Genomic DNA, 60079 nt, shown 5'->3' with positions numbered 1-60079 from the left:
AATTACATAAATGTCTAATCACTGTGTTGTATACCTGAAACTAATATAATTTTGCATGTCAAGTGTAATTGAAAAATAACAAAAATTAAGTATTAAACATTTTCCTAAATCACAAATTGATATTGCAAATAGCCTGAAATTCTTGAATAATTATTACAGGAATAGATTGAGAAAAATACTTCTCATAATTTAAAGTTTATTTATAGGTGTTCAGAGACCTACAGATAAGTTTTACTTTTCATTTGAAACCAATAGGATACTGATATTATGGTTTGTCAGCTGCATTATTCTCAAATAGAAAGCATAAGCAGGTTGGCTTGTGTTTATAGTTTAGTTGTCAGTAGACTTTACAGGCTGTGATATTAAAATGCACTGGCAGTCCCAGGCCAATAAAGAAAGCTAGGACAGCAACAGCAGCACAATGGTGGCTTTTGTGCTGCCAGGACTCTACTTTTTGTACCACTTCTGCTGAATGTTTCTGCTGAAATAACCATGATAATATTAGAAGAGTAAAGTTCTAAGAATAAGTACTTTTGATTCGCCATTTCCAGCTTTCTCATAGAAATTATTTAAGTCTAATTTCTAGTGATAAACTTGTAACACCTTAATGTAAAAATTTCTAGGCTCAACTGTATATCTAACTTTAAAGTTTGAAAATGTGATATCTTAGCCCTAGGCCTGTAGCTCAGATGATTAGACCTTCATCCCAATACACCAAGGTTATGGATTCCATCCCTGTCAGGGCACATACAAGATTCAACCAATGAATACATAAATAAGTGGAATAACAAATCATTGTTTCTCTCTCTCTCTCTCTCTCTCTCTCTCTCTCTCTCTCTCTCTCTCTCTCTCTCTCATCTCCCTTTCTCTCTCAAATCACTACATAAAAAAATAAAAAGTGATATCTTAACCTCCTACCTTATTTTTGTAAAGGGGAGTTTTTCCTTTAAAAAATTTTATTTTGGAGATTAAGATGGCGACCAGCAAGAAGGTAGGGAGAGAGAGAGTGTGAGAGAGTGAGGGAGCGATAGAGGAGTGTGGAAGTGTGTGGACGTGTGTGGCATGTGTGTGTATGAGCTATAGATAGTTAGATCCTGCAGGTCTTCCAAGGGGCTGCCAAACCGGGCAGTCTTAGATGGCAAAACCCCACTGCCACCACAGACACTCTGGGGCCGGCAGGGCGGGCACAGAGACCACGCCACCTTGAAAAACAGAGCTGCTTGAGTCTAGGATCCTGGCCTCAGCATCACCCAATCTGGTCTCAGATACAAACGAGGACCCTACAGCCACCAGGGACAAAGACCTGTCACCACAGCTGCAGACCCAGAGACACCAAGAATCCAGAAATCCTGGCCTCAGATTTCTGTGAGTCACAGAGCCCATCCCCCTCCATGCAGGCTTGCTGCAGTGTCATAAGAACAGCTAGACCCACCCCTCACACAGGGCTGTGGCTCCTATGGGAATTTGAGCCTGGGCACCCGCACGGACACTGGGAATCTGTTCCCCGCAACGCAATCAGGCGACCAAATCCCACGCCCACGCAGGGCGGCAGTGCCACCTGACTTCGATTCTGGGCAAGCACACATGGAAATCTGTTTTCCACAGCGCAGGAGTGGACCTCCTGCAGACACAGTGCTACTGTGCAAACCGGTCCCCCAAGCAGACCTTGGACCCTGATTCTCTGCACGAGAGGCAGCACTGAGCACCAGTGACTTGACTCTGTTTCTCATCTTGTGCACCTAGGATCCCTGATTCCCAATGCATTCACACTAAGAGCCAGTGACTCCAATTCTTGGCACATGCACATGCAGGGACCCTGATTCTCTGCATGAGGCTTCACCAAGCAACAGAGACTCTGATACTTGATTGTTGGTGTGGGAACAGGGGGACTCTGACTCCTGGCATGCGCTAGGGGACTCTGATTATCAACACACGCCAGCGTGGTCTCTATTTCAGTGCAGTGCAGGCGGGGTCCCTGATTCTAGGTGTGCGCACGAGGCCACACTGAGTGCCAGTGACTCTGATCCTGGGCAAATGTGGCTCCCACCAACCCATGGCAGCCACACGTCTTGGTGTTGGAGTTCTTCAGTGACACTTGGGTGGTGTGAAGCTCCCACTGTACACAGCCCAGGCCCACACAACTCAACGTTTGAACCTTCTGGTGATAGTTAGAATGGGTAGACAATGAAACAATTCCCAGAGGAAAGAAAAAGAGGAATCACCAAGAAAGGAAATAAGTGAAACGGAAGCATGCAACATGACAGAAAAGTAACTCAGAGTAATGGTCTTATAGTTCATACACCCGATGGACAAGAAAATCAACAACTTATGCAAAAATCAGGAAGAAATGAAAAGCGATATAGCTACAATCAAAAACACCATGGAAGGTTTCAACAGTACACTAGAAGAAGCAGAGGACCGAATTAGTGAGTTAGAAGATAAGGTAGAGAAACAAGCCCAATCTGAACAGCAGCTGGAGAAAAAAATTAAAAAGCAGGAGGAGAGCCTATTGGAACTTTGGGACAACACAAAACGAAGTAACATATGTATAATAGGGCTGCCAGAAGGACAAGAAGAGCAGCAAGGATTAGGAAATCTATTTAAATAAATAATGACAGAAAACTTTCCTGATATGGGGAAGAAAAAAGTTACACAAGTACAGAGAATACCAAGCAATATGAATTCCAAAAGACTCACAACAATGCCGAAACCGGTTTGGCTCAGTGGAAAGAGCGTCGGCCTGCGGACTCAAGGGTCCCAGGTTCGATTCCGGTCAAGGGCATGTACCTTGGTTGCGAGCACATCCCCAGTAGGGGGTGGGCAAGAGGCAGCTGATTGATGTTTCTCTATCATCGATGTTTCTAACTCTATTCCTCTCTCTTCCTCTCTTTAAAAAATCAATAAAATATATTTTAAAAAAAGACTCACAAGACATCATAATTACAATGGCAAATATTAATGACAAAGACAGAATCTTAAAGGCTGCAAGAGAGAGAAAGAGAGTTACCTACAAAGGATCCCCCATCAGATTATCAAATGGTTTCACAACAGAAACACACCAAGCTAGAAGGGAATGGAAGGAGGTATACAAAGTGATGCAAAGCAAAGGACTAAATCCAAGAATACTTTATCGTGCAAGACTATCAATCAGAATTGAAGGGGAAATCAGGAGCTTCACAGACAAAAAAAAGGCTAAGGGAGTTGATCACTACCAAGCCAGCAATGAAAGAAATGCTAAATGGAAGAAATGCTGTAAAAAGAAGAAATAGAGTGGGAGGAAGGAACATAGGCATAAAATACAGAAATGGCTACAAACAAGTACCTGTCCTATCTAATAAAAGAGTAATATGCAAATTAACCATCACTCAACTACACCCACAAGCCACACCCACCAGGCAATCAGGAGCGAATATGCAAATTAACACAACCAAGATGGCTGCAGCCACAGAGTGAGCAGGAGGCTTGGGTATCCCTGGCAATGGAGGAAGCCAAGCTTTCCATACACCCTGGCAGGCCCAGGCCCCACTCAAGGCTACAAAGTTTCAATTATAGAAGATAAATAAATCCCAACAAAAATGGTGGCAGCCACAGAGCTGGAGAGAGCAGGAGGCTTGAGTTGTCCCCAGCGATGGAGGAAACCAAGCTTCCACAGCCCTAGCCTACCTTGGCCTCTGCTCAAGGCTACAAAGTTTCAATTATAGGAGATAAATAAATCCCAACAAAAATGGCTGTGACCACAGAGTAAGCAGGAGGCTTGGCTCCGCTCAAGGCTACAAAGTTTCAATTATAGAAGATAAGTAAATTCCAGATACCAGGGCCTCTGCTTGGGTGACCGGGGGGCATCGCCGGACTGCAAAACAACACAGGACCCTCGCCCAGGCAGCCCCACACCCCAAGGGAACCACCACCCAGATCTGGGACACCCTTCAGGGCAAACCAGCTGGCCCCCACCTGTGCAACAGGCCTCTATCCTATCTAATAAAATAGTAATATGCAAATTGACCGTCACTCCAACACACAAGATGGCTGCCCCCATGTGGTCAAAGATGGCTGCCCCCATGTGGACACAAGATGGCCACCACAAGATGGCCAGCAGGGGAGGGTAGTTGGGAGGGACCAGGCCTGCAAGGGAGGGCAGTTGGGGGCGATCAAGCCTGCAGGGGAGGGCAGTTAGGGGTGACCAGGCCAGCAGAGGAGGGAATTGGGGGTGACTGGACCTGCAGGAAAGGGCAGTTAGGGGGAACCCAGGCCTGCAGGGGAGAGCAGTTGGGGGTGACCAGGCCTGCAGGGGAGGGCAGTTAGGGGTGACCAAGCCTGCAGGGGAGGGCAGTTAGGGGTGACCAGGCCTGTAGGGGAGGGCAGTTAGGGGCAAACAGGCTGGCAGGGGAGCAGTTAGGCATCAATCAGGCTGGCAGGGGAGTGGTTAGGGAGTGATCAGGCTGGCATACAGAAGCAGATCGGGCCTACATGGGCAGTCGGACATCCCTCGAGAGGTCCCAGATTGGAGAGGGTCCAGGCTGGGCTTAGGGACACACACACCCTCGAGCACGAATTTCCAACAAGAGGATATAACTCTGGTAAACATTTCTGCCCCCAATGTAGGAACACCCAAATACATAAAAAACTCTGGAAGATATCGCGGAGAGATTGACAGCAACACAATCATACTAGGAGATTTTAATACCCCATTAACACCACTGGATAAATCCTCTAGACAAAAAATTAGCAAAGAAACATCAATCCTAAATGACTCACTAGATCAGATGGACTTAACTGATATCTTTAGAACATTCCACCCCAAAACTACAGAATATACATTCTTCTCAAGCACACATGGGACATTTTCAAAGATAGACCACATATTAGGACACAGGCAAAGTCTTTCCAAATTCAAGAGAATTGAAATCATATCAAGCATCTTCTCAGATCACAATGGCATAAAATCAGAAATCAACTACAATAAAAACAATAAAAGAATCAAACACTTGGAGGCTGAATAGCACACTATTAAATAATGAGTGGGTTACAAAAGAGATCAAAGAAGAAATAAAACACATCCTGGAAACAAATGACAATGAAAACACAACAATTCAAAAACTTTGGGACACAGTGAAAGCAGTCCTGAGAGGGAAGTTCAAAGCATTACAGGCCTACCTCAAACAAACAAACAAAAAACACCAAGAAAAACTGGTAATAAAACATCTCTCTGCAACTTGAAGAATTAGAAAGAGAACAACAAGAAAAGCCCAGTGTGAGCAAAAGGAAGGAAATAATAAAGATCAGAGTAGAAATAAATGACAGAGATAAAAAAAATACAATACAAAAGATCAATGACACCAAGAGCTGTTTTTTTGAAAGGATAAACAAGATTGATGAACCTCTAGCCAGGCTCACCAAGAATCAAAGAGAGAGGACCCAAATAAATAAAATCAGAAATGAAAGAGGTGAAATAACAACAGTCCACACTGAAATATGAAGAATCATAAAAAAAATGCTATGAGCAACTCTACTCCAACAAACTGGTAAACCTAGAAGAAATGGACATACTCTTAAAAAAAAAAGTGACCTTCCAAAACTCAACCAGGAGGAATAAAAAAAATCTGAATAGGCTGATAACTGTGGAGGAAATTGAAGCAGTAATAAAAAAAAACTTCCAACAAACAAAAGACCTGGACCAGACGGCTTCACAGTAGAGTTTCATCAAACATTCAAAGAAGAAATAAAACCTATCTTTCTCAGATTATTCCAAACTATTCAAGAGGAAGCTTGAATTTCCAAGCTCTTTCTATGAAGCCAGCATTACCCTAATCCCAAAACCAGATAAAGACAATACAATGAAAGAGAATTACAGGTCAATATCCCTCATGAATATAGACTCCAAAATCCTCAACAAAATTCTAGCAAATCAAATCCAGCATTACATTAGAAAGATCATACACCATGACCAAGTGGGATTTATTTCAGGGATGCAAGGATGGTACAACTTCCGCAAATCAATAAATGTGATATACCACATAAACAAACTGAGAGATTAAAAAATATATAGTCATATCCATTGATGCGGAAAAAGCATTTGACAAAATCCAACACCCTTTCTTGATAAAAACTCTCAGTAAGGTGGGAATAGAAGGACCATACCTCAACATAATAAAAGCCATATATGACAAACCCACAGCCAACATCATACTCAATGGGCAAAAACTAAAACCATTTCCCCTAAGAACAGGAACAAGACAAGGATGCCCACTCTCACCACTCATTTGACATAGTACTGGAAGTACTAGCCATTGTGATCACATAAGAAGACTAAATAAAAGGCATCCAAATTGGAAAAGAAGAAGTAAAACTGTCCTTATTCACAGTTGGCATGATATTGTACATAGAAAACCCCAAAGACTCCATCAAAAAACTACTAGACTTAATAAATGAATTCAGCAATGTAGCAGGATACAAAATTAACACCCAGAAGTCTATGGCTTTTCTATACACCAATAATGAAATCACAGAAAGAGAAATTTAAAAAGCAATCCCACTTACCATTGCAACAAAAAATTAAGATACCTAGGAATACACTTAACCAAGGAGACAAAGAACCTGTACTCAGAAAATTTCAGGATGCTAAAAAAAGAGATAAAGGAACACATGAACAAATGGAAGAATATACCATGTTCATGAATTGGTAGAATCAACATCATTAAAATGTCCATACTACCCAAAGCAATCTATAAATTCAATGCAATCCCCGTTAAAATACCAACGGCATACTTCAAAGACCTAGAATAAATTCTCCAAAAATTCACCTGGAATAAAAAAGACCCCGAATAGCTGCAGCAATCTTGAGAAAGAAGAACCATGTTGGAGGGATCACAATACCAGATATCAAGCTGTACTACAAAGTCACTGTTCTCAAAACTGCCTGTTACTGGCACAAGAAATATAGACCAGTGGAACAGAACAGAGAACCCAGAAATCAACACAAGCCATTTTGCTCCATTAATATTTGACAAAGGAGGCAAGAGCATACAATGGAGTCAAGACAGTCTCTTCAATAAATGGTGTTGGTAAAACTGGACAGATACTTGCAAAAAAAAATGAAACTAGACCACCAACTTACACCATACACAAAAATAAACTCAAAATGAATAAAGGACTTAAACGTAAGATGTGAAATCATAAAAATCTTAGAAGAAGCCATAGGCAACAAAATAGCAGACATTTGTCATAGTGATATCGTTACCAATACAGCTCCTAGGGCAATGGAAACTAAAGAGAAAATAAACAAGTGGGACTACATCAAAATAAAAGCTTCTGCACAGCAAAAGAAACCACCAACAAAACCACAAGAAAGGATATATGCATGGGAGAACATATATGCATGGGAGAATATATATGCAAGGATATATGCATGGGATAACATATTCGCCAGGTATCTCTGATCAGAGTTTAGTCTCCAACATTTACAAGGAACTCATACAACTTAACAAAAGGAAGATAAACAATCCAATCACAAAATGAGCAAAGGACCTAAATAGACACTTTTTGAAACAGGACATTCAGAAACCCAAGAGACATATGAAAACATGCTCAAAGTCACTAATCATCTGAGAGATGCAAATCAAAACAACAGTGAGGTACCATCTCACACCTGTCAGAATGGCTATCATCAACAAATCAATGAACGACAAGTGCTTGAGAGGATGTAGAGAAAAAGGAACACTCTTGCACTGCTGGTGGGAATGCAGACTGGTGCAGCCACTGTGGAAAACAGTATGGCATTTCATCAAAAAGTTAAAAATGGAACTGCCATTTGACCCAGTAATACCACTTATAGGACTATATCCCAAGAAAGCAGAAACACCAATCAGAAAGGATATATGTACCCCTATGTTCATAGCAGCACAATTTACAATAGCTAAGATTTGGAAACAGCCTAAATACCCATCAGCAGATGAATGGATTAGAAAACTGTGGTACATCTATACAATGGAATACTATGCTGCTATAAAAAAGAAGGAACTCTTACCATTTGCAACAACATGGATGGAACTGGAGAGCATTATGCTAAGTGAAATAAGCCAGTTAGTGAAAGATAAATACCACATGATCTCACTCATTTATAGATAACTAGAGGCCTGGTGCATGAAATTCGTGAACGGGGGGTGGGTTGGGAGGGGGGTGTCCCTCAGCCCAGCTTGCACCCTCTCCAATCTGGGACATCCCTCTCACAATCCAGGACTACTGGCTCCCAACCGTTCACCTGCCTCTGCCTGATTGCCCCTAACTGCTTCTGCCTGCCAGCCTGATCATCCCCTAACCACTCCCCTGCCAGCCTGATTGACAACTAACTGCTCCCCGGCCAGCCCAATTGCCCCTAACTGCCCTCCCCTGCTGGGCTGGTCACCCCTAACTGCCCTCCTCTGCTGGCCCGGTCACCCCTGACTGCCCTCCCTGCTGGCCTGATTGCCCACAACTGCCATCCCTTGCAGGCCTGGTCTCCCCCAACTGCCCTCCCCTACAGGCCTGGGTCCCCCCCAACTGTCCTCCACTACAGGCCTGGTCTCCCCCCCAACTGCCCTCTCCTGCAGGCCTGGACCCCCTCAACTGCCCTCCCCTGCAGGTCTGGTCCCCCCCCAACTGCCTTCCCCTGCAGGCTTGGTCCCCCCCCAACTGCCTTCCCCTGCAGGCCTGGGTCCCCCCCCCCCACTGCCCTCCCTTGCTGGCCTGGTCTCCCCCAACTGCTCTCCTCTGCTGGCCTGGCACCCCCAACTGCCCTCCTCTGCTGGCCTGGTCACCCCTAACTGCCCACAACTGCCCTCCCCTGCCGGCCATCTTGTGGTGGCCATCTTATGTCCACATGGGGGCAGCCATCTTTGACCACATGGGCGTGGCCATCTTGTGTCTTAGACTGATGGTCAATTTGCATATTACTCTTTATTAGATAGGATAAATAACATTACAAACTGTTGAACAAAAATACACGGTGGCAAAGAAGCATCGAACAGACTGTCAAACTACAGGGGGAAGGTAGGGGAGGGGAGGGGGGGTATGAGATCAACCGAAGGACTTGTATGCACGCATATAAGCACAACCAACAGACGCAAGACACTGGGGGCAGGGGGACAAGGGCAAGTGATGGGGGGTAGGAGAGGCCGAGGGGAGGTCAGGGGGAAAAAAAGCAGACATATGTACTACTATTTGTAATACCTTAAGCAATAAAATTAAATTTAAAAATATTTTATTTTTATATATTTATGAATTTATTTATTTTTATCCTCACCTGAGGATATGTTTATTGATTTTAGAGAGAATGGAAAGGAGAGAGGGAGAGAGAGAGAGAGAGAGAGAGAGAGAGAGAGAGAGAGAGAGAAAGAAAGAAAGAGAAACATTGATGTGAGTGAGAAATATTGATCAGTTTCCCCCTGTATGAACCCAAAACTGATCAAACTAAAACCTAGGTATGTGCCCTGACCTGGAATCGAACCTGCGACCTTTTTGTGTATGGAACGATGCTCTAATCAACTGAGCCACCTGTCCAGGTATTTAATTTTTAAATTTTTTATTGATTGATTGATTTTAGATAGAGAAAGGGAGAGAGGAACATCAATTTTTGTTGTTCTACCTATTTGTACATTTATTGGTTGATTCTTGTATGTGCCCTGACTAGGAATAGAACCAAAACCTTGGCAAATTGGGACAATGTTCTAACCAACTGAGCTACCTGGCCACGACTTGTACTACCATTTATTTATTTATTTATTTATTTGTTTGTCTATTTATTTATTTTAGGTTTCTAGTATGTTTTTTGTTTGTTTTGTTTTAAATATGTTTTTATTGATTTTTTAGAGAGAAAGGGACAGGGAGAGAGAGAGAGAGGAACATCAAGCATCGATGAGAGCAATATCAATTGGCTGCTTCCTGCACATCCCCTACTGGGAATCGAGCCTGAAACCCAGGCAAGTGCCCTGACCGGGAATTAAACCAGAATTAAACCAGTGACCTCTTGGTACATGGGCTGGGCTATGCTACCTTTTAAATAAACAATATAAGCTTTTGTTTTTAGGTGATTCTTAAGAAATTATAGATTGGGCTATTAAAATTTTGCCATTTAATGTTTTTCTATCACCTCTTGCTAAGAATATGTTGATTACCATATTGAGATACTGGTAGTGTTAGACTATTGATTTAGTGTATTTTTACTCACTATGAAATCTTTTCAATGTAATTTTGTTCAGTTAATTAGCAAGTATATATTGGGCTAGTGTATGTCCAAGAGTATGCTAGATGAGGTGGAGCAGTGAGGATAAAGGCAGCATTAGACATGGACCCTCCTCAAATAGCAATTGTAATCTATATTGAGACAAGACAGCCAAAAAAATGTGGCATTGATTCAGTAATACCACTTCTACAGCCTAGAACAGTGCCTGGCACATAATAGAGGCTCAATAAATACTTGTTGAATGAATGAATTTATCCTATGGATATGCTGGATGCACACTCCCATTCATTTGCAGAGGTATTAGCTTCACCACTACCTCATCACCATTCTTTTTTGTTAAGTTGAAGATTCAATTGACTTTATTAAGCAACATCCCATCTAGCAAGTAAATGGGCATTCCTTCCTCATCACCATTCTTGATTATTTCAATATCAAAGTAAATAATCCTGTTTGTTCTCTAGTCTTCCCAGCTCAGTAGCCCAACTGTCCAAACTAAAAATCTAGGAATCATCTTGGATTTATCTCTCTCCTTTTTTTTGTCACCCCCAAGCCCTGTTGGCTCTAACTCCAAAAACCCCCAAAATCTGAATACTTCTCCTCATGTCCACTCCCCCCACAGTACTACATGACAACCAGGGTGATTAAAAAAAAAATCACTGCCTAAAATACCCTGATGGCTTTCCATTAAAACACTCCAGTAGCACTTAAAATAAAATCCAAACTTCTTACGATGGCCTGCTCACAAAACTCTGAATGATCTTGCCCTGCCTATCTATGCAGACTAATTGTAGAACTCTTCCTAGTGCACCACTCTTCAGTCACACTAACATTATCTTGGGTCCACATTCCTACCTCAGGACCTTTGCACATGCCTCAGTCTGGGATGCTCTTTCCCCAACTAAGCTGGATGGATCTCTCTCATCCTTCAGATTGCTTGAGTATCACCTTTCTTGGGAATTTTGGCCACTCCACCTCTCTCCCTTGATGCTTAATGTTGAACCCTTTTGAGCAACAAATTGTCTTGTTTATTTGCTTACTTGTCCCCCAATCTCATCCTTTCACCACTCTAGCAGCATGCAAGCTCTGTAATAGCCAGGGCTTTCTCCTGTTCTCTGCTGTCTCCCTAGTCACTGGAACAGTGACTGGCATATAATAGACCACCAAATATTTTTTCCAGTTTTGATAATAATCATAATGAATGCATTGTAGTCTGTGAGGAGCTCCATATTTTTAAAAGAATGTTCAGAACTTCAAGTATGGCAATGGAGGAGGAGTAATAGTTATCTGTAACATAAAAGTGATGAGATAAGATTTTGAAAGCACAGGGCTTGCGGGTAGAGTTAATCTCTACTTGGGGCCATATTAAGTTTGAGATGTATATATGACATCTATGGGGATGTATCAAATAGGCAATTTGAGATATGACTCTGAAACTCAGGGATAAAGTTAGAGCTAGAAAGTTAAATTTGTTGACAGCATCTAGATGACATTTAAAGCAGGGGACAGGGTGAGGAGTCCCCAATGAGACAGGTCAGTAAGCCAGGACAAGTGGAATAGGGAAACTGAGACAGATAGCTGAACAAACTGACAGAGCAATTTACAGCAGATAGAGAATGGTCACCTTCCTAGAAACAACACTTAGGCCTCAGTTGTATTCCAGCTCCTGACCCAGAAAAGCAGCAACACTGGGTGGGTGACACAGGACCAGCTGTAATGACTGACAACCCCCTGCCCTACCACTGACCAATCAGTGAAGACCATGGCCCTGGTAGAGTACACCTAAAAAATTGATTAATATTCTGCTAAAACACTCCCCTGAGGCCTCCCCTAAGATTCCTGCCTGTGAGAAAGACATAAAGCCTCAAGACAAAGAACCCAGCTTGTGCTCTCTCTCTGAGGAGCAGCCCCCACCTTCTCTTCCCCCTCTCCATCCCCCACTTTCCCCCCACAGACATCCATCTCCTAAATTCCAAGAGACCTCAGGAGGCTTGCAACTTGGGGAGCAGTGGGCAGCGGCTGCTCTTTACAGGCTAGTCCTCTGAACCTGTTCCCAAGGCTCCTTTTCTCTGACTTCCCAGACTGCTAAGGCAGACCAGCCTAGGCTTTTCTGTTGCTTCTTACCAAGCCCTTTCTTGTTTCACTGTGTCCCAAGCTTTAATAAATGCTCCCTCATAGTCACCTGGACTCGTGTTGTGAAATTTTTCCTGCATGAAGTCAAGAACATACACACTACCTACCAACCTGCCTTAGGCAAAATCACGCAGGGCTGGGTCCTCTGTCCAGTAATACCAGGACACACTGAAAGGACCAGGTCAACCCCTCAGGTATGTGAGTATTTGGTGGTGAGACAAAGGAAGAGGGGACAGAAAAAGAGACTGAGAATGAGTGGCCAGTGATATGGGAGGAAAAAGGGGAGCTATGGGTTTCTGGAGGCCAAGAAAGGACAGTATTTCAGGAAGGCAGAAGTGATCAGTTGTGCCCAAGGATGCTGGGAGGTAAAGATGGGAACAGAGAATTGACCATTGAATTTGGAAAATTGGAGGTGGTCAGTGATAGTTGATAAGAGCCATTTCAGCAGAATGCTTAAATTGGGGAGAGGGTGAGAAGAGAATGGGAGGCAAGAATGTGGAGACAACAAATATAGGTGATTATTTGGAGGATTTTTGCAGAGAATGGGGCAAATTTTAGAGGAGAATATAAGGTTAAGGGAAAGATTTTTTTCTAAACGTATTCCTTCTCCAATGCTCTTCTTTTCTTTATGTTGATCTGAGTTTCTAACTACTCTGTACCACCTAAGCATCTAAGCGGTGAGGGAAGAGCCCTGAGAAATACTGGTTAAGTTCACATTCCAGGAGCACAGGCTCACTGAAAGACTGAGACCTAATCACAGGACTTTAAAATGCGTTCCATCCATTCCAACTCACCACCACATTACTGAAGGCCTATGCACAGCAGTTCCTTTTACCCAGCAACTTCTCTCCCCTGTAACCCTCCCCAGGAAAACTTTGCTTTATTTAATTGCCACAGGCTCTACCCATCCAATAAAGAGAGATTTTTCACTCTACCTCTCTATAGACTGACATGCTTTAGTTTGGCTTAGTTTTGTTTTTAAATTAAGCAAATACCAACAGTGTTATCAGTCTCTCTCATGGTTTGCACAGATGAGCCGTGTTTATGCTAAAATTTCACAGCTGACTTGCAGTTAAATCAGAAATTTGTTTTTTCAAATGCCAGTTTATTTTAAAATATCTTTTAGTATTAAAAAATATTTTATAGCCAAAACCGGTTTGGCTCAATGGATGGAGCGTCGGTCTGCGGACTGAGGGGTCCCAGGTTCGATTCCGGTCAAGGGCATGTACATTGGCTACGGGCACATCCCTGGTGGGGGGTGTGCAGGAGGCAGCTGGTCGATGATTCTCTCTCACCGATATTTCTAGCTCTCTATCCCTCTCCTTTCCTCTCGTAAAAATTCAATAAAATATATATAAAAATATTTTATAAAGTAGGGTTAATGCATCATAAATCCCGAATTTTAAGTCTCAATCCATTAGGCCAAATTGCCCTCCAGAAATATTGAACTCACGCCACCACTCACAGTGTGTAAAAGTGTTCGTTTCCCATATTGTTATTAATAGTTATTGATCTTTAAAATTTTTGCCAATATTATCATTGAAAAAATTAAAAAAAGAAAATGGTATCTTATTTCAATTTGTATTTCCTTAATAACTAGAGAAGTTAAGCAGCTCTTCAAATGCTTACTATTTGTACTTATTTAGCTTGCATTTGGTTATTCATAGACTATCAAGTTTTCTATTGGCTTGTTTGTCTTTTAATGACTTGTAAAAGTTCTTTTTGTATTATAGATAGTAACCATTTGTTATAGGTACTGCAAGAAATTGCTTTCAGCCTGTCCTAACCCTTGAAACTTTATGTTGGTTTTAGTCACACATGTTCACTGTGTGTCAATTGGTAAAACACTCGCTTTATGACTCCTGAGTTTTGTGTCATGCTTAGAAAGACCTTCCCCAGCTCAATATTATACTTATTGTAATATATTTCCCATTTATGTGTTTCTATCTATTCTTTTTGTAGTTTAAAGTTTAACTTGTATGTTTATATTTAATCCTTATGGTTTTTACCTTTGCATAAAACATGAGGAACAAATTGGAGTGGGGGAATTAAGACTCAGTTTTAGACATATTATATGTGAGATGCCTAAATGTAGAGGAGAGGTCAGGGCTAGAGATGTGAATCTGTTAGTCATAGTAACATAGAAGATATGTAAAATCCCTCTGGGGATGAAATCATCAAAGGAGAGATAATAGAATCAAAAGAGAGAGCTCAGAACTAGTCACTCCTTGAGGCAATCCAATATTTCGAAATTGAGCAAAGAAGATTAGAAAGTAGCCAATGAAGTTAGGAAAAAAACAGGAGAGAGTGGTGTCATGGAAGAAGCCAAGAGAATGTATGAAGAATAAAATGAGTTTTCAATCCTGCTAAATGCCTCTAAGAGGTTGAGTAGGATGAGCACATAGAGTTGTCATTGGGTTTAGTAACATTGATGGGATTGGTGACTTTGACAAGATAAATACATTGGAGTAGTAAAAATGGAAACCCCACTGAAGTAGGTTTAGGATCACAAGAAAAGGTGAGAAGTAGAGATGGTGACCAACCATGGACAACAAGTTCAAGAAAGTGTTGCTGTGAAGGGGAACAGAGGAAAGGAAATAAAGGTGTTTGGGTTGTTAAAAATGGGAAATACATGGGTATATTTGAATGATGATAGAAATGATTCAGTAGAGATGGAGAAATTGAAGTGAGAGAGAAATGGGATAACAGGGTTAAGATAGGCCTCTAACTTGATTTGTTTCAAAAGAAATAGCCAATTTTCTCAATACCATCAGTTGATTAATCCATCTGTTCTCTACCAATTTGAAATCTTTAAAAATATGAAATTCCTATTTGTACTTTATAGTCTGTCCCACTAATTTTCCATGACTTGGGCTTGGGAGGTACTAGAATAGTTTTCAAATGATGTCCATTGCTATTTATCTTTATTAATTTCAGCAGTTGTTTTCAATTTGTAATAACTCTGTCTTATTCTCTGATTATTTCTTTTTCATAGTGGACTAATTTTGTTCTATGGATGCAATATTTTATTGGACATCTCTCAAGATACTAGTTAGAAATTTAAAAAATTTTGCACATTAACTTTTCCCTCAGAAGTCAGTTGTTTTGCTTGTTCATCTTAGTGTTTTTCTTTCATGTTCTTGGTTTTTCTTAAATGTCTGATGATTGCCCATTCATATGAAGGATTAGATTGCTACATTTTGGTGACTAATTTGGAGCCCTCAGCCATTGTGAAGGTCACTATTCATCTGAGAGACTTTTTCTCTAAATACGACAGAGCGGTGCAGGTGAATGGCTAGGGGTGTGCCAATAGGAGGATTCCCATTTATGAAGCATGGATAGGAACAGGTTGAGTCAGAGGTTGGGAAAATGTCTTATTAGATATATAGTTCTTTAGAGGATTGAACTGCTGTGCCAAGATGCCTTTTGAGTCCATATCCTTATGGTGGTCCCCAAATTACCTGGGCTCTCCCAACTTCTCTATCCAATGACAAAGTCCACACCAGACTCTGTCTCTGTGCACAAGAAATACTTTATTGAGAAAGAGGTTCTCACTGTGTACAGAGTTGGAGAGTGGCCCAGTTGCTTTGGCAGATCTTTAACTAACTTCTCTCTGCTTTTTGCTCCATGACTCACTCTAGCTACTAGCTAGCCCCTAATAATTCTGAGCTATTTCTGGGGCTTTATTTGTAAGACTTATATAATCATTTCTCCAATATCTTTCTCTTATTCCTGTGCTAGCAAAGTGTAGATTACACATTATAACTTGCATAAATTTCTTATTGTTGCTGAAAGATTACATAACAGTGGTTTACCATACAGACTCCAGAATCAGACTGCCTGGCTTGGACAAGCTCTTAACTTCATTGTAGCTCTGTTTACTAATTTTTAAACTTTGATAATAATAGTACCTATTTTGTAGAGTTATTTATGTGGTTTAATACATGTAAACTATTTAGTGCAGTATCTGCCCCATTGAAAGCACTGAATAACTATCAGTAATTTTGTTTCTCTGGTCTGAATATCTTTTCTGGCTTTGTAGCATTGCTCTGGATTTTTCTTATTATTTTTATATTTCTTCAGGCATTTTAGTGGGATTTTATTTTGTTTTTTAATATATTTTTATTGATTTCAGAGAGGAAGAAAGAGAGAGAGATAGAAACATCAATGATGAGAGAGAATCACTGATCAGCTGCCTCCTGACACTTCATACTGGGGATTAAGCCTGCAACCTGAGCATGTGCCATTGGGGAATCGAACTGGAGACCCTTTAGTCCCCAGACTGACACTCAATCCATTGAGGCAAACCAGGTAGGGCTAGTGGGATTTTAAAAGGAAGATGAGATTAAACACACTGGCTCAGTTCATCACCTTGAACTGAAAGTGAGCACTTGAATTTGATAATAAAATGAACATTCTAGGTTGTTAATTTTCTGCCATTTTGAATTTCATATTCTTTTGATTTGCTTAGAGTGGCACAGATATAAGAAACCTTAGAGATCATCTAATAGAGCACTCTCACTTTAAAACTGAGCAAAGAAATGAGAAATAACTTCCCTAAGGGAGCAAATCTTTCTAGGGGAAGATCTTATACAAGATCTCTTGCCTCCTAGTCCAATTCTCCTACCACTAAAAACAAGTAAATAAATATCTACCATAGGTGCCAAGGTTACACATTTCATATGTCTGTGCTCATCCCATGCTCATTTCCTCCTCCTATTTAAAGCCATTCTTTCCACCTGTACGTTGATCCCATCCTCTCCTCCTACTTTCTCCAGAATTTCATATTATTAATAATTCTTTCTTTTGTAGTATATTCAACCTCTTGTTCTTAACTGGATTATTTCCATTGACCTTTAATCATGTCAAAATCTATTACTTTAAGAAAAAGGATAGTGACGATTTGAGGGTGGGTGGGTTGTGGCTGGGAAGAGGGAGGTAAAGGGAGTAAAATGGAATGTATCTGTAATACTATCAAAAGTAAAAAATATATATTAAAAAAAGAAAAAGGAAGAGCATACTCATTTGACCCTTCATACTCCCACTACCAGATTCTGCTCTATCTTTTCACAGTCTTTCACCTCCAAACTCTTGCAAAGTACTCTCCATACTATCAGTGCTTTCCTCTTCTTTCATCCCACTTGACTCTGTCTCTGACCTCACAGTCCAGCAAACATTTCTCACTAAGGTCACTTATGACCTCCATGATACTAAATCCAACAGAAATTTTTCAGGCATCAGATTCTTCCACTTCTCAGCAGCATTTGACCTATGTGACCAGCTCCACCATCTTGAAACATGTTCTTCTTTGGGCATTAGTGTACAAACACTCTCCTGATTTTTATCCCACCTCTTTGCCCATTTCCCCCCCCACTCAGTAATGTTTGCTGGCTCATCAATTCCACCTAGCCAGTGAATGCTGTGGTTACACAAGGCTTGGTATTAGTTCTTTATGTCTCACTCTCTACTCTCCCTGGGTGAGTTAGAGCACAAGGCTTCAATAACTATCTGTGTACCATCAGCCCCCAGATTAATATCTCCAACATAGATCTCTCTCCCCACTGAAAAATGTCATCTCTCTCTCTCTTTTTAAACCTCGGGTTTTTTTTTCTAAAAAAACCGAGGATATTTTTCCATTGATTTTTAAAGAGAGTAGAAGAAAGATGGAAAGACAGAGAGAAATATAGATGTGAGAGAAACACACCAATTGGTTGCCTACTGCATGAGCCAGGACCAGGGCCCAGGCCAGGCCTGGGAGAGCCTGCAACCGAGGTTTGTGCTCTTGACTGGAATCAAACCCGGGACCTTTCAGTACACAGGCCAGCACTCTATCCACTGAACCAAACCGGCTAGGGCTCATCTCTTCTTAGATGGCTCAAAGACTCCCCAAAATCAAATGTCCAAACAGAAATCTTTATTTTCTTTACTGAAGATGACACTATTAAATGTTTTATAGCTCAGTGAAAGTCACACTCATCAATCAGGTTATACAACCCCCAAACCTAGGACTAATCATGATATTCCTCATTTCTTTTATCAATTCCATACCAAATCTATTATTTTATTTTATTTTTACATCTTAAATCCATCCACTTCCCTCTACTTCCACCTCCTTCCCCAATCCCTACATGCTGCTGCCATCATCTCCCCACTAAGAGAATACCCCTCTAACTGGTCTATTCACATCTACTTGCTCTCTCAATCCTTGGTCTATACTGCAGCCAGATTGATGTTTTCAAAATTCACATCTGATTATGTCACTTCCCTCACCCTCCCCTTCCCCACACTCCTCAAAACATATCTCTAAAACACTGTAAAAGCTTCTTGTTTTTCTCAGGAAAAAGACAAAATTCCTTCATATGGCCTGGAAATCCCTATTTGCTCTGGCCTCTGCCTACTTCTTCAGCTCATCTTGTACCATGTTCCCTTCCACAGTTGTCATTCTAAATGCACATGGCTTCATTTTTTCCTGTTTTTGAGTATAATTATCAGAAACCTCCTACCACAGGGCTTTTGCACAGGTGGTTTCCTCAGCTGGGAACACTCATCTCTTCCTTCTTTTCTTGGTTAACTCCTTCTAGGCCTCTCAGATATAAGCCCAAGAATTATTTCCACAGGGAAGACTTTGGATGAAGTCAAGTATCCTTATCAGAGCTCTACTAGTACCAGATATTGATTTATTACCATTGCAGTTGTGCATTTGTGTGAATACTTCAGTAATTTTTTCTCTTCATCACTACTCATTCATTCACTCAACAAATATTTACTATACTCCTTCCTATATTCTAGGCATTATTTTAGAAAGGTTGACAAACTAAAAAATAAGCAATATGACGTCAAGAGGTGAAAAGTGCTATGAAGAAGTAAAAAGAAGTAAAAAGATTCGAATGAAGCGAGAGAGCAAGTCCTGAGGATGTCTGGGGTGGTGGTGGTGAGAATTTGAGGGAGAGAAAATAGAGAGGGTAAAGATAGAGGGAATTTAACCTGTTTGAGGAACAGCCAGGGATTCAGTGGGGCTGGAGTGGAGCAAAGGGGTGAGTGGTAAGAGATTAGGACAGAGAGTGAGGGGCCAGGTCATTCAGGGCAGTGTAGCCATGAGACAGGGAGAGATGTCATTGAAAACTTTTAAACAAGGAGTGCCTGAAGTCAAATGCTCTACCTCTGAGCTATCTATACTAATAAAAGGGTAATATGCTAATTAGACCAGGAGACCTTATGGACAAAGCCATGGTGGCAGGGCTGAGGCAGTTAAGGGTGATCAGGCCAGGAGGGGAGGGCAGTTGGGGGTGATCAGGCCGGCAGGAGGGGCAGTTGGGGGTGAGCAGGCTGGCAGTGGGGGGAAGCTGGGGGCCAGAAGGTCGGTGGGGGGGCAGTTGGGGGCAAGCAGGCCAGCAGAGTGGTTAGGGGCAATCAAGCAGGCAGGCAGGTGAGCGGTTAGGAGCCAGTGGTCCCGGATTGTGAGAAGGATGTCGGACATCCCCTGAGAGGTCCCAGATTGGAGAGGGTGCAGGCCAAGCTGAGGGACACCCCCCTTCCATGTATGAATTTCGTGCACCTGGCCACTAGTAGTTAATAATATTGTATTTTTTTTTGAAAGCTGCTAAGAGAGTAGATCTTAAAAATTCTTCTCATCACAAGAAAAAAATTGTAACTACGTATGGTGATAGACGTTGACTTACTGTGGTGATCATTTTGCAATATATACAAATACTGAATGATTATGTGGTACATCTGAAACTAATACAATGTTATATGTCAATTTTATCTCACTTTTAAAACATCTATCTCACAGGGGAAAAACAAGGAGTGATTGACATAATTCTATACATGTTCTAAAATGATCTCTCTGACTGTTCTGAGATGAATGGATTGGAGAGAACTAATGGTGGAAGTAAATCTAGCTGAGGCTGTGGCAGTGGTCCTGGGGAGACATAATGGGGACTTGGACTAGGGTAAGCATGGTGAGAAAGAACAGATTGGAGTGCGTTTTGAAGGTAGAGCTTTCAGGATTTTGATGTGTTTCTCTAAACCCACCAGTGGGTTTAGAAAAGTCAAAAGGCTTAACCTGATCGATGAGGCCCTATATGATCTGCCCTCCCCCCACCTGCCGCCCTCTTAGCTCCCTCCTCTCCAGCAACATTGGCCTTCTCTCTCTTCTGTGAAGAGACCAAGCATGGTCCCACCTTTTGCATTTGATGTTCCCTCAAATGTCAGAAAGCCGGTATCAACATGGTTTCCTGCACCCCCCCCCTTTTCAGGGTTCTGCTCAAATTTCTTATCAGAAAGTCCTTGACCACCCTATATAAATTATCACCTCACCCCTACATTCTGAATTTTCCTGATTATCTTTTTGTAATACTTATTGCCACCCCACATAGATATTTAATATACATACATATATGTACATACAAGCATGTAACGTGTCTGTATTTATTCCATGAAGGCAGAGATGTGGTCTGTTTTGTTCACTCTAGACCAGAACTCCCAAAATAGTGCCTGGCACACAGGTATTTAATAAATACTTGTTAAATTAATATTGTTGAAACAGAGAATGAGAGGAGCAAAGAGTGGCTTCAGGGTTTGGAGCCTGAATGATGGTGCCACTTCCTGAAGTAATATTAAAGATTTTTCAAAATGAGTATTGGGACCCCCTGCTCCAAACTTCCAGCTAGAGTCCTTGAACTGCTTCATCTATTGCAGGTTCAGCAATGTAATGACTTCCTCTCGGGCCCACTGAAACCTGTGACAAATCTAGAATCCTGGGGGTCTGGGCTCTTTTCTTAGCAGAGGGAAAGAGGGAGAAAATAGTGATAAATTAAAGGACTCTCTCAATTCCTGAGATTCAAAGTGACATCAGTTTGATCCAAGCCCCACAACTGATGCTTCAGACGTTATTGACTCTGTGTGTGGTTTCCTGGCAAACAATTGGCTGCCTACTTTAAGAGACAATATCGCTAAGTGCTTTTTTTTAATGCAAAAGAAAGAAATAAAAAAGAGCTACCTATTTTCCTCATTCCTGCAGGTGCCCAACCCGATTGACTTGTTGGAGTGCATTTTCTGCATTCTTAATAGATAGCTAGCAGGAAATGCCTTTTATAGCCCCACTAGAGTGGCAGAGAGCAGCAAGGGGAGGGTACAAAATCCCCAGCCCCTGCTTCCGCAAGCGCCGAGTTGCTATAAAGGGGGCCAGGCATCAAAACGCACCTTTGACCAGCCATAGTTCGGCATCTGCATCTTGCTCTGGCTCAGCTGATGGTCGGTAATTGTAATTAAGGTAAGAGAAGCTAGGAACTTTTTTTTTTTTGTGTGTGGAGGAGGGATGGACATTCAAATGGAAAGGAATGGGCGCAGGGGTAGGAGGGTAGGGAGCCGTGAGCATCATATGCTTTGCTCAACGAGATACAATCTAGCCCCTTTGGGGCTTTTATTCCAAGTGATCCTTGTGACAGTCTCTGACTCCTCACTCCACCCCCCCGGGTGCTGGGTACCGGTTTGCAGAAGGGTGGTAAGTGTGTCTGTGCATGCAGACTGTGGTAGAGTTGAAGCCAAACAGCTGGTATGGGATTCCATGTTTAAATATTTGTGCAGAGGATTGGGCAATATTTTTGAGGTCTATTTGAACACTGTATTTTGTGCACTGGGGAAATTGTAAGCTCGGTGTACTTTTGTAAGTTTGCTGTTCTCACTGCACAGCTAGCAAAGTTTGGCCTTGGGGTTTTATTTGCAAGAGGATTTTTACTACAAGCCAGGTACTTATACAGAAACATCTTCTCTAGGAAAGTCCCCATCCTTTCTCCTGCTTCACTGATATCCCCTCAGTTCCCGCTTTGCAGCATCCATTTCTAAGCAAGACCCATCCTGACCAATTCACTCATTAATAGAGACCCCTCACAGAAGGCTCATTGGAGGACGAAACTGCTCAAGTTTCTCCAAAAGTGCAGTGAGATGCAGTTCTTCAAAAGATTAAGTCATGTAGCAGTTCTCTGAATTTCAACATCTCTCTAATACAGATCCTGTCCATTGAGATCCAAGTGCAGCCCAGAGAACTGTTTGTGAGCTGGATAGAGAAAAGTCACTCATGGCATTTCTTTGAAAGCATGTCAGTGTTTTGGGGAGGAACAGAGGGACAGAGGTGTACTTGTGGTTTATTTAGGATCCCCAGTTCTAGGGTCTGAGCCCTTCAAGATGATGAAGCTGAAATGTTGCCTCTGACTTTCTCTATCTTTACCCTTTCCTGCCTGTGGCCAGGTAGCCTGTGGTCTCTTCCCAAGGAGAGTACATGCTTTAGGGCCCTGAGGTCCCACAGATCAAGCCAGCAGTTTCTCTTGTGGCTTGAGGGAGACTTGGCAAAGATAGAAAGCAAGCTGTGTCAAGCCTTAGCCTGGAGCAGTGGCCACAGGCAGTTCAGAGATTAAGAGTCTTACAAAGGTGCTAAGCGGCTCTTGAAGGGAAAGGCTTCAAAGAGAAGCCCCAAGGGAGTGCAAGAATGTTCTGCTTGCATTCTGTAAAAGAAACCAGATGACTGGGTTAAGGTCCTAGCTCAAGGTCCTCTAGAAATTAGAGGCCATGTCCTCACATTTGGTAGATGGGGAGACTGAGGCCCACAGAGGGAAAAGGACTATTAGTTCCACCAGGTAGACACTAAGGGACAATGCAAAAAGGACAGACATTGAAGCTAGAGTGACCTGGGTTTAAATCCCAGCTCTGCCACCACCTAGCTGTGTGGCTGGGGCAGTTTATTCACATTCTCTAAGCCCCTATTTGCTCATCTATAAAATGGGGATAATGATACCAACTATGAGGGTTGTAAAGATTGGAGAAAATATGTTATGTTTCTGTCACAAAGTAGGTATTCTGTAAACTGTAGCTTTGGAAAAAGTGCTGCCTCCACATTTATTATTTATAATTCATAACACCTTTGCTTTATCTTTTGAAATATATTTGACATTATATTATGTGACTTTATGGTGTACGACATGTTAATTTGGTAAATTTATATATTATAATATGATTACCATGGTAGCCACAATTAACAGCTCTCGTGTTATATAATTACCCTTTTTAGTAGTTGGAATAATTAAGCTCTAGTATCTAGCAGTTTTGATGATGATAATATAGCATTGTTGTCTATATTCACTGTATTGTACACTAGATCTCAAGGGCTTATATACAACTTGTAGATTTATACTCTCAAACAACATCTGTTCCTGTTCTCTGATCACCGCCATCTTATTTTCTGTTTTTACAAGTTTGGCTTTTTAAAATTCCACATCTAAGTGATAACAGGCAGTACTTGTCTTTCTCTGACTTATCTCATAATGTGCTCAAGGATAATACCTTTGCTTTATTTCTACAACTCTGGGTATGTAAATATATAATGTGCTCTGTCACTGAGGAATAATTTATCTACAGCAAAATTCACAAATTTTAAGTGCTCAATCTGATGATTTTTGACAAATGTATACATCCATGTATAATTTTCACCCTCGACAAGATGTAGGACATTCCCAGCACCCCTGAGAGTTTCCTCTTATCTTTTCCCAATCTCTACCTTACAAGCAACCACTTTTCTGACCTCTATAACTAGAGATTGTGCCTATTCCATGTAAGTGGAATCATATAATGTGTTTCTTTGTGTCCAGCTTTATTTCACTCAACACGTTTTTGTGATTATTCCATGATGTGTGGATTTGCTCCTTTTATTGTTGAATAACATTCCATTGTGTGAAAATGCCACAGCTAGTTTATTTGTTCTCCTGGTGACAGAGATTGTGTTGTTTTCACTTTGGGGCTATTTATTTTTAAATCTTTTATTGATTTCAGAGAGGAAGGGAGAAGGAGAGAGAGACAGAAACATCAATGATGAGAGAGAATCATTGATCAGCTGCCTCCTGCACACCCCCTACTGGGGATCAAGCCAGCAACCCAGGCATGTGCCCTTGACTGGGAATCAAACCTGGGACCCTTCAGTCCGCAGGCTGATGCTTTATCCACTGAGCCAAGCTGGCCAGGGCTGGGGCTATTTAAGTAAAGTTGCTATGAACATTCACGTACAAGTCTTTGTGTGGACATATATTTGCACTTCTTTTGGTTATATGTACCTAGAAGTGGGATTGCTGGGTCATGTGGTATGGGTATGTTTAACTTTATAAAACAACTACCAAACATTTTTTCAAAGCAGTTGTCCACATGTTTTTTGAAATAATGATATAATAGATACATTTTTCAAGTAGTGTCTGATTATACTTAGTGTGTCCGTCAACCAGGGGGAACAGATTGATGTACTCAATCAAAGGCTTCTGGAGACAATATAGTCCAGTTATGACTGAGGCTAGAGTGATTCTGAAAGGAGAATTCTTTAGAAAGTGTCTCCCGCTGACTGCCAGATTCCTTCCTAATGTCCCCATCATAATCTGTTAACACTTCTAGCAAAACCATAAAAGAATAGTCTGCAGAATTCATATACTATAATCTCTTCATTTTACCCAAGAGGAATCTGAAGCCCAAAGAGGCCAGGTGATTTCCCAAAAGTCAACCCCAGATTCTCTGACTCCTCTGATATTATTTCCTTGCATTGTGCTGTCTCAGCATGAAATGGCATTCAGCTATTCAGCCATTGTTTAATGAATACCTATATTGTGCTAGGTGTTAGGGTTAAAGAAATGAGTAAGAAAAAGTCCCATCCTAAAAGATCTCATAGACAGTACTATTCAACTCCCCTCATTTCATTATATTCACAAGAATGAATGTATTAAAGGTGTCTTTAGCCTGAGCACAAAGGTGGCCAATGGTAAAGAAGTAATCAATGGGCTACTTCTGCAGTTAAAGGAAGGCCACAGCATGTCTTGATTGCCTGCTGTGTGCCATTTACTGGCCTGGGTGCAAAAGGATAGCCTCTGCCCTCAGGAAGTTCAAGGTAGAATACAATGATAGAGGCCAAGCTTAAGACAATTCAGTAAACAGTTATGAACATCTGCTCTATTTCAGGCCCTGATCTAGGTGCAGAAGATATGGTAGTGAGCAGAGCTATCTTTCACATTTGCAAGAAATGTGTATGTGTGTGTTTTGAGATCTGCATTTGGTTCAGAATATATCTCTATGTAGGCCTTATGACTGGAGTGGTAATGCTAGTTGTAAATGCTAGTTTCTAAGATTGGGATGGGGTGGGTGAGTGAAGGCCACCATCATACATAGATTTTGGTATCAGAGGGAGTGGGAGAACTTGATGTTTTATTCTCTTGCATGGAAGTGGTCAAGATGGAAAGCAATGCTTACTATGACTATGACAATTGAAATTGTCAATACACACTGGGTTGCTGAGTCAGGGAACCTCACCCCTTTTTTCCAGGGGGATCATGTAGTTCTGGGAGGAGGAAGGCACTTCCCCAGAAAGCAAGTAACCTCATGATTTGGCCTCATTATTATTTTTTTTCTTTCATTTCCTAATGCTCTTTTAGTCATGTTGCCAGAAAATTCTTCTAATTTGTAAGAAAGGGCCCCTTCAGTTGTTTCCTAAACATTGATCAAATCAGGCACCTCAGCTGGTCCCCAGAGCAGCACAGCATGGTTGTTGAACTTTTACTTGGTAGGAGCTAATTGCTTGCCCCCCAAGGATGCTGCTCATCCAAACTTTAGCCAAGCCACTTGGAAAAATAGTGCCAGTAATATTTCACATTTGATCTGCAGCTATCACCTGTGTCACAATGGAAGAAATGAGTATGCGTGCCACCCAGATGCAGAAGCCTATAAAGACTGAGTGGAATTCTCGGTGTGTCCTTTTCACCTATTTTCAAGGGGACATCAGCAGCGTAGTGGATGAACACTTCTCCAGAGCTCTGAGCAATGTCAAGAGCCCCCAGGAATTGAGCCCCTTGAGCCAGAATGGAGATGTGATCCTGAAGAATGGTGAGCATGTTGTGGGGGAAGAGGCTGGAATTTCCAATCAAGGCTATCACTGAAAGATAGTTCTCTGATTCTCTTCATGCACATAGACATGTATATATTTGTTGAAGGCAAACCACATTGTCAGAAAGATGCTGGCAACCCTTTCTTAGAAGTTTAATGTGATAATGGACACTGTTTAATCAAATTAGTTCACCTATTTAATTTTTTCTCAATTGTGTCAAATGCTGGCTGGATTAACTACTCGGTATACAATAAGAGCACCATAACTATTTGCTATTATTACCTTTATCAGTATTATTATTATTATCATTATATTATTATTATTATTATTATTACTACTACTACTACTACTGGCCTCACAGGGGCAGGAAGACCAAAATATTCACGATATAAAAAAGCATGTCCCATATAGGTACACCCAGACTCCTCTCTACTAATAGTGGATGATCTGATGGTCAGGGATGGGGCCAGAGAGAGGTAGATGGAGCCTTACCACAACCCTCTTCGCACCCTTAACAGTATCAGGGATGGCTATTGCATTAACTATTTAGTAATTATTTTAAAATATACATTCTTATATCTCAAAACAATTATTTCAAGAGCTATGTAAAAATGTGCTCATCAAAATATATAAGTTTGGAGAAAGCCATAAATAAGCTGACAAGGCCTGCAGTATGGCTTTTATGGACCCTAGACACTTTGCTTCATAGGCCCATTCCTCCATAAAGATATGAAAAAGGACATTTTGTCCTAAAATGGCATAAAAACAAATATAATCCAGGCTGCATTCATTTTATATATTCATTATCATTATATTTATTTTTTCTTCCAATTTTAAAAGCAGTTAAAATATTTATTTTCATGGACTCCTAAAAGTATTCATGGGCCCTAGACACTGTACCTGCTGTGCCTAATGAGAAGTCACCTTGCCAGATGGATGTGATTTGATAGGGCTCTTTATCACCTTTTTGAAATGTGCAAATAGACCAGGGTCTGATTGATTTTTTTTAAAAAATGTGTTTTTATAGATTTTTAGAGAGAGAGGAAGGGAGAGGGAGAGAGAGAAAAACATCTGGCCCTGACCTGTGACTTTTTGGTGCATGGGATATTGCTCAACAAACTGAGCTACACCAGCCAGGGCAGGTCTGATTAATTTAAGAGCTCTTCATTGCAGTTGCTGAGCACACATTGAATGCCTTGCTTCCACTGGAAAATGTACATGCCTCCAAATTGGACATTTTGTGCAAAGCAGCCATTCAGGGCCTCTGCCCCCATAGGAAGAGCTCCTCTGTTTTTAGATGCCATCACTCGGGCTTTGTTCTTTGGGTTTGGACAAGGAGTTGGTATACATCTGATGTATTTACTCACCTTTACAGAATTTACTTTTCTTTAAGAAGTTTATTTTCCACTCAGGAGATGTGATTTTCTTAGAGACTCTTGTGAATTAAGTAAACATGTGGAAGGGGATGTGGTAGTAGCATATAATAAAGGAAATGCTGTAGATCTTGTTAAAATGGGAACAAGGAGGTAGATGGAGAGGTGAGGAGGTGATGTTCAAGAGTGTGCTGAGTACTTCAGAGCAGGAGAGGGAATGATTGATCTTGAGTCATTTGGGGAATTGATAGGTGGATACTGGGATTCAGAGGATCTATCTGGCCCCAAAGAAGGGACAAAACCCCAGGCTCTTTATGCACAGACAAGATATTACTAATTTTGGTCTATTGATTTAGATCTAAATACATTGGCTTGGATTCATTACAGTCATTCATTTGTAAGTACCATCCATCCATAGTTCCTCACTTCCTTTATCCTGCTTGCCTGGTAAAACCCAACCTGAGATAAAACCAATTCTTAGCCTATTGATCCATTTCTGTGTTTCATTGTGTAGCAAGACTCAAAAGTAGTGTCCATGCACACTCTGTCCTCTTCCTCTCCTCTCCTGCTCTCTAGAATCCACTCCTCAAGTTTCATCCTCATCACTCCTTGAAATTACTTTTATCAACATGAGCCAGTGACCTCCACTTTCTAACTCCAATAGTCCTCTGTCCTCATCTTATTTGACCTATGAACAACATTTGCTGCAGTTGATTACTCCCTCCTTTTAGAAATACCTCCTTCACTTGGAAGGAAGGCCCATTCTATAACATCATACTCTTCATTTTCCTCTTACTTCCCTGTTTACTACTCCTCAATCTCCTTTGCTGGATATTCTTTTCTTTTCAATTTCTAAATGTTTGAGGCTCCAGGACTCAGGTCTCAGACAAATTCTCTATCTACATCCATTCCCTATGGGATCTCTTTCTTCTCTTGGTTTAAATACCATCTGTATGCTGATAAATTTCAAATGTATATCTCCAGTCAAAGATGGATTTCAGATCCATTTATCCAGCTGCTTACTTGATACTTTCACTTTATGCATCTAATAAGAATCTCAAAAAAAAAAACACACCACAAAACAAACACAACAACACACACAAAAAAAGTCCCAAGCTGAACTCTTAATCTTCTTAATCTGCTCCATTCATAGTCCCTCCATCTCAGTAAATGGCAGCTGTATCTTTCTAATTAATTGTGAGTCATGTTTAACTCCTCTCTTTATCTCACATCCCATATCCAATTATTCAAAAAATTCTGCAAGTTCTACCTTCAAAATATCTTCAAGGTCTTTCCACTTCACCCCATCTTCACTGCTATCGCCTTGGTCCAAGAAGCCATCATCTCTCCCCTGGATTTTTGCAGTAGCCTCTGCCCTTGATCTCCTTCAGTCTATTCTCATGATAGAAATCAGAATATACCATTAAGTAAAAGCCATATCATAGCACTCCTGTTCAGAACCCTCCAACAGCTTCCCATCTCACTTGAAATCAAATCCAAAGTTTTTAATGGGGCCCTACTTCATCTGGGCCCATTATCTTTCTGATCTCATATCCTGCTACTTCCCATCTTATTCACTCTGGTCTATCCTCCTTGTTATTTGTAGAACATGCCAAGTACAATCCTGCCTCAGGCCCTTTGCAACATCTCTCCCTTCTCCCTGAAATGCTCCTTCCCAATATAACTACATGACTTATCCTTTCTTCATTCAAGTTTCCATCTGAATGTCCTCTCATCATGCAATCCTTCTCTGAACAATCTATTACAAAATAGAACCCCAAACCCTGTGTCTTACCTTTTTAGCATTTGTCACCATTAAGCATCTACACTAATGAAAGAGAAAGATGCAAATTGACCATACCTTCATGATGCCTACCAGCCAATCAGGAGTGAATATGCAAATAAACCCAACAAAGATGGTGGGTTAATTTCCATACACAGGTGCCAAGAGGCTGGAGGCGTTCCGCACCTCCCCAGCTGCTCCAGGCCTCTGGGCAGCATGGGAAGGCGGAAAGGCAGCTCCGGGCCAGAGCAAAGGCAGTGCCAGCAGCCAGGGGAAGGAAGGTCCATTCTTGCATGAATCTTCACGCATTGGGCCTCTAGTATTATATATTTATGTGCATCTTGTCTCTCCCCACATCCTATACTCTAAATTTCATGGCATCAGGAACTCAACCTCCTAACTGCTGCTTTCCAATGACCTAGCCCAATGCCTGCCTGACACATGAAAGGTACTCAATAAATATAGCTTGGATTAATGAGATTGTGACTTGGATCATAGGGTATTGATGTCTGCCACAGATAGAATCACTGTAGAGAGGGAGTATCATGTGGTATACAGCTTTAGAACTAGGCAGTCTGGGGTCAAGTTAGCTTCAACATGTATTAACAATGTGATCTCATGTACATCACTTCATCTCTCTGTGCCTCAGTTTCCTTATCTCTAAAATTGAGTATTATTTAACTATAGAGTCAATAAGATAATTCATGTCAAATGGCATATAGTAAGTGTCATGAGTTGTTAGTGGTGGTGGCACCAAAGCTTGACATGTGTTTTTGATTGTCTAGAGTGGATATGAGTGTCTGTGTTCAAAACATTAGAATCACAGAGCAGCAGGCCCCTGCTGTAAGTCTCCAAGATGTGCCGGGGCTTCTGCTGTGTGGCAGCTGTACTGTTTCTCATGTATTTTGACTTCATTCTATTCCATAAAGCCCTGGTCCACTAAAGCTCTGGCACGTAGCCATTGGTTGCCCAAGCCAGCCTTCCCAAGCCAAACAGAGAGGCAGTTTTCATCTCCACCTAACTTCTTGGTTGTTGCATTTTCCCTAAAGTGAATCTCAGATCCTTTGACTGTGAAGATGTCTTCCTCATAGAGTGTAGTGTGGACTAGGCAAATGTTTGTACAGTTAGTTGTGCAAAGGAAGGAGAAATCCAGTCTTCCTCAAGGCTTCTCTTATTGCAGTTAGGAGTCATGTTTCTCATAAGCTCTGCCTCAGGAGAGGGCCACATGGTTCTCACTGGAGATGTTATATGAGATACCTGCAGCTTCAAGAACAATGAGAAATCCGTAAGGTGGCCATTCCTGACTGACCATTAGCATCCTCTGAGTCCCTGAGCCATGCCTAGAACAGGCTTCCATTCGTGGGCTCCCAGCACTGACTGGCCTACATTCTAAGGGTGCTCTGTCAAGCCAAATATGCAAATCCCAAACACAGGTCTCTGTGGCTAGAAAATGCCATTGAATTTCCTGGCTGCTTTTCCCAAATCAAAGTTGTTGTTGTTTAAGTAAGTTTGCGTATGTATAATTTATACTGGCTGTACTTCTCCCTTTAAAAAAAGGACATTGATGATTTCAGAATAGATAACTCAAGAAGCTTCAGTAGTTACCATTATGGAAGGCACAGTCCTGGTGCACATCCCACCCCACATTCTTCCTGTTGCACCCCTGATTCCAGCCCCAGGCCTGGCAACATTGCTTGAGGGCTGCTGAGAAGGTGATGGTGCACACCTGAGTGCCTAGGGGCCTTTTATAGTCTTTCTAAAAGGGTCGAAAAACCCTCCCTCCCTTGCTCCATGGTCTAGTGAGGGTGAGAAATAAATGTCGGGTTTCTTTTTTAATGTGAATAGCTGTATGAGATAGAGTCATCCTAGTTTTTTATGACTCTTGTGAACACTGACAACTTGGTATCTTCCTTTTTAGCCAGGGAGAGGAAACTGCCAATGTATATTGAACTCCTATTGGATGCCAGGCACCAGGCTACAATTACTGCATCCACTTCAGTGGTTTATAAAGGTCAAAGATGGACAAACTGAATCAATGTTGTTAGAAGATAGGAAATGGGTTACTTTGGGGTATGGGGGTAATTTGGGGATGGGGGTTAGTGACTGGATGTGGGCATGAGGGGGGCTTCTGGGATGGCGGTCATATTCTGTTTCTTGATCTGGGTGCTCATTACTCAGTTTGTGAAAATTCCCCAGCTATACACTTTATATTTGTACGTTTTTCTGCATGTGTGTTGTACTTCACAAAACCACTTTACAGTGGATTTCTATATCCTCACAGAATAGGAAACTGCAATCCAGATAGGGTAAATAACACAGTGCATCTCACAAGCGAGTGATAGAGACTGAAATCCAGGTCAGTCAGACTCCAGAGCCAGTCCACTTCACTGTCCTGCCTTTGTAGACTCTGACAACACCCTGGCAAGAGAGTTAATAATGCCCATAAGAACTATAGCTAATACTGTTTACAATGGCTAACATTTATTGAGCACATACTATCTGTGAGTAAGACCTTTTGCTAGGGGATGTCACATGGATGATCTCATTGAATCCTCATACCAACTTACTGGTTAACTCTCACTGTGTCCATTTCATGGTAAAGAAACTGAAGTTCAAAGCGTCTAGTGACTTGTCCAGGATCCCACAGATAGAAAGGGGCAGCCATTCGCAAGCAAATCAGTTTGACTGCAGATTTTGAGCTCTTAGCCACTTTCTGTATTTCACATGTTCTGTATTTCATCTCCATTTTCAGTTGGGAAAAGGAATCTGGATAAATCACCAAAATACTAGGTATCTCAGGGAAGTGATTGTGAAGTATGGTGAGGGACTGAACAGTACCCCACCCCCACTCCCAATGCCTAAGAACAGGACTGTCTCCTAAAAACTGTCCCTCTATCTCCGGTATTATTTTTATCTTGGCTAATACAAACAATATAATGCAAAGAAGGCAGAGAGGAGAGAGTCAATGTGTGCAGATTGGGCAGGCCAAAGTTTGGACTTTCATGGTGCAAGATGTGTGTGTGTGTTCTGAGGGATCTCAGTTTCAATTTAATCACAAAGCAGGATTTGTATTAAAAGCAGAGACAGAGAGAAGGAAGGAAAGAAGAAAGGATAGATGGAAGGGAATCTGGCATTCATGTGTTGGTCTTATCATAATTGTGACCCAGAGTCAATGAGTCAAGAGGTTTTTTTTTAAGTTTTTACTTTAAAATAACTTTTTCTAACCAAAAAAATAATGTGTTAATTTTTGAAGAATTTAGAAAACACGGGAAGCAATCAGGGCACAAAACCACGTGTGCATCTATGCACACATACTAAGTTTTGCAACATAACATTATTTTGCACAAAATGGGTTGTAACTTTTTTTAATCGACAATAGTCATATATATCTCTCTATGCCATTATATGTTCTACTACAACATCAAGAATATCTTCCTTATAGACATACCAAATCTATTAAAAGTCTTAGACATTTAGATTATTGCCAATCTTTAACTGTATTATAAATGTCACTTTGAATCATTGTAGCTAAATTTTTACATACATCATTGGTTATATCTTTAAATTGCTATCAGTGCAATGATTGGGTCAAAGAGTACACACTGATTTTAGGGTTTTGACATGTACTGACAAAGTGCTCCCCAGAAGTGTTATGCCCATCTGCCACCTATCCAACCCTAGTAGTGTGGGGAAATGCCCATCTCAGAGTACTCTTTGCAGTGTTGGAGAAGCATAGCCAGTAAGAGCATGAGGTTTGGAATCATACAGATTTATCACTTGCTAACTGTGTGAACTTAGGCAAATTACTTTAACCTCTCTGAGTCTCTATTTTTTCATCTGGTTTGCTGCATAGGACCATGTATGCAGAGTGTTAAGCAAAGTGTCTGCTCCATAGTAAGTGCTCAATAAAGAAAAGCTTTTTTAGATTTATAGTTGTTCCTGCCCATCTCTGACATAATCTTTTCTGGGAATGGACAAATACTGAGCACAGGCTTCTGAAATCTCTTTTAGAGCCAGTATCTATTCGATCCTCCACATCATTCCTGAAGTGCTGCTGCTGCTGTGGGTTTTTTTGTTTAGTCCTTTCCTCTCTTCCCTTTTTGGCACTGAGGGCAGGACACTCAGGCCTCATACATTACCATTTTGCTTTTTCCTAGGTTAATTACATGAGTGTTGCAAACTAGGAAAGAAACCTATGAATATGAGCCCAAACTGGGTTTATAAACCAAAATAATGATTAACAATAATGGCAACAGCTATTACTATTGAGGGCCCATTATGTACTAGGAACTGTGCCATGTCCTTTACATGGGTTGTCTCATTTAATTTCACAACAGTCCCAGAGGCTCAGAGGTGGGAGGGGACATGCTCAGTGTCACACAGTTTGGAAGGAGCAGAGCTGGGATTAGACTCCAAGCCTGTCTGACATCTGACATCAAAGTCTGTGCTCTTAACCACTTTTCATGCTGTTCTCATCAGTGTAGAAAGATTTAATGGGGAAGTATGTGTGTGTTCATATGTTTGAGAATGGGTACATGTATGTGTAAGCATATGTGTACGTTCATTAGAATAATATTTAGTCAGGGCCTACTAAGTGCCAGGCACTGTGCAAGTACCCGAGAATATGGTGGTGAACAAAAGAAAAATTATCTCAGTCCTCTCAAAGTTTACTGGTTAACAGAGAAGGCCAATATTGAGTGAATGAATAAATGAAGAAATTACAGGTCAGGATTACTGCTATGAAGGAAATAAACAGAACATAGTCACAGTCAATAGCAGGATAACAAACTCTAGATTGGAGGGTCAGGGAGATCCTTTCTGAGAGAGTGCATTCAGTGCCTAGGTCATATGTACGAGATCAGTAAGGCCAGTTCAGATGGAAACTGTTCAGTTGTCAGAGGGTATACATTGTTTTTAATTTGTTCTTAAGACATGTAGTACCCTCATTGAATACAAAGAACGGACAATGATTATACTTAGTTAGCTTAATCACTATATTAGTGCTATATAGTGCCCTGTATTGCTATTGGCCTGCAGATATCAGTTTTCAAAAGTAGCATCCATCCCCAGGATCAAATCTTATTATATGTTTCCTTGCCCTTGATTTCACTGAAAGAAGCCAACTATTGTAAATGATGTGAAATGTTGGGCAGAATGTCTGTGCCACGTAGGCTAGGGCTTTTTTGCTCTTATCATCTCTATGACGTCGAAAAGCTATGGTGTGGGTGGGAGCACTCCAGTATCACCGAGTAGACCTCTCAGATTTTTTTTCTTGTACAGAATCCAGGCAAACTGAACATTCAGAAGAGCTGAGAGAAGCACATGTGGAGGGAAAAGAGACCAGACAGCCTTTCCAGCCTTTCAATCTTCTGTCTCTACATCCATGTCCCCTTCATTATCTTGGATAGTTGAGAGGCTCCAAGCTTTAAGTATCTGCCAAAACTCTCTCCCTCTTCTCCTTTTGCTTCAGTGGGTATTGAGAATAGAGAAAACATCCATCATGAAACATCCATGTCATGAACTATCCTAGACTTCTTGAGAACGGAAATTCTGCTGCTATTTATAGGTACAATTAGAATTAGTGTTTCTGAGACCAAAGGTGCCTCTATCCTCATTAGTTAGTCCGCCAGAAAAAAACTAAGTTACTGTTTGACCTTGAATGCTTTGCTTATGTAGGAAGAGGTCCAAACAACCATTTCCCTACCCCATTACTTATCACTCCAGCTTAGATCCCTACTTGGCTAATCTGCTTTTCTAACTTGGTCCAGTCTCCTAACATCCTTGTGCCCCAAATCCCTCTTGAAAATGGGGTTTCAACCCCTAGATTTGTGTAAGTTATGGACATAGGCAAGTGTTACACCCCTTATAAAGTTCTGTGGAGTCTTTATAGTCTGTGTACTTAAAGGATCAGCTATAAAATGAAGCAAAACACCAGCAACAACCACACACAAATCACCTTTAATCAAGCAATCCTTCTAGAAGTTTCCCTGAGTGGCTAGTTGGACAAGGATGCAGAAATGTATATACAAAAGTGTTCATCACAATGTTGTTAATATAACAAAATTGCAAATAACTGAGTTGCTCACAAATACAATGTTTGCTAGTCATGTTACTACCTAATGATAAAATACTGTGCAGCCATTTAAAAAGCTGATGTTGGCTCCATTCATCTCTATGGGGGATATTTGTGGTATTTTAATGATGTGAAAGCCGCCTTAAAAACAATATGTGATGTGAAAACAATGCAGCCCTGGCTGGGTAGCTCAGTTAGTTAGAATGCCATCCCAATATGCCAAGGTTGTACTTTGATCCCCAGTCAGGGCACATATAAAAATCAACCAATGAATTCATGAATTGGGGGGGACAAGAAATTGATGTTTCTCTCTCTCCTCTCTCTTTCTCGCTCTCTCTCTTTCTAAAATCTCTCTCCTCTCTCTAAAATCAATAAATAAAAATAAAAATAATACAATGCATACATGAATACAAACAAACCCTAGTAAGAAATACACCTAAAGGTTGACAATGGTGGTCTCTGGATATTATGATGAGTTATTTTTTAATCTTTTCTACATTTCTTCACACTAAAAAATACATTATGTATTAACCAGAAAAATTAAGTTACTTCCATTTTGAAAACAATAAATACACACCTAACGTATCTTCTAAATCTTTCCTTCCCAGATAGTGACATGCCTCCAAATCATTGGCGTTTCTCTTCTCAGTGGACAAAGCCACAACCAGAAGTATCTTTTGCAAATGGCACTGTCAACTGCATCACAAATGGGTTTGGTCCCATGGCTATGGATCAGTACCCACTGCCCCTGACTGGGAGTCCCTCTGTTCAGTCTGGTGAGCTGTGGCATTTCTCCTCCCTAACGAGCCAAGGCTCTCCAGAGCCAGAATACCCTCATGCCTTCTCTGCTGGACACCTGGCTCCAGAGGTCCAGCCTAATGGGAAATATGAGTCCCTCCTAAATTTCCTCCAGCAAGAGAGATGTGTAGCCTATCCTCAGCAATCTGCCATGTGGGAGAATTGCAACTCCGCCCAGGCAGCCAGAAGCACGGGATTGCCCTTCAACCTGCCTTCCAGCTCAGTCCACTGTAAGTAAATGCTTGCCTCTGGTTGGTTGGGGTTGAGAGTGAGTTGGCATAAGGTGGGTTGTCAAGATTAATTGCTGTTACTCTGGACATGGAGGTTCTGAGGGACAGAATGTTCTGCTTAAATGTTCCATATAGCTTCACTAGGCTTCAATGACATTCACAGTTTAATGAATAAAGGGTTATATAGAGAGCCAGTCAGATGAACTTGACCTGGAATATTCATCCAGTCTGTTGACTTGGACTTATCCTAGAAAAATGATGGGTTGCTGCCTAAAATTGTAGGGGTCTGTATTCACTTCACTGTGAGCCACCAAATAATACATTTGTAAAACAGGACTCCTGCCCTGACCAGTTTGGCTCAGTGGATAGAGCTTTGGCCTATGGACTGAAGGGTCCCAGGTTCGATTCCAGTCAAGGGCATGTACCTTAGTTGTGGGCACATCCCCAATAGGGGGTGTGCAGGAGGCAGCTGATTGATGTTTCTAACTCTCTATCCCTCTCCCTTCCTCTCTGTACAAAATCAATAAAATATATTTAAACACACACACACACACACACACACACACACACACACAAAACCCCACAAAAAAAAACAAACAACAACAACAACAACAAAAAACAACAGGACTTGGTGCTATACCTCTAAGCTAAAACTCTATTCTCCAAACAGGTTGGCAACTTGCAATGATGTCAGGCTCAGGCAAAAACAAGGGCAATATATACCAGCCATCTGCTCCACACATTAAAATTCAAAGCAACTGTAGAAGCATCCTATTGCTGCCTGGAGACCATGACAGTGCCTGTGCACTTGGCTCCTCCTGCTTGGTTTTCCTTGGAGTCCTGTTCCCTGAACTAAAACCCATCCCACTGAACTAAAACACTTCTTCACTCACTCATTCAACAAATATTTAATTAGTGCCTACTAGATGAAAAAGACCCATAAAAAGATTCCTTTCTTTGTAAAAATGTGGGAAAGAATTGGCCCCGGGGTACATTTTCACCAAAAGAGCAACCCACTCTGCTCTAGGATTTGCCTTTCACATGAAATACTGGAGATATACACTGAGTGGCCAAATTATTATAATCTCTGAACACATAATAATCTGGCCACTCAATATATATATATATATATATATATATATATATATATATTAGAGGCCTGGTGCATGAATTCATGCATGGGTTGGGGCCGGCCTGCTTGCTGGTCGAACTCCTGGTCAAGGGGACAATTTGCATATTAGCCTTTTATTATATAGGATATACACTGAGTGGCCAGATTATTATGCGTTCAGAGATCATAATAATCTGGCCACTCAGTGTATATATAATAGTTTCATGGGGCCAAGTCTGCACTCTGGGTGAATTTTCTTTTATAGTTCCCAAATCCATACATATCTGTGGTTCTAGTGCCCCATGCCTGAAATAAATTGCTAAAAGCTGCCTTTACTCTGAACTAAGTATATAGTACACAAAGGGTCTGTTCAGCATAGCCTTCCTAAGTCAGACCTTGTGTTCCATCCTAATGTTGAAAAAATTTCCCATTAAGATACCAGTCCATCATTTCCAGAGTTTGATTAAAAATGTAAATATTTAAAAAGAGTAAATTATAAAAATGTCATGATTGGGAAACCTATGAAAATTCCCACCATATACTCTTTGTCAAAAATCTGTTTCTACTATATTCAGAGGGAAGATTAGGCCAACTGTGTTTGTGTATATGCCTGTGTATATACACAGCAGAGCCCTGTTTCAACAGTTGGTTAGAACACATATGGCTTAAATTATCGCCTCCCAAGCATAACTCTATATAGTTTAAATCCAATCCATCAAATACTTAGTGAGCTTCTACTATAGGCAAAAGTATAAGGCAGGCACATTCTCAAATGTTTGTCACTACAGTCTCGACTGCTGCAAACTCTTAGCACTTTTCTGCTAATGTTGATATTAGTCATATTAATTAGTGACTGATGCTTCTATATCTGTTGAGGAAGTTAGTGACCCTTACTCAGAAACACTGCCTAGAAGATGGGGACAAGGCCCAGGGGACCTTAAAAACAGATGCTTTTCTGTTTTTGTAGCATCTAAGAGAGAAAATATGCCAGGTGTCCATAAACCGAGGAGCAGCTGATTTGGAGGTGCTGGGGTACAACTGAGCACTTACTAACCCAGCCCTACGAATTTCATTTTCAATCATATTTTTTCTTTACTAGGTAAGAAATATTTCCGCCCAGATCGTGGATCTGCCAGTGCCAGCCTTGCCAATGCCAGCCTTGCAAGTGGAAGTAAGTATATGGTCCTGCTCTGTGTCCTGAGAACAAACTTGAGGAGAAGCTTGTAATGTAAAAACCAATATTTTTAACGACTGAAAAGACTCTCATTTGTATTATTTAGTATTTTCGTAGTTAGAACTTGTTTCATCAGAATCTCAAAGATTCCACTCACTTGGAATCTTACAAAATTCTTGACCATTTTCTGAGTTTTTGTAAAAATCTGAGCTGTGTTTAACTGAGGTTATTGAGGTGACTCAGAAAAATGAACAAGTTCATAAGATTAGCTTGCTCTGTCCCAGATGTCCAGTTTTCAGCCAAGAACACAGGGCCACCCCAGAACTCTACAGTCAGGGAAAATGACACTGGAGACAAAAGGCCAGGACTATGGGCTTCACACTCAACATGAAAGTGGTGTCAGTAGGAACTTACAAATGAGGACAATCTGGGTGGAATGACATGACATGAGGATCTTTTTTTTTGTTTTTTTAGAAAAGCCAGTGTCAAGAACTGTTATTGCAATAATAAAACTTGAAACTCATATGTAGTGCAGGGGAGGTGGGTGGGAGGTAGGCAGCAATAATTTCTTTCACCAAATCACTACACAGGACAGCAAAGGAATAAGATGAGGGAAATAAACCCAGGAAACTTTGAGCTCAGCAGGGGGAGGTGAGCATCAAAACACAGGAGATGCTGAAGCTGTGATGACCAGCATCATTTTCTTAAGACAACACTGAAGGATTTGTCATGATGGCTGGACTTTTATTGGGTTTTAAGTGTCTACAAACAGCACCTTCAATTTAAACTTTCGATTAAAGTTCTTAAAATTTAGGGAGTGGAGCCTGGATAGCTATGACATTCTAAAAGTTGTGACTATCTATTGGAAAACCCCTCACAGGAGGGTCTGAAGCCAGGCCACGAAGAAGGCTTCAGAGGTCTCTGCTGGCCCGGGGTTGGAGGCCTGTAGTGTCCAACATCGCAGTGAAAATGATTTGCTTTTCAAAGGCAGAGGGTTTAGGGAGAGTGGGATGGGGCAGAGGAGGCATGGGCTCTCCCCTCCCCACTTCAGTTTTGGGTAGGGCTCTTAATTCAATCCAAAGACATATCGCAACTTGGAGATAATTTGGCCCTCAACAGTGCCTCAAGTCTGCTATGGCTTTGCAGGGCAACAGCAAGAATGTTTAATATATAATAGAAATAAATTTCATCCAAAAAAAAATAAAGATTCTTGCATCCCCCACACATCAATCTAGTCTAAAGTCAACCCATTACTTGTGCTGACAATACTTGATTAATAGGTAATTGGAAACCTAGATCCAAAAGACTGAAACTGAATCTTCACCCCAAAATAACAAGAGTAACTTGAGGTTTATGGCAAGTAGTTTAGGTCAATACACATACGAGGAGAAAGGGGAAGAGCAAAGCTGGGTGACAGAACACGTTCAGTCAGAGCAGATATTTATACAAAGTGTAGTGGAACATCAGGAAAAGCTCCGCACTGATTTGCGTGTGCGCGTTGGGGGCGCCAGATCCCTCCATGGCACATGCAAACACAGGAATCTCAGGCAGTAGCCATTCCTGTCATTCCAGTTTTAGAAGTTCCACATCTAAGAGAGAGTGGCATTAGGTGGGATGATGCCTGGGTGCCCAGTGGCATCATAGGCACAGTCTGGGGAGATCGTTTGGCTCTCTGACCCACATTCATGTGGGCAACCCCTTCCCAGCCTCGGATCACCTCCTGCTTGCCTAGCATAAACTTAAAGGGCTTGTTTCTGTCCTGGGAGGAATCAAATTTCTTTCCATCTTCAAGCATCCCCACGTAGTGCACGTAGTGCACGAGGCAGATCTGGCCGCGCTTTTGGAAGGTGCGCCCCTCTCCAGTGGAGAGGTCTCCACCTGCACTCCCATAGCAGCGGTGGCAGGCGCGGGTTGGGTGGGCAGTGCAATAGACCGTGGCAGCTGGACCTAGAGCGGACCTGGAGACTGCGAGGCTTTGCCTCCTCCCTCCGCGCCATGCCTCGACACGAGGATCTTCATGGCCTGGGTTCAAATGTGGCTTCATTACTTACTATTTCAAGAACTTGGTTCCATTTCTTAATCTCTCCATACCTCAGTTGCCTCCTTTGTAAAATGAGGATTAAAATAGTGCCCACCTCAGTGTTTCTGTGAATATTAAATGATAATACACTGAGTGGCCAGATTATTATGATCTCTGAATGCATAATAATCTGGCCACTCAGTATATGTAGCATGAATTCGTGCATGGGTGGGGTCCGGCCAGCCTGGCCAGGGGGAGGGGACATGGGCGGTTGGCCGGCCGGCCTGCTGGTCGAACTCCTGGTCGAGGGGACAATTTGCATATTAGCCTTTTATTACATAGGATATACACTGAGTGGCCAGATTATTATGTGTTCAGAGAACATAATAATCTGGCCATTCAGTGTATATGTAAACGCTTTGAATTTATATCCTAATGTAAATTAGCCACAGTAAGCCACCAAACACACACACACACACACACACACACACACACGACATCTTGTGTGCCAAAAGCTGTGCTCCGTGCTGTTTTTGAGAGGAACAAAAGGAACAGCTACCACCATGGCACCTGATCTCAGGCACTTTACAGTCTAATGTGAAGGGGGAGGGCAACATATAGACCTTACTAGAATGTCAGTTCCTTGAGGGCAGAGACTTTGAGGAGTATGCTGCCACATCCACATAGCCAGCACCTGCAATAGTTCCTAGCATAGAGATCGATGCATATTTTATCAATGACTGAATGCTGAAAACAATAAAAACATTGATAATGGAAATGGTACAAATATATCTGCCAATGTAGTACAAATTATTTTGTTTGAAGCCCTTGCCTGAGAGTAACAAATAAACAAGCCACAAACCACCCTGAGTGCTTAATTGTGCATGCCCAAATGAGGAGATGGATTTAGGGCTGGTTCAAGAGCCTTAGCATGGCTGAGTCAGATTTTGTATCAGTCTCTGCCCAAGTGAGTGAGCTCTGCTGGTCTTCTAATTAATGAAGTCAGGATTATAAAATCTCCTAAATACTCGTTAATAATTTATACATTTTTAAATTGTAAGCCTTAGAATTATTGAAAACTTGAGATGTTTAATTGTTCTAGGCCAAAAGTAATAGCAGCATGTATGGGTAGTGACTATGAGCCAGATACCCCACACACCATCCTGCTCAATCCTCACAATAACCTCATGGTAGGCATATGAGTGTATCTTAGGAGCTTTACACATTAGGTTTTCAGTAAATAGGGATTGAACAAATGAATAAATATTCCTATTTTATAGATGAAAAGACTGAGTTTCAAACAGGTGAAAAGACTTGCTTTAAGATCACAGCAAGCAGCAGATGTATCTCTGCTTCCACAGTGTCAAAATATGGTCAAAATCATAAATTACAATAATAAAAAAGAATTCCAACTTAAATCAAATATGTACAATAGTGAAAATTAGCAACTGTTAATATTGTTTTACTGTATCTGGGTTCAATGTCTACCTGTGGCCAGGACACTATCCTAGAATAAGCAGAGGAATGTAGAAGGCTTAGAAAGCATGCAAAGGAGCAATATTACCTTAGGAAAGGGGCAGGGAATGAGTTTTCATGTGGAGAGTAGTTAAGGAGAGGTGGCTATCCTGCCACTTTGGCTCTTAGCAGAGGGAGGCAGAAGGACATGGCAACTGGGAAGGGGCAACTTAGGGCTCTGAATAAAAGGATCAGGAAACACAGAAAAGCCCATGCATGCTCTTAGTCAGTCTCCCAGTCTTGCCTGATGGTGAGAACCACAGGGGGGAGTTTGTGAAATGCAGACTCTGCACCCTCACTTTTTGGTTTGATAGATTTGGCATGGGACTCAGTTGCCTCTGTATGTTTGATTCTTTATATATTTTATATTAACCTGATTTCAAAGTGAACTGGATGAACTTTTCAGTAGGAATTTTGGTAGTTCTGAAAGATTTCCTATGGGAGGCCCCAGATAAATTTTTGTCAAAAGAAGGAAGGCAGAGTCTCCTCCTGTCCTTCTAAAATGGCCTAGTCCCCACATGTGGGCTGTCAGGTACCTCAGATGCAGTGACCATGTGGAAGAGAAGAGCAATCAGCCAGAAGGGTGGTCAGATTTTCTCAAGGTGATTTAAAAACTTTGGTGCCAAAATTTTTAGTGAATTTTATTTTTTTCATTGGTAGAAATAACACTGGATGTATATAGCTTCTATGTCCATAGATAATAATAGCATTGGTATTACTATTTGCCAGACTACATATGAATAAAACTGTCTTGGTCTCTCTCCTCATAGAGTCTAGTGGGAAAGGCACCCCCCCCCCCAATAAAAGGAAAAACAACAAATTTGTAAGTTATGATTAAGTGTGGTGAAGGAACATACAAGGTGTTGAAATAGGGAAAGATGGGGGGCAACTTTGTATAAAGTGGTCAAAGAAGACTTCTTGGAGTAAGTGGCATGTGAACAGAGGCCTGAAAGAAGTGAGGGAGCCAGCTTTAGGAAGAGTTGGGATAGAGATGGAGGGAGGTGGAGTAAGCTGCCCCCTGCAAAGACCCAGAAGTATGAGAGGAATGGGTAAATGGTCAGTGTGGCCAGTGTAGTGAGAAATAGAGTAACACAAAAGCAGGCTGGAGAGGTAGACAGGGACCAGATGACAGAGGGTCTTATGGGTCATGCTGAGAATTTGGATTTTATTTTCTAAGTGATTTTGTGAGCCCTGGAAGACCCTTATTAAATTCAATGTCCATTTAACGAGGTCACAAAAGTTGTGGTAGAGAGGATAGATTGAAGAAAGGCAAGAATGAAAACAGACCAGTTGGGGGCAAGAAGCATGAGAAGACGTTAACCTGGATTAGATTGCAGGAGTGGAGATAGAAGTATATGTATTTGATATCTATTTGGGAGGTTTAGCTCTTAGGATTTTCTAATGCTCTGGATGAGAGTGGCAAGGAAAAGGAGTTTGATGATGGAGGCGAATGAGGATAACTTCATGAGTGAGGTCTTTGAGGGGATCTAAGGGACATAAGGAAGCATTGCCATTTGCTAGGAAGAGAGAACATTCTACTGTTGAAAGTGTACCCCCCAAAAAAAGGATACAGGTACAAATATATTTACAGGCTTGTTTGTGGGGAATTACAAGGTACTAACCAAATGATTTATATTTTCTCATTCAAATATGGGACAAGATCATTAGCTGAGATTGAGAATGTGTGATATTGGACACTGGGAAAGCAAGCCTTCTGGTAGATGAATATGAGCAGGATTTCTGAGTGCTAATCTCAAGTCTGAGATCATGAGTTTTATGTGGAAATAGTTAGCTGGGTTGTGTGATTTTCACCAGTGTTGTTACATTAGTGTAATGCACAGAGAAGGCAAATGGTGAGGCTCAGCCAGGGTTGAGGTTTTGGCAAGTGAGTATGATGGATCAAGAAAGAGGAAAAAGAGTCTAGGGCAGTGGTCGGCAAACTCATTAGTCAACAGAGCCAAATATCAACAGTACAACGATTGAAATTTCTTTTGAGAGCCAAATTTTTTAACCCTTTGCACTCGCTTGCTTTTTTCTCGATTCCTTTATTCTACTCGGGATTTAATTTTTTAAATACCCAGATTTTACAAAGCGCGGCAGTAGAATAAAAAACTGGAGTTTCTTTTCATACAAACTTATTTATTTGGATTTTTTAATATTTCAAATTATTGATACATTCAATAACCATCACACTCGACATCCGAGTGCAAAAGGTTAAACTTAAACTTCTTCTAACGCCACTTCTTCAAAATAGACTTGCCCAGGCCGTGGTATTTTGTGGAAGAGCCACACTCAAGGGGCCAAAGAGCCGCATGTGGCTCATGAGCCGCAGTTTGCCGACCATGGGTCTAGGGTATTGCAAGTGAGTGATTATCACAAGGGACCATGGTGTCTAAGCTGCACAAAGATGGAAACAGACAGATGGAGGGTGATGGGTAGTGGAGGTTGATGGAATGGAGGATTAGATTATGTAAAAATGCAGTAATAAGACTAAGCCAATGAAATTGGAAGTGGTGGTTGGAGAGTAGATGTTTGAAATTGAGATGACAAGGGTACCACCTGTATAGATGATGACAAAGTCTAATATGTGACTATGGGAATGTCTGATTGAGGTAGAGTGAAGTAAAAGGTCATCAGGGAGAATGGCAGGAATCACAGAAGTGAAGCAAAATAAGAACCAATATCTACCTGTAATAGAAGTGCTATTACTATGCAGTTAACACATAGAAAAATTGAGGTTTACATAGGTTAAGTAACTTGCCCAAAGTTAAGGTGAGTAAGTGCCAGAGTCAATTTTTTTCTGACTTCAAAGTCTTGGTCTTATCCAGTAAGCTTAAGCTGTAGTGTGACCACAAATTCCACTTTACTACAAATAAAGACACTGCCTCTTTAACAAAATAATAGCTTAACATTTACTGAGCATATATATGCCAGGCACTGTTCTAAGGGCCTTACATGTGTTTAACTCACTTAATCCTTCCAGGATCTTAAGAGGCAGGTATCATTAGCAATCACATTTAACAAACGGGGGAAGTGGAGCTCAGATAGCCTAGGTTAACTTGCCCAAGGTCACACAGCTAGGCAATGGTGAGGTCAAGTCAAACCTGTATTCATTTAACCCCCAGAACCAGCTTCTTCCTCATCATGCTTATCTTGTTTTTCAGAAAGCCAGTCTCCAGAGAGAAGAAAAGATTTGTTCTTTTACTGAACTTCAGTTTAAAGAAAAGAATTCCTTTTTCCAAACCTGCTTATGATTTTCTACTGTGAAACCAGACGGTCTAAATACAGCACGGTCTTTTTCTCTTTTTGTCACTAAAGAGCACTGAGTCTGGAGCAAGTTTCCATTCTCCCTAAAATTGTACACTTCTCTTCCTTGGCACCTATACCCTATGGCAGGTGTTTTAGAATTTGTTAAGTGATCCCTAGCACATAAAATCATGGAGGCCCACCTGCTTGCTCATCCCACCTTGCCACTGCACCACTGCTCTCCTCCTTAGAAATCATAGTCCTTTTACTCTCTACTAGCAGGGTCTTTCAAACCAAGACTGACTGTGGGGTATTCTATGAGGTTGTCCTACTTTTCCAATTGAATAGAGATACCAGGATCAGCATTAAGCTTTCCAAGCTTAACCAGACTGTGATCAACTTCACTCCTGCCTTTACCAAAATCAAAATGAAAAAATGGGGTAGGCAAGGTAATGGGTTGAGGCTGGCCATTCCCCTCATCCTCAAAGTCTGGAAGAAAAATGAGAAGGTCTCAGGATGACCCTGATGAATGAAATAGTTTCACTTGGAAATTTGGGTTCCTCAGTTCTAAAAAAATTGATTCCAACTGGAATTGCTGAGAAATCCGAGGACTAACTTATTGGAAGTTAGTTAGCAAACTGCCTCATTCAAAGTTGGGCCTGGAGTAAGTTTTGTATCCCAAGCATTTCTTAGCCGCAGTTCCATGAGTTCCTGTCTGCCCTAAGCCTGAGGGTGAGGACTCTGGCGTATTCATTTGGACCTTGGCGGCACCTTGCAGCTTTCCACAGGGGCCAACCTAACTTCCATAAACTTTCCTTTAGCTCTTTCACTGTTAGTAGCATCTGGGAAAATTAACTTTTTTTCAGCACAGAACCTTTGGGGCCACCCATGTAGGTAACACACTGTATCATAGATGAACTAGAGGTGAAAGGAAAGGGTTGGTCCAAAACATAGCGGCAAGACCTCCCTGCAGATTGTTCCTAATAAAATGACAAATTTCTCCAAACTCAATAATCTCTCTAACGTAGTAGACAACCTTGCGTCCACTGTGAGCTTGGTACTTACCATGTGACAACACTGGAAGCCCCTGCAGTCAATGTTCCCCACTCACACTTCACTTGTTCCTGTGTACTACTCAGAGGGTGAATAATAAAACTTCACTTTTCTGGATTGTGTTATTCTTTTATTTCAATCTTTAATTTCTTTATTGATTAAGGTATTACATATGTGTTCTCATCCCCCTATTAACCCCCCACTCATGCTCTTACCCCCCTGTTGTCTGTCTCCATTGGTTGGGCTTATATGCATGCATACAAGTCCTTTGGTTGATCTCTCCCCCTTACCCCCACCCTCCCCTACCTTCCCTCTAAGGTTTGATGGTCTGATTGATGCTTCTCTGTTTCTGGATCTGTTTTTGTTCATCAGTTTATGTTGTTCATTATATTCCATAAATGAGTAAGATCATGTGGTATCTATCTTTCTCTGACTGACTTATTTCACTTAGCATAATGCTCTCCAGTTCCGTCCATGCTGCTGCAAATGGTAAGAATTCCTTCTTTTTTATAGCAGCGTAGTATTCCATTGTGTAGATGTACCATAGTTTTCTAATCCACTCATCTGCTGATGGGCACTTAGGCTGTTTCCAAATCTTAGCTATGGTGAATTGTGCTGCTATGAACATAGGGGTGCATATATCCTTTCTGACTGGTGTTTCTAGCTTCTTGGGATATGTTCCTAGAAGTGGGATCGCAGGGTCAAATGGGAGTTCCATTTTTAGTTTTTGAGGAAACTCCATACTGTTCTCCACAGTGGCTGCACCAGTCTGCATTCCCACCAGCTGTGCAAAAGGGTTCCTTTTTCTCCGAATCCTCGCCAATGTGCTATTCTTTTTTTAAATATTTATATACTAGTAGCCCATTTGCAGGAAAAATCCTGCAAGCAGCCGCTGCGGCCGCATGCGCTGCCACTGCTGCCGCTGTTGCGGCCGCCGCGCCTGCACCCGTGCGCCTCTGCCACCGGCCCCGCTCTGCCCTGCTCCGCCCCGCCCCTCCCGGGCTTTCCCTCTGGCAGCCATCTTGCTTTCCGCTTTTCCTCGTCTTCCTTCTAAGTTGTCTTCAGTCTTCACTCCTCCCTCCCTCAGCGTATGCAAATTAACCACCATCTTTGTTGGATAATTTGCATACTCGCCCTGATTGGCTGGTGGGCGTGGCTTTGGCATAGTGAAGGTGCAGTCAATTTGCATATTACTATTTTATTAGGTAGGATATATTGATTTCAGAGAGGGAGAGAAAAATAGAAACTGATGAACAAAATAGATCCAGAGACATAGAAGCTTGGAACAGACTGACGAATCTCAGAGGGGGTTTGGGGGTGGGGTGGGATATTAATGGGGGGACTTATATGCATAGTCCATGGACATAGACAATAGTGTGTTAAAGGCCTGGGAGGGATGGGTGCAGGGTGGAGGGGATCAGTGGAAAAAGGGGAGGCATCTGTAATATTTTCAACAATAAAGATACATTTAAAAAGCATAAAGATGTGCCCCACTTTATTAAAAAGTTCAATATGTAAAAATCTTTAAAAAAACAAAAACAAATATCAATGATGAGAGAGAATCATTGATCGGCTGCCTCCTGCTTGGCCCACACTGGGGTATGTGTCCTGACGGGGAATCAAACCATGACCTCTTGGTTCATAGGTCAATGCTCAACCACTGAGCAATACCAGCTGGGCTGGATTGCACTATTCTTAATTCTAAATTCTTTCACATCCATGGTCTCATGCAAAGTTTCCAATAACCCTGGGATTGGCATTATTATCTTCACATAGTACATGTGGATACTGAGAATCAGGGTTGATAAATGGTCTGCTAAGATCGTAGAGCCAGTGCTGAAGACATGTCTGACCTCAGAGCTCTTTTCTCTCCAACATAATACTTATCAACATCAAAATGACTCTTAGATCATTTTTCTCCCATCTGCTATATATTTATTGACCACAGGTCTTGTGTGTGTGAATCATTGACTTGGGTAGTAATGCAGTAATCCTCCTGTCTCAAGAATAGTTTTTCCAGTGTGTTACATGTTTCCTAGATTAGTTTAAAAAATAAAAAATTATCCAGTACATTTTCTCTCAAAGTTATTTACCTTCAAGCCCAGCTGGTGTGGCTCAGTGGTTTAGCATCAACCTATGAACCAGGAGGTCAGGGTTCTATTCCTGGTCAGGGCACATGCCTGGGTTGCAGGCTCAATCCCCAGTAGGGGATGTGCAGGAGGCAGCCAATCAATGATTCTCATCATTGATGTTTCTATCTCTCCCCTCTCCCTTCATCTTTGAAATCAATAAAAATATATTAAAATATTAAAAATAAGTTTATCAAAAGAGAAGTTATAATTTTATTATTCAGTTTTCCCTAGTACATTATCCTTCCCCTGATGCTTAGCATAGTATCTTTCACAGAGTAGGGACTCAATAAATGTTGAATCTTTTTTAATGGCTTTGTGTATTCTATTATTGAACCTGCCATTATTAGAATGTGACATTATACATAATAAGAGTAATAATAATAATTTAAACACCTATAGCACTTTACAGTTTGAGACTCTCAATTCCTGACTTTCATGTATGTACAACAGATTGCCTGGATCAGACAGGGGTTGTAGATGAGATATTTGTCGAGAGAGAGTCCCCTAACCTGGAGATGGTGGCTATTTAGTGATAACAACAAGGAAAGGAAACACCTATCTCATACTCACATGTGGTGACTAACCATCCTGGTTTGTCCAGGACTGCCCTGGTTTTAGCACTGAAAGTCCAGTGTCCCATGAAACCCCTCATTCCCAGGCAAACCAGGATAATTAGTCACCCTAAATCACTTTACATGTATTATCTCATTAACCTTTACAGTAACACTATACAGGAGGTACTATTATTATTGTCATTTTACCAATGATAAATGAAGGCTCAGAGGGGTTAAGTCACATGTCTAGGGTCACACAGCTAGGAAGTAGTAAAGTTTCAACTCTAGTCCTAATGGGACTGACTCCAAAGTTAGCAGAGAGCTGAAAAAGACAGGTAACCTAAGTCAATGAGGACTGAATTACTGAAGTCCTCCTGTTACAAAAGACATTCTTTGACTTGCTCAGAGAATTTAAGACAACTGGAAGAAGTGCAAATTGCAAATTGGGATAACTTTCATGGCCTGGAACTGAAAACTCTGGTTCAGCACAATCATTCTGGTCAAGGTATCCGTTAAAGCCTTCCAATGGGAGTAAGCTTTGCAGAGTTACTCCAGAACTTGTTAAATTCATTAGCAAAGGGCAAAATTCCCAGAAGGCTGAAAGAATTTCCTCTGACAACAATTTTTAGATAACCTACAAAGTAGTATGGCCAAACTCCACCCAGAGTGGAAATTCAGAATCACAGTCACAGTTTGAGCTAATTATTGGTGTGTTTTTTTTCCCAAATGACCCACAAAGACCTAGCAGGGAGCACTGTTGTCTTTCATTGGAAAATCAACTTCATGACTATTTTTTTATCTTTAAGGTATATAAGGCCAGGATCCTATTATAGACTCAAAGTCTTAGGAGGAAATGCAAGGTTGGAAGCTCCAGGATGGAACTTTCAGTAGGCATATGGGCAGAAATAGCAAAAGAAGTACATGAAAACAAGTAAACAGAGGAACTAGCAATGCCTTCCAAACCACTGTAAGAGTGTAGGAAACTGTACACTTAAGAGGTGCCATGAAGGAACATTCTGGAATCAATAATAAGCACACCATTTAAACATTTCCCAAGAAGCTTAGGTAGGAGTTTGTGCCAACATCCCATCAAAGCAATTTAATACATCCTACCCAAGTGCTCTGCACCATGGTAGGTGGGACAAACCTCAGTGTTAACATGTCTGCTCATATCACTGATGTCGAGTTTGATTTCATCCTCAAAAATTGAAGGTAGGTCTTTCAAAACTCCATTAGCTAATACCATAACATATAACCATGGCAGGAGGTTCCAGAAATTCAGGTACACTTTCTTGCTCATGAGCCAACACATTTTGTGACACAAAAAGAACAATCAACAGATGTTTTAACCAGGCAAAAATCCAACCAATGTGTTCTTCAGACTTAGTTATTGCAACTTGTTACCTGAAGCTGATGAAGTTGATAATTCTAAATAAACCAAAAAAGCATTATTGCCACCCACTTCTTAAAGGAAAGAGGTAACTTTCAGAAGGGCAATACCCATCTCTGCCTACTACAGTGCCTGGCACAGGGACATCTCATTCAGTAAATTGATATTACTTTTGGCCAACAAATATAACCAGTAATCTGTACGGATCATTCCTGGATCTCTACCCAAGGCAGGGTTAGCTGCCTTCTTCTGAACTCCCATGGCTCCTTGAGCTTCCCCAATCATAGTGCTGGTCACAGGTGTTGATCCCAATGGACTATTTCATTGTCTGTCTTTCCCACTAGACTGTGAGCTATGTCTGCCCTAATCATTACTGCACTCCAGTGCCATGTTTATGAATGATTGAATGTATAGAATAGTAATTATACTCTATGTTCAAGAAGTACAAGGCTATGGAATACTATATTTGCCACTCTTTCTCCAGGTTTCCTTGATCAGCCAAATCTGTGAACTTAGACAAATAACTTGGCTTCCTGGGAGCCAGCTTCAGTTAGAGCAGTGGGCTCGGTGACAGACTTTGAAGGGGGCACAAGGCATTCTCTTACACTAGTACTCTGAGTGATCTAAGGCTGGAGGGAAGAATAGATTGTCCTTCCAGACAAAGTTGACAGGGGAGGCTTAGTTCTTATGATTAGAAGTAGGGCCTTTGGCTTCAGACAGGGCTTAAGGTCAATCTCTAGTATATTCTAACTTTGGACAATTACCTCATACCTCTAAAGCAGTGGTTCTCAACCTTTCTAATGCCGCGACACTTTAATACAGTTCCTGTTACGACCCACAGGTTGAGAACCGCTGCTGTAGAGCCTAAGACCATCGGAAAACACAGATATTTACATTATGATTCATTAACAGTAGCAAAATTACAGTTATAAAGTAGCAACGAAAATAATTTTATGGTTGGGGGTCACCACAACATGAGGAACTGTATTAAAGGGTCGCGGCATTAGAAAGGTTGAGAACTCTGCTCTAAAGCAAGCATGTCAAACTCATGGCCGGCCACGAATTTGGCATGCTTGCTCTAGAGCCCCATTTCTTTTAACAGGGCTTGTTCTGAACATCTTATCATTGCCATTGACTATGCTCAAGGTGAATTCATAATTGCTTGTATGTTTAGAATTCTTACAATATTTGAGTAATAAGGACTATGATTTACTGAGCACTCATTGTGTGTCAAGCTCTGGCCTAAGTGCTTTAGATGCATCATCTCATTGAATCTTCATAATAACCCTTAAAGGCAAGGATTTGTGTTGCTATTTTATAGATAAGAAAATTAAAGCTTGGAGTAGTGAAGTAAGTGGCCCAGCCCCTGCAGCTGGTAAATTGTAGAGCCAAGATTCAAGCCTGATTTTGTTTGACTTCATACTCTTAACCTCTACACTCAACTGCTGTAGAATAATTAAGGGGTATTAAAATGGAACCTTGTAAAAGCCATATAAATAAATAAAAAGCTTTTGCCTTCTCTTAAGAGGCCATTAGTTTCAGCAGCCTTTTGGTGTCAAATAGAAAAATAATAATGTTGGCCCATCAGTACAAGCAGATAGGCCACTCTACCAATATGCTGGGCCCTTCTCCCCATTGCTACCTAAAATAATTACCATCTATTTAATCACTTGAATGATTCTCAACCTGGACTTGTGGGGCTTTCATTTGATTTTCTACTTAATTGTAGAACATCAGAATAATATGTAGATAGGACCTTTAAAAATACTACTTTAAAAAAAAGCAGAAGTCTCCAGTTCTCAAATTTGTCAAATTCATTGAGCTTTGTGTGATGGAAGTGGTAAGTTCTGTCCTTCCCTGGGGAGTTTCAACCTCATGGATGCTTTGGCTTAGTTAACATTGGGAATGGCCTTGGTGACTAAAATTGCTCCTGTTGCCCTAGTTTCAGGCCAAAATTTGCAAACTGCTTAGGTTCGGGGAAACATTTTAGTCAAACTGAGTGTGATTTCCACTTCTTTGGAGAGAGGCCAAATGCTGTGCAAGGTTAGAGATAAAAGAAAACCTGGTCCGGATACGGGGGTGTGCATGAAGAGAGGTCTATGCTTGGGGTAAGAGGTGGGGAGTCTCTGCTGCTCTCTGCTGGCCACAGGCTGGTGCTATAGTTGCTGAAAAAGTGACTCATTCAAAATGCTGCTGCTGGGGTTCCTCTTCCTATTGTTTTAAACTAGTAGCACATATAAAGTGCCCTTCCAATGCCAGGTACTGAACTAGGTGCAGTGGAAACAGATGGGACAAGTTCTGGTCAGTGTTCTTGACAAACTCAATATGATGGGGAAGACAGATTCCCAGACACAGAATTATAATAAAGTGCAGTTATTGTCACAATAAAGCAAGAAACAGGATATGTGTGTTCCTTCAATCAGCAGTACTGAGCTCTTGCTCTGTGTCAACTTCCAAGTGAGGTTCTGGGAAAACAATAATGCCACCTATTTGCATTTGCACAGAGCTTGTTGTTTTAAACATTCCTTAGTACACATCTCATTTGGTTATCACAACAAACCTGTGAGATATGCAGACCAAATATTAATATCCCCATTATTTAGATTAGGAAACTGAGGCTCAGATGGGTTGCATGAGGTGCTATATGATACATAGTTGGCTCTTAGGTTACAGAGCTTGGACTTGACTGTCTGACTTCAAACCCATTCCCATGACTGTTGCACCACACTGCTCTGTGCTGCTTACTGAGATGTAAGGAGAGTAATGATTGAGGCCAAGTGTTCCTAGCATCCAACCACTCTCTATAGACAGTGCCAGGCAAATTATTTCTCTTTGCTTCATGTTCCCCATCTTTTAAATGGGAATAATAACAGTACTTAACTTATAAGGTTATTATGAGAACTAAATGAGTAAATGCTTATGTCAGTAAAATAGTAAACACTTAATAAACATTAGCTCTTAATATCACTCTCAACACATGAGGCAGACAACTTTGGCAACGTGTGAAGAGTCCGTTCTTGATAGCTCATTTTTCATTCTTTCAGAGACAATACCTCTTCCTCTTGTCTCTAGGAGTACCTGTAAAAATAACAGGGCTACAAAGGGTAGAGGAACAAAGTCTGCCCTAGTGAGGTAACCTCTGTCTTTCTAGGCACAGGGGTAAGGAGGAAACTGCCAGAGGGACCAGGACTTGTAAAATAGAATTTTAAAATGTTCATGTTAAACGAAATGTCATTGAGAGGAAATATGTCAATATTGCTCTAGACTCATCAGTGAAAAATCACATGCCACTCATGTCAATGACCAGAATTATAGCTTACTAGTATACATTAGCAGTTTAATTAAGTCATATTTTTAAAAATATATTTTTATTGATTTCAGAGAGGAAAGGAGAGGGAGAGAGAAATAGAAACATCAATGAAGAGAGAGAATAATCAATCGGCTGCCTCCTGCATGTCCCACACTGGGGATCAAGCCTGCAACCCGAGTATGTGCCCTTGACCGGAATCAAACCTGGGACCCTTCAGTCCACAAGCCAATGCTCTATCCACTAAGCCAAACTGGCCAGGGCAAATTAATTAAGTTGAATTTTAAGAGATGAGATGTTTGGTATGCATTTTAATAATTAGAAATGGCTCTTGTTAACAGAACATTTATCAATGAAGGAACTTACAATATATATCTATGTATGCAGTTGGAAAATTTTATCTGGCTGAAAATAAGTGAATTTTGTAGCAGAAGGAAAACAAAAGAATTAAAAAATGTTTTTATTGAGCCCAGCCAGTGTGGCTCAGTGGTTGAGTGTCGACCTATGAACCAAGAGGTCACAGTACAATTCCCAGTCAGGGCACATGCCTTGGTTGCGGGCTCAATCACCAGTGTGGGGAGTGCAGGAGGCAGCTAATCAATAGTTCTCTCTCATCATTGATGTTTCTCTCTCTCTCTCCCTCTCACTTCCAATCTGAAATCAATAAAAATATAGTTTAAATGTTTTTATTGAAAAAGTTACCTTGTTAAAGAGAATTTAAAAATTATAGAGAATTTATCATTGGACAAAATTCATCTTATCCATATCTGCAAAACAAGGGCTGATACTGAGAATGTGGACAAAGAATTATATAATAGTACTAGAGGCCCAGTGCATGAATTCATGCATGGGTGGGGTCCAGCCATCCCGGCCCCAATCAGGGCAGATCAGGGCTGGGCCTGTCGGGAGGAGGAGATGGCGGGAAGTTGACCAGCCATTCCACCTGGATCAGGGCCCAATCAGGACCCCCGATCAGGACCAGGCCAGCTGGGGAAAGGGGCTGCAGGCAATTGGCCGGTGGGCCCTACCCCTGATTGGGGATGGGAGACTGATTGGGGGCAAGGCTGGCCATGTGGAGGGGATGTGGATGGTGGGCTGACTGGCCCCACCCCCGAATGGGGTGGGGGGGGTGCCGATTGGGGGCCATCAGCCTGGGGGAGGGGCCATGGGTGGTTGGCTGGCGGGCCCTGACCCTGATTGAGGTGGGGGGGTTGATCTGGGGTGGGGCCGGGTGGGGGGAGGGGCTGCAGGAGATTGGCCAGTCAGCCCCACCCCCTATTGGGATAGGGGAGAGGTCAGGGGTGGGGCTGGCTGGGGAGAGGGGCTGTGGGCCGATCAGGATGGTGGGGGCCCATTGGGGGCGTGGCCAGCTGTGGGGAGGGGCTGCAGGAAGTTGGCTGCTCAACCCTGCCCCTTATTGGGGTGGGGGGGTGCAATCAGGGGCGGGCTGCCTAGGGGGAGGGGCTGTGGGCCTATTGTGGTGGGGCGGGCTGATGGGGGTGCAGCTGGTGGGGGGGTGAAGAGAGGGGGCGTTTGGCTGGCAGGCCCAGGTCTTGATCGAGGTGGGAGAGTCCGATCAGGGGCAGGCCAGCAAGGGGGAGGGGCCACAAGGTTGGCCGCCTGCCCCACCCCCTGATCAAGCCGGTTCGCTGGCCACAGTGGGCATCATAGTGACTGGTTGTTAGGTAATTATGGCTGAGAGGTGCTCCATGCACCTCCTAGTGACCAGTCATTTGGTCGTTTTGGTCGTGACACCTCTTGGCCTATTATTATTATTACTAGGGGCCCAGTGCACGAAATTTGTGCACTGGGGGTCGGGGGTCCCTCAGCCCAACCTGCCCCCTCTCACATACTGGGAGCCCTCAGGGGATGTCCTACTGACGGCTTAGGCCCGCGCCCCACAGGGAGTGTACCTAAGCCGCAGTCTGGTCTCTCTTTGTGGGAGGCAACCAGGCTGGTCAGGGGAAGGCACCAGCCCCATCACCCCACTGCTGCAGCCACTATCAGTCACTGCAGCCACCAAGGTGTTTTCATCAACACGGACTCCAGTCCCTTCACCAAGAAAAAATGACAACTTTCTTTAGGCATTTTCAAGATGTGTCTTTCATAGGATATGCATTTCTTTCTTTCTTTCTTTCTTTCTTTCTTTCTTTCTTTCTTTCTTTCTTTCTTTCTTTCTTTCTTTCTTTCTTTCTTTCTTTCTTATCCTCACCTGAGGATATGTTTCCATTGACTTTTAGAGAATGTGGAAGAGAAAGGGAAAGACAGAGAGAAACATCAAAGTGAGAGGAACACTTTGATCGGTTGCCTCCTGCATGAGCCCTGATCTGGGCCCCGGCCAGGAGAAGCCTGCAACCTAGGTACATGCCCTTGATCAGAATGAACCCAGACCCTGATGTCTGCAGGCTGAGGCATTATCCACTGAGTCAAAGCGCCTAGGGCAGGATATGACATTTCTTAGCCCTCCAGCAGCAGACCTTCATTTTTTTCTCCAGAAGTGTGGTGGAAAAACTAGATCAGCTTTTTGGATTCTTATTACCCAAGTTACTAAGAATATTACCAGTGGCATACAGGAAGCTTAGCCAATGTGCAGTCAGAAAAGGTGTTTCCTCTATACTTCACACCAATGGAGGGCTAGGCCCTGACCAGGCCTAAAGCCTCTGGCCAAAGCTTTAGGCCTGGGCAGGCCCCTCCAGCTCCCTCTGATCACCAGCTCAGCCCTTGCCCAGGCCTGCCCAGACCGAAAGCCTCTTGGGCAGGAGTGGACCAAGCTCCCTGCGGTCAATTGCAGGGGGTCTGCTCCTGCCCAGGCCGAAAGCAGACCGCCAGCTCCCTGCCTAGGCGATTGATCACAGGGGGTCCGCTCTTGCACCAGGCCGAAGCAACCCCCAGCTCCCTGCGATCGATTGCAGGGGGTCCGTTCATTCACCAGGCCAAAAGCCTCCAGTGGAAGCTTTCAGCCTGGTGCTGGAGTGGACACCCATCTCCCCGTGATCGATCGCAGGGGGTCCGCTCGTGCACCAGGCTGAAGCAATCCCCAGCTCCCTGCGATCGATTGCAGGGGGTCTGCTTTGGGACCAGGCCAAAAGCCTCCACTGGAGGCTTTCGGCCTGGTGCCAGAGAGGACACCCAGCTCCCTGCAATCGATTGCAGGGGTCTGCTCTGGCACCAGGCCAAAAGCTTCTGCTATAGGCTTTCGGCCTGGTGCCGGAGCAGACACCCAGCTCCCTGCGATGGATTGCAGGGGTCTGCTCCGGCACCAGGCCAAAAGCTTCTGCTATAGGCTTTCGGCCTGGTGCCGGAGCGGACACCCAGCTCCCTGTGATCGATTGCAGGGGGTCCACTCGTTCCCCAGGCCAAAAGCCTCCAGTGGAAGCTTTCAGCCTGGTGCCGGAGTGGACACCCAGCTCCCTGTAATCGATTGCAGGGGGTCCGCTCATGCACCAGGCTGAAGCAACCCCCAGCTGCCTGTGATTGATTGCAGGGGGTCTGCTTCGGGACCAGGCCGAAAGCCTCTGCCATAGGCTTTCAGCCTGGTGCTGGAGCGGACACCCATTTCCCCGTGATCGATCGCAGGGGGTCCGCTCGTGCACAAGGCCAAAAGCCTCCAGGGAAGGCTTTTGGCCTGGTTCTGGGGCGGACATTTCAGGGGGTCCGCTCAGGGTGCCTATGTATGCAAATTAACCGCCATCTTGGGTGGGTTAATTTGCATACTCACCCTGATTGGCTGGTGGGCGTGGCTTGGGTTGGTGGGCGTGGCTTGGGCGTAGCGAAGGTGCGGCCAATTTGCATATTACCCTTTTATTAGGTAGGATGATTTGAACTGGATCTTCTATCTATCTGGGATCCCATGAAATTTCTTTTCTCACTTTGCTGCATCTCCTCAACTCTTCTGAGTCTCCTCTTTTAGCTCCTTCATGAGCTCTTCTTTCTCTACCATCTCCTAAATGTTTATATTCTCCAGGGATCTTTCTTTGCCTACAGCCTTTATACACTACACCCTCTTCCTAAGTGATTGCATTCTTTCCCACAACATTAATTAGAATTGATGACCAAATTGATTACTTCAAAATCTCCATCTCCCACCAAGCCCTCTCCCAGGAGCTTGAGACTCATTATCCACCTGTCTATTGGACATTGGTACCCAAGATCCCACAGACACTAGTATCTCTTAAATGTGTTCTGCCACCTGTCTTCTCTGCACTGTTTAAATGACACCATCATTAACCCAGCCAGCCAAAGTAAGAACTTGGAAGTCATTTTTTTTTTATTGAGACATAATTCAATATTCATCCTTTTAAAGTGTACAACCTAGTGCTTTTTAGTAAATTCACAGAGTTGTACAACCAACCCCACAATCTAGTTTTAGAACATTCATTTGCCCCCAAAAAGATCTCTCATATCCATTAGCAGTTACCCCTCCTACTCTTGGAAACAACTAATCTACTTTCACCTTCTGTGGATTTTGCCTATTCTGGATATTTCATATAAATGGAATCATACAATATGTGGTCTTTTGTAACTGGCTTCTTTCACTTAGCCTAATGTTTGCAAGGTTTGTCCATGTTGTAGCATTTTGTTTTATGTTTGAATAGTATTCCATTGTATATATGTACCACATTTTCTTTTTTCATTTATAAGTTGAGGAACATTTTGGTTGTTTCCAATTTTGGTTTTTATAAATTAAGTTTCCATGAACATCCGCATATAAGTTTTTGTGCAACATTTGTTTTCAGTTCTCTACAAACAGAATTTCTGGGTCATATGGTAATCTATGCTTAAGATTTTGCGGAACAGCTAAACTATTTTCCAAAATTAATATGCCATTTTACAACCCCACAAGTAATGTATGATGGTCAAAATTCTTTTGGAGTCATTCTTCATTCCTCCCTTTTCCTTAGTTCACACGTTTAATCAATCACCCAAGTCTTGCCAATTTAACATCCTAAGCATCTCTCAAAACTGTCCCTTGCTGTCCAGTCCTAGTACTACTGTTTTGATCAGTCCTATGTCATCTCTCATTTGGAATATTGCAATAGTCTCTAAATTGGCTCTTGCCTCTGACTGCTCCTTTACCTGCTATTAGAAAGAGATTTCTAAAACAGGCATCTGACAACATCATAACCCTACTTGAAGTCCTTTAAAGCAGTGGCTCTCAATTCTGGCTATGCATTAGAATCACCAAGACAGATTTAAAATATCCTGATGCCCAGGTTGCACCCAAGACCTATTAAGTCAGAATGTCTGGGGTTGGATCCAGGAATCAATAGTGTTAAATCTTTCCAGGTGATTTAAATATGAAGCCAAAATGGAGAAACACTGCTTTTTAGTGGCTTCCTATTGCTCCTAGGATACAGTTTAAGATTCTTAATGGCCCAGAGGTCCATCATCAGCACCCTTATACCTGTTTATCTGCATCTCTTGTTTCTCCCTTCCTCACACTAAATACGCCAGCCACACTGATCTGCACATGGTATCCCGCAGAAACATGTTTTTTCTTCCCTGTCTCTTCTGCCTGGATCATCCTCCCCAGGTCTCTTCCCCTAGGGAGCTTCTACTCATTCTTTAAGATTCAGAACCCACAGGTCCATCCATGTTGTCACAAAGGGTAAAATTTTCTTCTTTTGATGGCAAAGTAGTATCCCATCATGTAAATGTACCATAGCTATTTTATCCACTCATCTACTGATGGGCTGTTTCCAAATCTTGGGTATCCTATATAATAAAGAGTTAATATGCAAATTGACCCTCACACCCTCACAAAGATGGCTGTCCCTACATCATCACAAAATGGCCACCACAGGATGGTTGACCCCACATTGTCACAAGATGGCCACCCCCATGTCGTCACAAGATGGTTGCAACAAGATGGCGGCCCCCACATCGTCACAAGATGGCCAGCAGGGAGGGCAGTTAGGGGTGACCAGGCCTGCAGGGGAGGGCAGTTGGGGGCAATCAGGCTGTCAGGGGAAGGCAGTTGGGAGCGATCAGGCCAGCAGGGGAGCGGTTAGGGGGTGATCAGGCAGGCAGGCAGAGTGGTTAGAAGCCAGCAGTCCCAGATTGTGAGA

At 42.1% G+C, this 60079-nt stretch overlaps 1 protein-coding gene and 1 pseudogene across 1 annotated transcript; one reads left to right on the top strand and one right to left on the bottom strand.

Moving 5' to 3' along the window:
* The first annotated feature begins 26049 nt into the window (after positions 1-26049).
* Positions 26050-45537, top strand: VGLL1 (vestigial like family member 1). Its single transcript, XM_054717584.1, has 4 exons — positions 26050-26251; positions 36090-36509; positions 38720-38776; positions 45494-45537. The coding sequence occupies exons 1-4, from the start codon at positions 26050-26052 to the stop codon at positions 45535-45537; spliced, it is 723 nt and encodes a 240-aa protein (XP_054573559.1).
* On the bottom strand, positions 40358-40684 carry LOC129149436 (peptidyl-prolyl cis-trans isomerase FKBP1A-like; annotated as a pseudogene).
* Positions 45538-60079: the final 14542 nt, after the last annotated feature.

This window comes from Eptesicus fuscus, chromosome 1, assembly GCF_027574615.1.
Source record: "Eptesicus fuscus isolate TK198812 chromosome 1, DD_ASM_mEF_20220401, whole genome shotgun sequence".
Classification (NCBI taxonomy): domain Eukaryota; kingdom Metazoa; phylum Chordata; class Mammalia; order Chiroptera; family Vespertilionidae; genus Eptesicus; species Eptesicus fuscus.
The sequence above is the reverse complement of the archived record's forward strand: the minus strand, read 5'-3'. Positions and strand labels throughout refer to the sequence as shown.

Coding starts and splice junctions, on each gene's coding strand:
- VGLL1 (XM_054717584.1), top strand. CDS start 26,050: ATGGAAGAAATGAGTATGCGTGCCACCCAGATGCAGAAGCCTATAAAG. Junction 36,510..38,719: donor GCCTTCCAGCTCAGTCCACT/GTAAGTAAATGC, acceptor TTTCTTTACTAG/GTAAGAAATATTTCCGCCCA. Junction 38,777..45,493: donor TGCCAGCCTTGCCAATGCCA/GCCTTGCAAGTG, acceptor CTTGTTTTTCAG/AAAGCCAGTCTCCAGAGAGA.